Below are 71,842 nucleotides of genomic sequence, written 5' to 3'. Positions count from 1 at the left end.
GGTTCATGGTGGACTAATAGTCTATGGGTCCATGGACCGAGGGCTTGGTTCATGGTGGTCCAGGTCCAACTCCATCTCTCTCTATCTTTGGCTCAAGTGGATTCGGTGCAGGGTGGCGCAGCTTTCTTCCTCTTCTCCCTTATTTCTGCTGGCGGCGGCACTGTCGCCGTCGACGAGCTCACGCTTCCGCTCATTGCAGTGAGTCCGAGGGAAAGCTAGGGGTATCTATGGTGTATAAAGGCCATGGTGAAGGTGACCGTGGGGTCACGGCGAGGTCGTGAGGCTACGGGCGGCCGGCGTACGTGATGTGGTGGCGTGATACAGCGGTACGGGGTGGCGAGGTGACGGTGGTGAGGTACCAGGGTGTCTTCGAGGTCCTGGTGATGCTCAACGGCTTCTCTTCGCGTTGCGAGGCGACTGGAGGCGACTGGCGTGGCCTCGACATGGTGGTGGCATGGCCTCAACGGCGGTGAGGCAGGCTCGGCCCAAATTAGGACCAGAGGTGGCCCATTTTCATCGATTGAGAGCAGGGCGGAATTGGGGATGGCTTCCCTGGTGACAAGGTCTCACGACAGAGCCCGTAGCAGTGCAAGGGCAATGGTGGAGCTCCGGCAAGGTCACGGCTGCAGCGATCAGAGGCAAGGGGGGCTAGGGCCTCATCTTCTTCATGGCTAGGTGCATGGGATCAAGGCGAATCTCGACGGCCGGATCCTATATCACAGGGTGGCTGGAGACGGGGGGAGGTCCACGGCACAACGGCGCTCTAGAGCGCGTCCGCGCCAGTGAGGTGGAGGGTAGTCGGGGTACTTGGGCTCCACTTCGGCCAGGGGCTAGAGCGGAGTGTGTCCCTCATCAGGGCTTGGATGAAGAGGCCGTTCCTAACACCTAGGTCTTCATGGTAGGGCCAGAACGGAGCAGCGCCATGGCTAGGCTCGGCCATGGCAAGCGCGACCATGAGGCATGGCGGCTCTGGCATTCTCGAGCCACCAGGGCTCAGCAAGGCCGCGCGGGGGATCTTGAAGGTCTGTGTGCGTGCGTAGTGTGCAGTGGAGCCTAGGGCTTGGCTTCTAGTCCTCCCAGGTTGGGAGAATGCGTCGGCGTTCATGGCGAGTCCATGACGGTGAGGATGGGATAAGGTAGGGGAAGCTCACCATGGGGCTTGGGGTGGTAGGCTAGTGGCGTAGAGGAGAGTCATGGCCATGACAAAATGGTGCAGTGTTGGGCCAACTAGCAGCATCGACGTGGACAATCGGGGCGACGTCACCTGCTCTGGTGGGCCCGGGCGGCGCTGGTGTCATCGGGACGGCTCTGGTTCCTCTTCTTCTTGCGGTCCATGCAGGCGTGAGTGGAGGGTTGAGGCCACGGTGTGGGGACACAGTGACGGCAGGGCCACGACATCGTCGTGGGTGATTGGCGTCGTCCTCGCCTCTGGTGGTCTCGAGTGGCACTGGCAAGCTCCCGTTCTCCTTCTTCCTCCCTTCTCCTCCTTCTCTTCTCCTTGGGCTCGGGCAGGTGGGTGGTGATGGTGTGGTTTGCCACAGAAGCAGCGTGGTGGATGGAAGTGGCCGAGGCTTTGGGTGTCCTACTTATAGGACGGTGTGCCCATGGTGCCACGGGGGTCTTGGCCAACGGCGCAAGATGGGGTTGGGGTGATCGGAGGGATGCAAGGTGCTGAGGCTAGGGTTCTGAGGTCGTGACACAATCGCGATCGTGCCAGTGCTCTCCAAGCTGAAATCCGTGGTCCAAAAAGCAGGGGACAGGGAGGGGGCAGGTTCATGGCCGGGGCATGGTCACGGTAGAGCTGGCGCCAGTGCGTTGAGCACGCACGGTGCATGACCCTATCGGGCAGGGGATGTCCGCGTGGCGCCCATCCATGCAGGCCCCCAAAACGGTATGAATAGGGACGGCTAGGATCTCTACTGTAACAGCAGCTGCCCGGTGGGCTCGCTGGAAAAGCAGAGGAGAGGGGGAGTGGTTGGAGGAAGGGGATGATGGGTGGGGTCATGCTATCAGTGGCCATGGGAGGAAGGCAAAGCCGTCCTAGATTAGGCACACGGCTAGGCCTTCACGCTGGGCTAGGCTGTGCTACTGCATTCGCATGCTAGGCCGGCCTGCTGGCTGGGCCGTGCGGTCTGTGGGCGCAAATAGCAGGTCGGCAACGGTGGTTGGCGGGCTATGCTATAGAAGGTGGCGAGTTGGGCTGTGGTGCTGCTGCTGTTGCTGCCCGCGTGGGCCAGAAGCAGGGGGGCCAAGTTGGGCTGGTTCGGTTACTCGGGCTAGATGCCCCTTTTCTTTTTTCCTCTGTCTTCTTTTCCTTTTCTATTTCTTATTTCTATCCTACTCTATGCCATGGGTTTCTCACATTGGAATGCATGTGTTGCCAACATGTATACCTCCTAGTGTTGTCCTCTAGGGGTCACTTAAGGCTCTAGGGTCCATGCCAAGGGTTGACAACTCACGTGCATTGATTTGATAAAGATAGTTGGTTGACTATAGAAATTAGGTCAAGGGGTTCGAAACTAAAGAGATGAATTGAGAGAGAGAGAGAGAGGTAGAAGGATTCATGAGAGATTCCAGAAGGAGTCAAAAGGATTTGCTACGGACTTGTGCTCTCCAACACAAAACCCTAAACCAACTAAGGAACTCCAACAAACTCCTACAAGCAACACTATATGTATGCAACAATTTATTTATAAATTGTTCTTTGTTTGACCTAGTATCTATATGCTTCACACATTTGCATGAAAAGTTTTAAAAAGTTCATATTTTTGGCTTCTCCAAAAAACCCGGTTTGTTACAATACCAAATGGCAAGAGACAACCAATTTTCTCCCGAGGTTCACGTGCTTGCCAACACGCTACGTCCCCGTTGTGTCGACCAACACTTGGTGGTTGGCGGCTAAGAGGTGTTGCACGAACCTTGTCCACATAATTGGACACCGCAAGAACCTACCCACAAGTGAGGTAACTCAATGACACGAGTAGTCCACTAGAGTTACCTTTCGGCGCTCTACCGGGGAAGGTACAAATCCCCTCTCAATCACCAGAGATGGCCACGAACAATCACCAACTCATGCCAATCCTCCTCTGCTGCTCCAAGCCATCTAGGTGGTGGCAACCACCAAGAGCAACAAGTGAATCCCACAACAAAACATGAACACCAAGTGCCTCTAGATGCAATCACTCAAGCAATGCACTTGGATTCTCTCCCAATCTCACAAAGATGTTGAATCAATGATGAAGATGAGTGGGAGGTCTTTAGCTAAGCTCACAAGGTTGCTATGTCAATGCAAATGGCCAAGTGAGTGAGCTTGAGCCAGCCATGGGGCTTAAATAGAAGCCCACATAAAATAGAGCCGTTGGGCTACTCACTGCACTAAACATGGGGCGACCGGACGCTCCGGTCATATCGACCACACGAAGGACCCCAGCATCCGGTTGTGCGATGCATGCCATGTGTCCCTTCTCATTAAATACAGAGCGCCCGATCCCAACGGTTAAGTGATGACTGGATGCGCTGCTGTGAAGTGACTGGACGCTGGATCTTAGCGTCCGGTCATTTCTAGTAAGCATCCAGAAGCGAGAAATCACGACTAGACGCATCCGGTCATGCTCGACTGGACACACCCAGCGTCCAGTCACTCAACATCATTATACGTTAGACTAACCGGACTCAGGCCCAAAGCATCCGATCATGAGACCGAAACAGCGCGCCCTCTGCTGCCACTAACCGGACGTGCCGGTCCAACTGAGACCATGAAAGGTCCTAATGGCTAGAGTGGGGGTGAATAGCCTAATAAAAATTTCTACAACAACACTTAACAAAATGGTTAGACAATTATGAGGCAAAGCAAGTGTTGCGCTAGCCTACTCAAAAAGCAAGCCACCTACCACAATTCTAGTTTAGATAGTATCTATTTACACAATAGCTATGACACTACTCTATGTTAGTGTGCTCTCAAAGGCTAACTAAAGAGCCACACCAACCAAGCAAGCAAGCTCTCACAACTAGCTACACTAAAGAGCTTGACAACTAGTTTGTGGTAATGTAAAGAGAGTGATCAAGAAGGTTATACCGCCGTGTAGATGAAGTAAACAATCAATCACAAGAATGAATAACAATGAAGACCAATCACTTTGGTATCAAAGATGAACATAATGATTTTTACCAAGGTTCACTTGCTTGTCGACATGCTAGTCCTCGTTGTGGCGATTCACTCACTTGGAGGTTCACGCACTAATTGGCTTCACACACCAAACCCTCAATAGGGTGCCACACAAACAACACAAGATGAGGATCACATAAGCCACGAGCAATCCACTAAAGTACCTTTTGGCTCTCTGCCAGGGAAAGGTCAAGAACCCCTCACAATCACCATGATCAGAGCCGGAGACTATCACCACCCTCCGCTAAATGATCCTTGCTGCTTCAAGCCATCTAGGTGGCGGCAACCACCAAGAGTAACAAGCAAAATTCACAGCGAAACACGAACACCAAGTGCCTCTAGATGCAAACACTCAAGCAATGCACTTGAATTCTCTCTCAATCTCACAAAGATGATGAATCAATGATGGAGATGAGTGGGAGGGCTTTGGCTAAGCTCACAAGGTTGCTATGTCAATAAAAATAGACAAAGGTGTGAGCTTCAACCGGCCATGAGGCTTAAATAGAAGCCCCCATGAAATAGAGCCGTTGCACCCTTTCACTGGGCACAACATGGGGTGACCGGACGCTCCGGTCTGATCGACCGGACGCTGGCCCTCAACGTCCGGTCACGTGATTCACGCCACATGTCACCAGCTTCAAATACTGTTCGTCAGATTTTAATGGTCATTTTGTTGACCGGACGCAGAGCATAAACTGACCATACGCTTAGCCTCCAGCGTTCGGTCATTTCCAGTAAGGTTCCAAAAATGATTTTCTTTGATCGGATGCGTCCGGTCATGCTTGACCAGACCATGCCATCGTCCGGTCACATAGTGACTTCTCTCTGCGCTGCTCAACAATAGGACCGGACACACCCTTCTAGCGTCCAGTCATTGAACGAGCCGACATCCGGTCATTTGATAGACGCCAGCGTCTCCGCTGTTACAACTGACCGAACACGCCGGTTCCTCTAGGACCAGCATCCGGTCACCTTGTGACCAGCGAGACTAACTCCTTTTTCACCTCTAACTTCTTCACCCTTGCTCAAATGTGCCAACCACCAAGTGTATCACCTTCTGCACATGTGTTAGCATATTTTCACAAACATTTTCAAGGGTGTTAGCATTCCACTAGATCCTAAATGCATATGCAATGAGTTAGAGCATCTAGTGTCACTTTGATAACCGCATTCCGATACGAGTTTCACCCCTCTTAATAGTACAGCTATCAAACCTAAATGTGATCACACTCTCTAAGTGTCTTGATCACCAAAACAAAATAGCTCCTATCATTTATACCTTTGCCTTGAGCTTTTTGTTTTTCTCTTTCTTCTTTCCAAGTCCAAACACTTGATCATCACCATGGTATCATCATCATCATGCTATGATCTTCATTTGCTTCACCACTTGGAATGTGCTACCTATCTCATGATCACTTGATAAACTAGGTTAGCACTTAGGGTTTCATCAATTCACCAAAACCAAACTAGAGCTTTCAATCTTTCCCTTTTTAGTAATTGATGACAACCCTTTCACAAAGATATGAATTGAAATTCAATTGAATCCATGTTGCTTGCCCAAGCATATTTACCATGTGTAAAAGAATATGGACAAGTTTCATGAATCCTAAATGGTAGCAATTGCTCCCTCTATATATGTGCTAAGAGTTTGGATTGTAGCTTGCACATATGCTTAGATAGGAAATATAGGAGTCAATGTCTATCAAATGATGCTAAGGTGTAAAAGATGGACCTTTGAAGCGTGATACCAATCAGAGTGTGCCATTATACCATCCTTAGCACCATGGTTAGCTTTATACTACTTGAAAACATACTTTGAAAAGATACCACTTGTAAAAACTTACTTGGAAACGAAAATGCTCTAGCGATTTCATTTCATCATTCAATCTTACAACTAGCATTCATCACATAAGCATGGATATTTTAGATTTAGAACTTATGCCATGCAAGCAAACATATAAAATGCACATTCAAATGCACCATACAAGTTCATGGGCTTGCTACCCCTACTTGTGTGCTCAAAGTTTCAATTGATCCCTTTCCATTTATCATATCTCTCCTCTTATGTCAAGTTCTCCCCCTATCACTTGTATCTTTATTTTTCTTCCCCTTTGTGTTGTCTTTTCACTTATCTTTGTGCACTATATCTCCCCCTTTGTCACTTATGTCTTTGTTTCACTTATATCTTTGTTTCTCTCCCCCTTTGTTATCAATGACCACAAAGACTTAAAATATAGATAGTACCACTTGTAGGGTCGAGATTATCAATGTCAATCAATAGGGTGAGGATCATTTTCTTAAATTTGGTCCAATCTAGATCATTTACCAAAGATATTTAACTCAGTTTGATCCAAGGACAAGCTTTTTCACACCTCTAAATAAGGGTTATCTTATACCATGTTGAGTTAAACACTTAGAGTTCATTTTCTAGATTAAACACACGGTTTGCAAGCCCACAAACATGTCATATGCTACCACTAGATCAAGTTAAGCATAGAAGCAATAGTGATACCATATAAACATCAAATTCATTTGATTTTCATGAATGAGCCTAATAAAATAGAACCACTTGAAAGGTCCTAATAAAATTGAAAAAGTGACTAGATGCACTAAACATGTCCTTAGCAAGGATGTATGTCATACCAATCAACTTTTACCTTGAAAAGCTCGAAGAAGAGGCATGTCATATACGTGAGGGTGCATCAACACATATTTAAGAAATCCAATATGTTCAACTCATCCTTAGCTTGCAAAACCTTTTCTCATCCAATGCTTGGTGAATATATCGGCAAGTTGATCTTCGGTGCCTACACTCTCAATGCAAATGTGTCCTTTTTGTTGGTGATCTTTTATGAAATGGTGGCGGACATCAATGTGCTTTGTTCTTACATATTGAACCAGATTGTTGGTTAGCTTGATTGCACTCCCATTGTCACATAGCAATGGCACTTTCTTGAACTTGATTCTAATGTCACTCAAAGTGGCCTTCATCCAAAGTATTTGTGCACAACAACTATCGACGGATATGTATTCGGCTTCGGCGGTTGATAATGCAATATTATTTTGCTTCTTTGATGACCATGAAACAAGTGATCTTCCCAACAATTGACATGTGCCCGAGGTGCTCTTTCTTTCAACCTTGCATCCTGCATAATCTGAGTTGGAGTAACCAACTAGCTCAAACTTTGCTCTTTTGGGATACCATAAACCAACATTTGGTGTATGCTTCAAGTTTCTCAATATTCTCTTTGTAGCTTTCAAATGACTTTCTCTTGGAGAGGCTTAAAATCTTGCACACATGCATACACTAAACATGACATCCGACCTTGATACGGTCACATAGAGTAGGCTTCCAATCATAGACCAATAAAACTTTTGATCCACCATGTTTCCACTTGCATCACTATCCAAGTTGTCATTGGTTCCCATTGGTGTGCTAATGGCTTTACTATCAATCATTCCAAACTTTTTGATTATGTCCTTGATGTACTTGCCTTGACTTACAAATATACCATTCTTCAATTGCTTGATTTGAAGACCAAGGAAGTAACTCAATTCTCCAATCATAGACATCTCAAACTCATTAGCCATCATTTTTTCAAACTCATCACAAAACTCTTGATTGGTTGATCCAAATATGATATCATCAACATAGATTTGCAATACAAATAGATCTTTTCCAATCTTCTTGATGAAAAGAGTGGGGTCAACCTTTCCCATTGTGAACCCTTTAGAGAGTAAGAAGTCCCTCAATCTCTCATACCATGCTCTAGGTGCTTGCTTCAAACTATATAAAGCTTTCTTCAACTTGTATATATGGTTGGACTTCTTATCATCTTCAAAACCGGGAGGTTGCTCAACATATACTTCTTCATTGATGTAGCCATTGAGAAATACACTCTTAACATCCATTTGATAAAGCTTGATGTTGTGGGCACAAGCATAGGCTAGCAAGATTTTAATTGCTTCCAATCTAGCAACCAGGGTATATGTTTCTCCAAAGTCAAGACCTTCAACTTGTGTATAGCCTTGTGCTACTAATCTTGCTTTGTTCCTTACTACTATCCCATCTTGATCTTGCTTGTTTCTAAAAACCCATTTGGTTCTAATCACATTGTGTCCCTTTGATCTTTCTACCAATTCCCATACTTGATTTCTTGTGAAATTATTCAATTCTTTATGCATAGCATTCACCCAATCAATATCCTTCAATGCTTCATCTATCTTCTTTGGTTCAATAGATGACATAAATGAGAAATGCTTATAAAATGAAGCCAATCTTGATCTTATTTGTACATGTCTTAAAATATCACCAATGATAGTGTCCAAAGGATGATCCCTTGCAACATTGGTTGGTTGGAGTATTGGAACTTGATTGCTTGCACTTGCTTGATCATTAGGTTGAGATGATGTACTAGCCACTTGATCTTGTTCATTATCATGAGATCCACTTGTACTAGCTTGAGTTATATCATCTTGCTCATTTGAATTAGAGAGTACTTGTACTTGATCATCTTCATCATCATTCACTTGCCTAGGCCTTAATTCACCAATATCCATGTTCTTCATGGCATTTGAAAGTTGAATGCCTCTAACATCTTCTAAGTTCTCATTCTCTACTTGTGAACCCTTGGTTTCATCAAATTCAACATCATGAACTTCCTCAAAAGTACCACTATCCAAATTCTAAACTCTATATGCTTTGCTTGTAGTGGAATAACCAAGTAGGAATCCTTCATCATATTTCTTGTTAAACTTGCCCAATCTAGTGTCTTTCTTCAAAGCATTTGCAACCAAAGACCTAAAAATATGCAATGTTGGGCTTTCTACCATTCAAGAGCTCATATGGTGTCTTCTCTTTCAATTGGTGATAATAGAGACGGTTGCTATAATAGCAAGCCATGTTGATAGCTTTGGCCCAAAAAGATTGACTCACATTGTACTCACAAAGCATAGACCTTGCCATATTAATGAATATTCTATTATTTCTCTCAATAAGGCCATTTGATTGAGGTGTGTACTTGGCCAAGAATTGATGTCTAATTCCAAATTCATCATATAACTCATCAATTCTAGTGTTCTTGAACTCACTACCATTATCACTTCTCACTCCCTTAATGGTTGTTTCAAACGCATTATGAATGCCCTTAACAAATGATTTGAATGTTGTAAATACATTACTTTTGTCCACTAGAAAGAATACCTATGTGTATCTAGTGTAGTCATCTACTATTACAAAGCCATATTTGTTTCTACCAATACTAGTGTATTGTGTTGGCCCAAATAAATCCATGCGCAATAACTCAAATGCTTTACTAGTGCTCATTATGCTTTTCTTGGGATAAATGTTTCCAACTTGTTTTATGGCTTGACAAGAGCTACAAAGCTTATTCTTTTTAAACACAACATCTTTCAAGCCTCTAACCAAGTCATGCTTAACCAATCTATTCAATTGTTTCATTCCAACATGACCAAGCCTTCTATACCATAACCAACCCATGCTAGACTTAGTGAACAAGTATGTAGATAATCTAGCTTCACTAGCATTAAAATCAACCAAGTATAGATTTTCATATCTAAAGCCTTTGAAGATCAAGTTAGAACCATCTACACTTATGATCTCTACATCATCTACCCCAAATATGCATTTGAATCTAAGATCACACAATTGAGCCACGGATAGTAAATTAAAGTTCAAGCTCTCTACTAGCAACACATTGGATATGCTCATGTCATTGGATATTACAATCTTACCAAGCCCTTTGACCTTGCCTTTGCCATTATTACCAAATATGATACTATCATAACCATTATTGCCATTGGTGTTGATTGAGTTGAACATTCTTGCATCTCCGGTCATGTTTTGAGTGCACCCACTATCAAGAACCTAATGCCTTCCTCCGGCTTGTTGTTACTAGGCCTTCATACCATTTGTACCCTTAGTAAGCACATAGAAAGGATTAAACTTAATGGAGGATACATTAATATTTTTGGTCTTGTTGTTGCATTCTTGCTCTTTATGACCCACTTGCTTGTAACTAGTGCAAAACCGACTATTGTTCTTCACAAAACTAGTCTTGTGAGGAGCAAATGCCGCCTTGTCTTTCTTGGGGGTATAGCCCAATCCCTCTTTGTAGAGAGAAACTCTTTGGCTACCCAAGCACATAAACAAGCGGTCCTCACCACCATAAGCCTTAGCCAAGGTGTGAGTGAGCTTATTGACCTCCTTCTTGAGGTTCTCATTCTCAACCACTAGTGAGGCATCACAAGTGAGACCATCACTACTAGATGAGGTAGAAGTGGAAGTGCTATAAGAAGGGTTAGTAGGAGCAACAATGATAGGCATAGATAGCGATTCATCAATTATATCACAAGTTAAACCTACATTGCAAGTTTCAACGTGCTTCTTTTTATTTTGCTCATCAAGCAAAGAGGAATGAGCCTTTTCAAGCTTTTTGTGAGCTTTGCCAAGCTTCTCATTGGCTTCCTCTAGCCTCTCATGAGATGCATTGAGCTCATCAAAGGCTTGCTTAAGGTCTTTTAGTTCCTTACGCAAGCTTTTACATTCCCTTCTCTTGATGTCAAAGTGTTCTATAGCATCCTCTAGCATGTCAAATAGTTCATCTTTGGTGGGTTCATCATCATCACTATCACTATCACTATCATGGTTATTTCCATTTTCATTTTCATCATCATGTTCTTCATCGCTTTTATCATCACTAGTTTGTACCTTAGTGGCCTTAGCCATGAAGCATGATGAGGATTCAAAGAGAGAAGGCTTCTCATTGATAGCAATGCTTGCAAGAACCTTCTTCTTGGTGGTCTTGTTATCATCACTATCATCATCATCATCACTTGAGGAAGTATCACTATCCCAAGTGACTACATATGAACCACCCTTCTTCTTCTTGAATGTCATCTTGTCCTTCTTCTCTTTCTTTTCCTTCTTGTCCTTCTTGTTGTTCTTCTTGTTGTTATCATCATTGTCGCTATTGTATGGGCATTGAGCAACAAGATGATCTTTGCTTCCACACTTGAAGCACCTTCTTGACTCTTCTTTGTTTTTGGATGAAGACTTCTTTCTTCTAGCACGGTAGCCATTCTTCACCATGAACTTGCCAAATTTCTTGACAAAGAGAGCCATCTTCTCATCATCATCATCGATCCCATGAATCATCATCTTCACTTGATGTTTCTTGCTTAGCTTTGCCCTTGGATGATGTGGCCTTGAATGCCATGCTCTTCTTCTTGTCATCCTTCTTCTCATCTTTCTTCTCCTTCTTTTCTTCCTTCTCATCATCATCTCTATATGTATCATCGGTCATTATATCTCTCAATACTTGGTTTGGTGTCATGGTGTCTAAACCACTTTCTCACTAGAATGGTGACCAATGTACCAAATCTTGAAGGCAAACATCTCAAAAACTTACGGGAGAAGTCCTTGTCCTTCACCTCTTCTCCAAGTGCTTTGAGATCATTGACAAGAACTTGAAGCCTATGGAATATCTCCGGTACACTCTCATCCTCCTTCATCTTGAAGCTTGCAAACTTCTCCTTGAGAATGTAAGCCTTTGCACCCTTTATGGCTTGAGTGCCTTCAAATGATTCTTCCAACTTCTTCCAAGCCTTATGAGCCATCTCAATATTCTTGATTTGCTTGAATGTTCTCTCATCAATTGCATCATGAATAGCACTTAGAGCAATGTCATTGTTTTGGAGGAGCACTTCTTCAGCCGTGGTGGGATTCTTTAGATCACCAATCTCAATTTTGGTTTCTACCACCTTCCACACATTTCTATTGATTGACTTAATGTGTGTGGTCATCTTTGACTTCCAATAAGGATAATTTGTTCCATCAAATTGGGGTGGCTTTTTGGTGTTGTTGATTTGAGCCATTTTACACCGAAGGTTGTTAAGCCTCAAATCACGGTGACCTCAACTCCGATACTACTTGAAAGGTCCTAATGGCTAGAGGGGGGTGAATAGCCTAATAAAAATTTCTATAACAACACTTAACAAAAATGGTTAGACAATTATGAGGTGAAGCAAGTGTTGTGCTAGCCTACTCAAAAAGCAAGCCACCTACCACAATTCTAGTTTAGATAGTATCTATTTACACAATAGCTATGACACTACTCTATGTTAGTGTGCTCTCAAAGGCTAACTAAAGAGCCACACCAACCAAGCAAGCAAGCTCTCACAACTAGCTACACTAAAGAGCTTGACAACTAGTTTGTGGTAATGTAAAGAGAGTGATCAAGAAGGTTATACCGCCGTGTAGATGAAGTAAACAATCAATCACAAGAATGAATAACAATGACTACCAATCACTTCGGTATCAAAGATGAACACAATGATTTTTACTGAGGTTCACTTGCTTGCCGATAAGCTGGTCCTCGTTGTAGCGATTCACTCACTTGAAGGTTCACGCGCTAATTGGCTTCACACGCCAAACCCTCAATAGGGTGCCACACAAGCCACAAGCAATCCACTAAAGTACCTTTTGGCTCTCTACCGAAGAAAGGTCAAGAGCCCCTCATAATCACCACTATCGAAGCCGGAGACAATCACCACCCTTCGCTCAATGATCCTTGCTGCTCTAAGCCATCTAGGTGGCGGCAACCACCAAGAGTAACAAGCAAAATCCATAGTGAAACACGAACACCAAGTGCCTCTAGATGGAAACACTCAAGTAATGCACTTGGATTCTCTCTTAATCTTACAAAGATGATGAATCAATGGTGGAGATAAGTGGGAGGGCTTTGGCTAAGCTCACAAGGTTGCTATGTCAATGAAAATGGCCAAAGGTGTGAGCTTCAACTGGTCATGAGGCTTAAATAGAAGCCCCCATGAAATAGAGTTGTTGTACCCCTTCACTGGGCACAACGTGGGGTGACCGAATGCTCCGGTCCGATCGACCGGACGCTGGCCCTCAGCGTCCGGTCACGTGATTCACGCCATGTGTCCCCTGCTTCAAATACTGTTTGTTAGATTTGAACGGTCATTTTGTTGACCAAACATAGAGCATAAACTGACCAGACGCTCAACCTCCAGCGTCCGGTCGTTTCCAGTAAGGTTCCAGAAACAATTTTCTTTGACCGGACCATACCAGCGTCCGGTCACACAGTGACTTCTCTCTGCGCTGCTCGACAATAGGACCGGACACACCCTTCCAGCGTTCGGTCGCTGAATGACCTGGCATCTGGTCATTTGATAGACGCTAGCGTCTCCCTTGTTACAACTAACCGGACACGCCGGTTCCTCTAGGACCAGCGTCCGGTCACCTTGTGACCAGCGAGACAAACTCCTTTTCACCTCTAACTTCTTCACCCTTGCTCAAATGTTTTAACCACCAAGTGTATCACCTTGTGCACATGTGTTAGCATATTTTCACAAACATTTTCAAGGGTGTTAGCATTCCACTAGATCCTAAATGCATATACAATAAGTTAGAGCATCTAGTGGCACTTTGATAACCGCATTCCGATACGAGTTTCACCCCTCTTAATAGTACAACTATTAAACCTAAATGTGATCACACTCTCTAAGTATCTTGATCACCAAAATAAAATAGCTCCTACTGTTTATATCTTTGCCTTGAGCTTTTTGTTTTTCTCTTTCTTCTTTTCAAGTCCAAACACTTGATCATCACCATGGTATCATCATCATCATGCTACGATCTTCATTTGCTTCACCACTTGGAATGTGCTACCTATCTCATGATCACTTGATAAACTAGGTTAGCACTTAGGGTTTCATCAATTCACCAAAACCAAACTAGAGCTTTCAGACCAGTGTCCGGTCACTTACAGTGACCTCCGTCTTTTCTATATAGGGCACCGATGGCACTATCGGACACTCCACCGGTGAAGTTTCTAACCCTAGCTCAATTGTGCCAACCACCAAGTGTATCACCTTGTGCATATGTGTGTTAGCATATTTTCACAAACATTTTCAAGGGCGTTAGCACTTCACTAGATCCTAAATACATATGCAATGAATTAGAGCATCTAGTGGCACTTTGATAACCGCATTTCGATACGAGTTTCACCCCTCTTAATAGTACGGCTATCGAACCTAAATGTGATCACACTCACTAAGTGTCTTGATCACTAAAACAAAATGGCTCCTACCATTTATACCTTTGCCTTGAGCCTTTTGTTTTTCTCTTTCTTCTTTTCAAGTCCAAGCACTTGATCATTACCATGGCATCACCATCATCATGTCATGATCTTCATTGGCTCCATCACTTGGACTAATGCTACCTATCTCATAATCACGGACGGGGCAACGCACAAAAACTCAACCTAACCCCTAACGAGCCCAATGGGGCTTAGGGGCTCAAGACGCCCAATGCCTCGGTTGCGCCTGGGTCCGTGACTCCGACTCGCCTGATCCCTCAGCGCGGCCGACGCTTGGATCCGTGACTCTGACTCGCCCGATCCCTCAGTGCGGCCGATGCTTGGATCCGTGACTCTGACTCGCCCGATCTCTCGGTGCGCCCGACGCCTGGATCCGCGACTCTAACTTGCTAGGTCCATGAGTCTATCTCGCCCGATCCCTTGACTATCCATCAGCTACAACCAACGCCTCGGCTACACCTAGGTCCGCGACTCCGACTCACCTGATCCCACGGCTACGCCCGATGCCTAGGTTCGTGACTCCAACTCGCCCGATCACTTGGCTGTGCCTAGCCCTAGATCCGCAACTCCGACTCGCCCGATCCCTCGGCTACGACCGACGCCTGGGTCCATGAGTCCATCTCGCCCGATCCCTCGGCTATCCCTCGCTGCGCCCAGCACACGGATCGAGTCTGTCTCGCCTAATCCCTCGCTGTGCCCAGCACCTTGTTGACAACTCCGTCTCGCCCGGTCCCTCGGCCGTGACCAAATGCCTAGGACCATGCTCCTATAAACGATGGGTAAGATACTAGGAAGAAGAGGCTATGCCCACTAAGGTGCACACACACACACGCCCACTTACAAATACCCCTAGGCGATTCTACCAGAATGACCCGGGCGCTCGAGGGCTACACCCATGGGTGCGCTCGTGCGCACCCGTCGTCAAGACAAAAATCCCCCAGACGATTCTACCTAAATCGCACGAGGGCTCAGCGGCTCCTGTCGGGTTCATAAATCCGGGGTTCCTCATGGACTAGCTTCCCAACAAAGGCCCGAGCCAGCGAACGATGTTGCGAACGATCGTAACTCGTGGGCTGGCACAAAAACCTAACGACAGGCCAGAAGGACGATCCAATCTCCGACCGGAAGGCCTGGCCAAGGAGGAACAGTGCCCGCTTCCGACTCTGGCCTGCCTCTCTGATCGGAAGGCCTCGCTTCCGACTCTGGCCCACCTCTCCGATCGGAAGGCCAAGCCAACAACGCTTCCGACTCCGACCCGCGTCTTCGATCGGGGATACACCGAACCTCTACTTACAGCTCTTCTCCGACTGGCGCAGTCGGAGCTGACTGGGACCAACCGATCATGGACGCCCGCTTGGTGAGGACCAAGTAACGGGCGAAGCAGGTAAAACAGGACACTCAAGTCAACCGCAATACCGAGGGTCGTACCCTGTACACCTACAGTACCGATAGGACATATTAGAAGGGTGCCCTACAACCTTCCGGGCATGTCAGAACCCAAGCAGTATTGTAGGCGTCGACGTTTGCCCTACAATGTTGTAGGCGCCATCAACTCCCTTACTAGACAAATACGGTAAGGCTCCCCCACGTGCCTCTGGGCATCAACAGTGTTGTAGGCATCATCATTTGCCCTATATGGAGAACATGGTAAAAACCTCCCATATGCGTCAGACATCAACAGTGTTGTGAGCGCTACCCGACGGTATGGGCAACAAGACTTAGTACGATACGTACTTTATCTCTATCTCTTGTAAGGCCATCCTCTTCATTTATAAAAGAGGACGCGCTCTCTGCCAACAGCGAGATGATCAGTTCACTCACGTCGATTCACCCTCTGCTAACTTTAGACACTCTAAAGCTACACAGAACGCACACACGATCTGAATGACAAATGATCCCAACGAACAACAGACGTTCGAACACTTAGCGCACAGCGGAGCTCCCGTCATTCTCGGCCCTTCAGACCGGAGTCTGACCGGACCTCTTGCACCCCCATCTTTCTCCCTTTCGTTTGTAACCCCACGACAAACTTCAAGTACCTGGACTCAGGAATAAAGTCACCGACCGACTTAAACTGGACGTAGGACACGTTGCCTGAACTAGTATAAACCATGTGTCATTAAGTGCTAGGCCACATCCGATCATAACGTATGACAAAACTATAAATATTTACGTGTTGATCACTTTCTGTACCGATAGGGAATAAGGTTGCCCCCTCAATTTCAAAGGACGGCAACGAGCAAGCTACATCTAAGCGAAATATTTCTCTTTAGGCCTTGTTCGTTTAGCTGGTTTTGAGGCCGGGAACTATTCTAGCTAATCTATACTAATACAAATAAGCCTATCAATCTAGCTGGAATAATTGCAGGGCAACCATTCCATATTAAACGAACGGGCCCTTAAGGACCACTCCATCCTTTTACCACCCCTGAATCAACACACTAGGTAAAACGTGATCGGCCCCTGCTATCTCGCGGTTCTAGCAGCCAAACACACGCTAAAACACGTGACGTACGTTGGGTTTCAGACACGAGAAATACGCGGAGAACAACTCATTTATGAGTGTCATACTTTGGAGGTGCTACTAGTAGAAACACTCAGTTAGGAGTACTGGGGTACTTGTACGTACTAGTAGCAGTACATGTATACCCACAAACATTCATCACGTACAGTACGATTGATGCAATGAACCTGTGGGGTGTGGGTGGCAGACAGGGTCTGGAAGCCGAGTCCGCTCCATGTACAGCGTCCGTCCCTTAAAAAACAATATAACTCTAGCACAGTGTCATATGTTAGTATTTTAAGTTTGATTAATTATAGATAAAAATGTATCTATGATTATGATACCAAATAAATACCATCGAATTAATTACGAAATGTATTTTTATAATAAATTAATTTAAAGTCTTAACTATGAATACTATTCATTAAAAATCTATAGTTGCATTCTTTTCTCGATGGTACGTACTAGTATGCAGCAGTGCAGCACAGCGCGTACAGCCGCAGATTTTGTTTGCCAGGGAGCGCTGTGTGGATCGATTCATCAGTGGACTGAAGAACAGTAGCGATATATAATCGTGTCCAAAAGACACAACGTCTGCCCTGCGGTTGGGCTGTCTGCCTCCACATGTCCGTCGTAGTGTACGTGCGGTACGCCCTCTCTGACGAACGGGTGCTGGTGTTGCTGCTGCCTGCTGGCCGTGCGTGCCGCAGCTCGGCAGCTGCCTCTTGCTGTCTTCCCACCTCGCGAGCTAGAGTCACGATGGCCGGTGGGCGCCGGGGCGTAGGCGCGCCGCCCGACCGACAGGGGGACGTGTGGCGAGGTACCAGCCCTGGAGCGGAAGGTGCTACAGTACGCGTGATTGTGCCCGTGGCTCCCAACGCAACTGAGTGCGCGGTTATTTCGTGAATTTTGGGAATTTGGGTATTGCAGTACTTTTGTTTTTATTTGGCAATTAGTGTTCAATCATGGACTAATTAGGCTTAAAACGTTCGTCTCGTAATTTCCAACCAAACTGTGTAATTTTTTTTTCATCTATATTTAATGCTCCATGCACATATTGCAAAATTTGATGTAATGGCTACTGTAGCACTTTTGAAAATTTGGCTGGGAACTAAACCATCACTGATGCATCTGATCCCTGTTCATGCGTCCTCAACAGTCCGGGGCGCCGTGCGTGCCAATGCCGCCGGCCCTGCCCCCGATCGATGCTAGCAATGATTCAAGTGAGGCTGCTGCGAGTAGTAGCATGCAGCTGGGAGGTTGAAAAGCGGCGAAGAGACGGCGGGCCGTACGGATGTCCTGTCTGTCCTAATCGCCACTCGCTACTAGTAGTTTCTAGTTGAGGAGCGACCGGGCGAGGAGGCACATCAATTATCACGCTCGCTCATGGCATGGGGCATGGGCAGATGTGCTTTCTTTAGCAGCAAGCAAGGTCGCGTGGCGTGGAAGGAAGACGAGCGAGGGGAATGTGTCATGTGTGTGTGCCCCCCGGGAGCACAGGGCTGCACAGCGAGAATCGAAAAAAGCGCAAAAAAAAAAAAAAGAAAGGTGGACGGGGAGGGACATAGATTAGCCGGGCCTTCATTCGGAAATGCAAATAAAAGGCCAAGCAGCAGGAGCCAGCAGAGGGGATGGTGCACGGCTAATCAAGTGGCCATCCATGACGGCGGTCGCGTTGCGGCACTGCTGCGCGCCGGCGGTACAGACAAAAAGCGGCCTCGTTTTTTAGAGGAGGCACGCGAGGCCCAGGCGCTGCGGCGGTGGCGGTGGCGGTGGTGCGGTGCCCCATCTTGTCCGTCCGTCCATTCACCGCCGGAGCCGGGCCAACCGAGCACAAGATGTCCCCGCCCCCGCTCGGCCCTCTCTAGTCCCTAATCGATCTAATCCAAGCGTGCAGCACGCACGCAGACCGACACCACGACGACATCGCTCACCGTCGCACAGAAATCCATCTGGAAACGCGCGACGCGACGGGTGGCTGGCCATCCATCCTCATCATCGGTTTGACATGCCAGGGGTGTTTGATCCGACGACTAAAATTTAGGAGGTGTGTCGAAAGAATATTGTACGTGGTGTTTGGATACTAATAAAAATATAAATTACATAATCCGTTGATATTCCACCTGACGAATTTTTTAAGCTTAATTAATCCATCATTAGCACATGTTTACTGTAACAACACATTGTCAAATCATGGACTAATTAGGTTTAAAAGATTCGTCTCACAAATTAGTCGTAAACTATACAATTAGTTTCGTAATTAGTCTATATTTAATACTCGACATCCACTGGGAGCGACAACCAAACACCACCTTAATCAGCCGACAAGCTAACCTATCCGCATCATCGGTTCAATCAGCGCGTTCGGCACTGCACTGCTGCACAACAGCTCACATGTTACTTCTACCGCTCCTACCTGCTCCTGCAGCAGTCACTAATAACTAGGCTACCGCGTGCTGCTGCTGTACCCATCTGAATCTGATCGTACTGTATTTGTGAGAAGAGAAGCATGCAGCAGCAACCTTGGAGTGCTGTGCTGTGGATCATGCGCGAATGATTCGGTCGGCCGAAAAGCAAAATGCTTCCACTCCTCGTACGGTGCAGGGCCGGGCCGCAATTAGCATGCGAGCCGTGGCTTTGCGTCTCTTTATTTTTTCCCCCTGTGTTTCATGCGTCGCGCTGCATAATTGCACCGCATTCGCATCAATGGAGACGGAGAGCGCTGGAGCGGGGAGATCCATCGGTCAAAGGTAGGGCACGGAGACCGGGCAGGCAGCGGGGCGAAGGAAATCGATCGATAGTCGATACCGATGCATGCAAATGCGGGTGGATGATCATCAAAGGAAGAGGCCCAGAGGAGAGGGGGCACGCATGATGCTACGTGCTGCGGCACGATTTCGGTCTGTCTGCCTGCCCGCCCTTCAACGGCTGACTGTCCTTCCCCTTCACAAGCACACACTCTCCCCCTCTCTCTCTCTCTCTAGCCAAGACGACAGACGGCTCAACTGCCCAGTGTCCTCTCTCTCTCTGCCTTTTCCTTTGTCCAGCCATTCCAACATCTCTCATCAGTCTCTCGGTCTCTCCTGAGCAGAGCAGTCTGCTCTGCTTTCCCAGCTTTTATCTCTGCCCAGTGCCTTGCCCCCTGCATCCTGACTCCACTAAAGGGCTCCCAATTCCAATACTCGTGGTAGACGCCGAGAGCCCAGGCAACCTGCCCCGTCCGCCCGCCGTCCCTGTGCCTACCACCCACGTCCCGTAGCCCAGCGCCCAGCCGCCCAATTTGGCAACAGCCATATACTCCACCAGTCGCGTCTCGGCTCTCCAGTTCCCCACTCCCACTCGCCTGTCTGTCGATCGCCACGCCGATGAGGGACGCGGTGGTGGTGATGGCGGTGCCCGGAGCCGGGGCCGGGGGAGGGAAGGCGGGCGGTGGTGGAGCGGCCTCCGCGGCGCCGTGCGCGGCGTGCAAGCTGCTGCGGCGCCGGTGCGCGGCCGGCTGCGTCTTCGCGCCCTACTTCCCGCCCGGGGAACCGCACAAGTTCGCCAACGTGCACAAGGTCTTCGGGGCCAGCAATGTCAGCAAGCTGCTCCAGGTACAGCACAGCACCATGCGCAACCGCCGCTCGCTCTGCTCTTCGTCTTCGGTTGCTCTGCTCTCGCGCTGGCGATGCTCAGTAGTTTTTTTTCCCCACGGGGCTTTTTCTTTGCCCCTCTCGTCGAGCTACACCATTGCCTAGTTGCCTTGCCGTGAAACTCACTAGCATGTAGCGATGCACGCAGCAGCACACTATGCTTGCCGCTCTGATATAGAGTAAATATATAATCGTCTCTGCACTGAAGATGTTGCTGGTTGCTTCAGTGAACAGGTTTCCATGTCCCCATCTGCTGAGGTTCTTTTTTAGATAATGATCTGCTGAGGTTCTATTTGTCCCTCTTAGCTTTCGTTTGCTTCTAGAAGATCGAGATCACCAGCAGCGCCAGATCACCTCACCTCACCTTACATATGCCTGCACTGCACAGTTACTTCTCCTTGCACTGCACAGTTATATATATATATGGTTTTATTTGCTTCCATTGTCTAGACTAGATTTTTTTTTCTCTCCAATGTGTATAGATGTGTACTGTAGAGGCGGATAGTTGGAGCGAGCGTTACTTGTGTGATGACAGTCGGACTCAGAGACTGTTCGGCTGGCTAAAGTTGTTTTATTGGAAGAGAAAAATATTATAAATTTTAGTTGATAATCCGGCTGATAAGTTCAAGCGAAGAGGCAGTGTCTGTGTCTCGGGTATACTGCTTTGCCAAAAGTAGCAAGCTTTACACTCATATCTTATTAACAAAGTGTTCTCCGATCCTACCTACTGGCCACACTTTTAGGGATCAATCTGCTTTAGCTACCTTCATTGTGCTACCGTGCCTATCCCGAAGCTTGATCCACTTTCCTCCATCTTTATTTGTTGCTCCTGACTGAGCTTCTGCTGTGCACTGCATGCCTCAACAGTCGATCAGTTCCCTAGAGCTTAACAGTTCTTTCTTGGGCACATACACAGCCATGTTATAGCAAGAGTTTACTGATGATCCGGCTCCTGAGTTACTGTATCAGGATTCTAATCCGGTTCTTGGTAATCATGCACTCGACAAGGCATGGGCAAACAGTGTCTCCTTTTCACTGCACGCAGGGGGCGCCATCAGGCAGCCACCCGATCCAATCCAATCATGAGCAGGGGCAGTGCAGCAACAAAACAAATCGGGGCATTTAATTTTTTACCACTCTTACGAATGAAACTAACACGTGTGTCACTGACATGACATGGTATTTTATATACCAATCATCTCGTAAGTATGGTAAAAAGTTAATTATTCTTAACCCAAACCAAATGAAAAAGATAGCCCACGCCCGGTCAACCAATCAGATTTGCAACGTTTTCATCTGCATGTGCCCAGGCAGGCCCCAGGGCCTCCATACATATCTACTGCTCACTCCGTCCCTAAAAATCCGTCCCCAACAGAATACGATTCTAGCACAGTGAAAAAAGTATCCATGTCTATGATACAACATAAATGCCATTAGATTAATTACGAAATATATTTTTATAATAAATTAATTTAAAGACATAACTGTTAATATTATTCGCTAAAAACTTTGTCAAACTTAATTACTATTCGTGACGCGCAATCATAGGTGCATTCTTTTCGTAACGGAGGCGGTACTAATTTGGTACAAATTTATTAGAATCGACAGGGACTTGCCCCTGCGTGCTCTTGACCGTATCTTCGAATTCACCGAAGATCTTCTCCCCCATGTGTCGAGCCAGCCGTCGGCAGCAGTGTAGTACTGCCTCCGGTGTGTCTACCTACGGCCGTCGCCATCTTCAGGCATGGATTGCACATGGTGTCCGAAAAAGAAGCTTTCGGCTGCACCAAACACGCAGACATGTTGTCGATCTTTTCTTTTTCTTTTCTTTTCTTTTCTTGGAACAAGAACTCCAATAACCATAATATATTATCATCTATTATTACTGGCTGGTTGTGCATTGGTCCTAATCTGATAGCACTAGCAGTTTCCTAGCTAGGCACTCAATCAGTGTTTCTTTGTCATGTCTGTAAAATGTGTCTCGTTCTACTTTACATTTCTACGTATCTTGTCATGTGTACGTGCATATATACTCAATTACTCATGCTCTCTGGTGGCAAGTGCAGGAGATCGCGGTGCAGCACCGAGGGGACGCGGTGAGCAGCCTGGTGTACGAGGCCAACGCGCGCGTCAGGGACCCCGTGTACGGCTGCGTGGGTGCCATCTCGTCGCTGCAGCAGCAGGTGGAGGCGCTCCAGGCGCAGCTGGCGCTGGCACAGGCCGAGATGGTCAGGCTCAAGATGAGCAACGACTACATCCTGCACCGGCTCAAGGCCGCGAGGACCGGCGGGGGCAGCAGCTACACCGGCTCGCCGTCGTCCATGTGCTCGCCCAAGACGGCAGAGCCCGAGGCGCACTGCAAGGCCACGCCGGAGCTGCTGGACATGGTCGTGGACCAGCCCAGCATGGACGACGCCCAGTTCTGGTCCTACTAGCTAGCTAGGATCAGGATGGAGGCTGCTAACCGTATCCATCAGGTGCTTCTCTTTCTGGGTCAGGCCAAGCACTCAATCTAGGTGGTTTTAGCTGATTTAGTCGTGTGATCGATCAGGTGCTGTTTTTGAGTCACAGATGGTGGTATGGTAGTTGGTATATATATATAATATCATCAGGTATATTGTGTGCACGCGCTGTAACAGCGTGACACTAGGAGGAAGGTGAGCGTACGTAGAGGCCTTCTCCTATATACCTTCTAGCAGTATGTCCAGGGCTTGTTTTTTTGGCTGTCCTTCCATGAGAAGGTGGAACATTGTTACAGATATTGGTGTGCATCATGCTATGCATTGCAAGAACCTTTCTCTTGCTCGTAGCACCTGCCTGGTTCATTAAACAGGTGAACTCTGCTATGAAAATGCAGATAACTTTTAACTATGTTTGTCCAAGTGCTTACTCTTCCATGCCAGTGTTTTCGGAATTATGTGCCAGCTTTTGTTCAGCTGCGAAATTAATTTCAGAGAAAAACCTCAGTACAACCAGAGCAGAACGAAAAAAATTAACTTCAGGTTCCAGAATAAGATGCAGCTACTGGTTTGTCCCAGTTGGGGATGAATGAAATTTCACTCTCAAGTTTGTCTGTTTGACGGTTTTACAAGGATGGGGCACCATGACAGACTGCGTTCTAATTTAGGCAGCGCACCACTTACAGAAGCAACACTAGTTTGCATGCTCGGTTGTTGGGAGAGGTCCGATCGTTCCAAACATCCACCTATGGGGCCAAAACTTGGCAACTGGACCCACAACTAGATGGCAATAGGTTGCTAATGCAGCAACTTCGCTATCTGCAAACCCATCAACAAATTGTGTATCATATGAGCTTTACGGTAACTAAATCATGAGCAGGGGAACTCTGGCATTGGATAGCGGAACTTACAAAGAGACACATGAAGCCTATGGCATGCTACGATTTAGCAAGCCTTGGAAAGATAGATAAAGATCTTTGTTGTCTGGACCAAAGATCTCTTCAGCTTTCTTGAGAGTTTCCTGGTTTAAAATGTAAACATGAACAGTCATGTGGTTGTGTTATGACTCAGACAGGTATTCAATTAAAAAACTAGCAGATGGACCCAAATTATCAACCTCACGTGACTGCTTATGGGCATTGAGCTCTTTGATGTTGGCTAAGAATGCTCCAAATTGTTCGTAGGATAGACGACTCCTATAAATTGTAATGAAGTTTTGTTAATTATGATATCATCCATCTCATTCATCAATGGTTCAGAAAAGAGGTCAAGATATCAACAGACCTGGCTTGACGAAAAAATTCCTTTCCATCAATACGAGGAGTCCGACCTGAAAACTCCAGCATCAGCTATATTTATTCTATCCATGTAAACATTGTATTGTAGTTTCAAATGACAACACGTCTTTACAAACCTGGGTTTGAACGTCCTTGTGGAGGTGAGTTAGCTGCCGAGGATTGCTTGCTTGATGGATACCATGGTGTCATTGACATGTGAGCTTCAATTCGAGATTTTGTTGGTGAGGTAGCACCAGACATCAACTTCGGTGTTGCTGTGGTAGACATTCGCCTCAGAGAAGCAGAAGTGGACATTATTTTAGGAGTGGCCTCTGGGGTAAGGCTAGGAGCGATGTGCGATGAGAGGGCATATTTTTGGATCGGAGGCCTTGTTGCGGTACCTAATAGATTTTCAACAGTGCAAATGGTTGAAACTTATGTTGCCACCCTGATGGGTGTCAAGATGAATAATAAATGATAAGCTAACAATACCATCTCGGTTTGTGCTTCCAGCATCCAAAGATTCACTAAATATATTTGTTGTGGGGTGGCTGACAGATCCACCATCTTCAGCATTCAAAACAAAATAATAGTTATGGATCAATGTTGGATACTTTTGGTGGTTATTAATAGAAATGAGAGATTTTTCATGTACATCTAACCTCCACTGGACGATGCTTTTGATGGTACTGACTGATCACACGTTGTAATGTCAACTGTTTCCTGTGGCTGCTTGAGAAGGTTTCAGCAAAAAGTTAGGGGTGAACAGTCATAAAATAAATGAACACATAAATGAACTGGGTAAATAAATTAGCAAGCACACATAAATAGCGTGATATACTGGGTAAAAAAGATGAACATACTGATGAACTATCATCACGCAATGACTGCATCAGATGCCTCTTGAATGACTCCAACTGAGAATAGAGAAAACATATAAGTATGTTGTCAAATAAAATGGTTAGGGAAAGAGATAGTGGAGTTTTTTTTTTTTTGAAAGCACGGCAAGAGTCTTGACATAAATTTTATTACAAGATACAAATGTGAAAAAAACAAAGACCAACAACAGAAGATAACTCCAAGCTGCACAGAGCTCCACAAAGAAATAAGAAAAGATAGACAAGTGTGGCTGATAATCTGAAATGCCATTTGGCTTGCTCCAACCTCCGAGAGCATGAGAATAAAAGTTCATTTTCGTCCTTCAAATAAGGAAGAGAAAAAAAAAGAGGCAAAATTTGTTTCACCCCTTAGATTTGTTTCACTCTTATTGCGCGCTCATTCACTGCTAAAGTCCATCAGCTATATAAGGAAATTAATCAAGAGAATGATCTAATCAGAGATATTTATGCACATTCATGTAAGGAAAGAGAGATTAAACAAATGACATCCAAGGAAAGGAGATGTAGTCATGGGGGGGAAAAAGGAAAGTTCAATCAGCTTCAGCTATGCAAGAAAACTAATCAGTTGTAAGACTCATATTTAGAAACCTTGCATTGGGAACATGAAGCAGCACACACATGCAGTAAATAAAGATTGTGTCCATGATGTGTCTTATTGTTGGGGCCCATATAAGCCAATGATCATGGGTGTGAATCGGTTCAATGATTTCAATGGCATAAACCCAGTTGTTTTCCACTTTTTACTTGCCATTTACAGTGGCTACAGATCAATGAAAACATCCTTGATTTGCTAGGATTTGTTTACTTATGAGTTATGATGATACTGAACATCTGAATAATTCCATCCTTCTCATCAATATCAGTGGAAGTTGCAGCCTAAGAAATGACAACCCAGTTCACTCATTGTGATCTTAAAATGTACTGTACTAATAAATGGTCCAAATAGATTGTTCAATTGTTCCCCTTACTCAACCGCTCAAATCTCCTGGCTAATAACTTTCCTAATATATGTGAATTTCTAATCCTAGCTACACAGTAACTGTAACACAGCACTACACCTACAAATATGTATGCACAAGGAGAAGGATAGGCCGACGGGGGGAACCTTCTGCAGGTCGCGTGCCAGCTTCTTGGACGTCTGCGCCAGCGAGTCCCGCTCCTTGCTGAGCTTAATCTGCACCCACAACGTTGCAAGCACCAGGTTCAGAAACCCAAACGGACGCAGATGCCAAATGCGAACAGATTGAGCCGGGCCAGCAGCTCCGGGCACGCCACGACCCACATTGTCCTCGAGTGCGGCGCGGAGCCTGGCGTTGGTCTCCTGCAGCGCGGTGTCGAGCAGCGCCACCCGGTCCCGGAGCTCGGCGTTCTCGCGGTCCTTGGCCGCGGCCTCCGCCCGCAGGCGCCCCGCCTCCCGCTCCAGCCCGGACACCCGCCCCGCCACCGCCAGCGCGGTGATGCGGCGCGCCAGATCCAGCTGCTCGTAGGGGTCCCGCGGCAGCGCCGCCAGGAGCTCGTCCGGCAGCGCGAAGTCCCCCGCCGCCGCCGCCGCGCCGTCGCCCAGTGGCATCGCCGCCGCCAGATCTCTCCGCGGAGGCGAGGGCGGGCGAGATGGGACGGAAGCCGAATCGGATTGGGCGGGTGCTTGGGTTTGCCCGCTGCTGCGGCTGCGCTTCGGAGGTACCTCTGGACTCTGGAGACTGGAGGGGAAAGGGACCGCCGATGGCTGCTTCCTCGGTGCGCTTGGGGGGTTTTCCGGGTTTGAACTTTGAAATGGTCGAGAAAATTGTAACTACAGGACACAAGCAATGCGCTTCGTAATTATAGGACTTCAATCGTCGACTTCGTTAAAACGATCAACATTAGCTTCTTATTTTAGATAACATTTAACGTATCTCTTAACTTTGGTAATCAAAGTACATATATATGGTGTATGAGCACGCACTACCACCTGCAGACAATACCATGCCACGTCCGGAACCTTCGTGTCACGAGTACACCCATGGCGGCCGGCCGCGGTGGATTAGGTTGGTTCACGGCGCCGGCGCCACGGCGACGGTGGAGACCATGCTGTCGACGCCGCAGACGTTGCTGCCACGGCAGAGGCGGTAGTACCCTTGCTCCCCCCACTGCTTCCCCCACGAGTTCTTGATGATCCAGTAGGGGCGGTAACCGAGCCACAGCGCAGCGAAGCCGCACGCGCCGTAGCCGACGAGGAGCACGCCGTGGTTGACCCACGCACGCGGGCAGAGGAGCGGGCACGATACCCCGCCCACGTACGTCTGCATGAACGCCGCGTTGAGCCCCACCGCGAGGGGCCCGCGCCGGACCAACGCCGCGCGGATCTAGGCCTCGTCGCCGGCCGGCACGTCGGTGAAGTTGGCCACGTGGATGGCGTCCTGGGCCGGGTCAAAGCGGCAAGGGCCCGACGCGCCCGTGTATGGGTACACGCGCTGCTCCATCAGCCCACCGGACTTCATCAGGTACGTGTACGCGTTGGTCATCAGCCCGCCGGCATAGCCGTTGTTGCACTCGTCATGCGCCACCACGCTGCATTGGAACATACAAACCAAATCAGCATGCTCTAATAATCCTTCATCGAACTGGACGGATTCATTCCAAGTGGGAAGACATCGAGAGAGCGCAGTGATGCACGCACGGTGTGGTCGTCGTCGACCAGCTGCTGCTCGCTGAGGTCGAGGAGCTTCCCTGTGGCGAGGAAGTTGGTGCCTTCCACCGCGCCTGTCGTGGTGAACGCTGATGTAGACTAGGCCCGATCTTTCAAAAGGTATGATAGTGTCGATTGGTGGAGACTCGACGTTTACGATCTAGACTTCGAACCAAGATTGATTCGGACCCCGCAACCATTACACCACTGCTCCGTTGGTTATCAACCACACGAACGCGATTGACCTCGTCGAGAAGACTTTCTTGCAAGCGAATCGAGAACACAAGTAAGAACGGGATGAACGCAATCTGAAATTACAAATAAATATGAGGCTCAAGATAACGAGAAGGAGTTCAAGTCTTTATTCAAAAGGACTAATCGCCACAGGCGAACAAGATCAAGAACTGGGGTCCTGGTTCACAGCAAGCGGCCTTGGTGGCGACAGTTGCAGCAAAACGACGTCTGTTTCACGAGGAAATCAAGAACTAAACAAAACCCAAACCCTAAGGAGAGCAACGGCTGGTATTTATAGTCTTGGGCGTCACCCCCCTGGACGCGGCCCCTAATGGGCCCAAACACGATACACGGTCCAATGGACCAAAAGACGGTGTCGCAGCACCCTGACAGATTCTGGACGCTGACTTGTTTCAACAATTCCCGTTGCTTCCGAAGGCCTTTTGATGTGAAATCAATTGGGTTGGTTTCCTTATCCAATTAGCTTTTCATCCATATGTGGATCGTCGAAAACGGAGTCCGGATGCGTCCTGGGTAACCAGTTTAAGACAGACTGGTCCTGGAGCCCGAACTGGACTCGAACTTGAGTTGGACTCGGCTTCCACCACGAAAAAGATGAATTGGACGCCCATGCTGGACCTCCTCCTCTACTTGGCTTGTATGCGATGAAGTAGTGATGTCCTCATCATCCTCCCTTTCTTGAATTGAAGTCGTCCTCGACTGAAGTAGATCGTTTACTCCATTGGATGACAGCAACGGTGATTCCGAAAGAAGACGTTCATCTTGGCGCCCCATCCTTCGCAAAGGCGGCTGCCATGGTGGCTTCCCTGTTGGGAATTCATCCTCCTTCTCCTATAAAAGGTTAGTACCAACAAGAGGCATAGCACTAGAAGTAGGACCAAGTGGACATATTGGTGATGTACAAGTTAAAGCATAACATGGTTCATCATGATCAACAAAAACAGATTTAAGAGCAAATAAAATTTCTTTCATGTTATTTGATGGTTCATTTGTTGGTTTGCTAAAGTCTTTATCATGGCCTTTCTTTTTCTTTTCAGCAAGTTTCTTTTCATATTGCACAATTTCAGCAGGTGATAAAGGAAGTAAAGCAATGGTCTTTCCTTTAAACATAAAAGTATATCTATTTTACCTATCATGATGTACAATATTATTATCATATTGCCAAGGGCGGCCTAACAAAAGTGAACAAGCTTGCATAGGCACGACATCAAAATCAGCATAATTATGGTATGACCCGATAGAAAATTGCACACGAGTAGATTGTGTTACCTTTGCCTTACCACTATTGTTGAATCACTGAACATGGTATGAATGTGGAAGAGCACGTGTAGATAAACCAAGAGTCTTGACAAGCTCAGAACTTACTAAATTATTGCTGCTCCCTCCATCGATTATAGCATGAACACGGAAATTATTGACAATGAGGAACATTTGAAACAAATTATGACGTTGTAGCTTGTCTACTGGCTCAACTTATGTACTAAAAGCACGTTGAACAAGGATTGATTTGTAGTCTGCAGTGTATGCCATACTATCAATTACCTCATCAGGATCTTCAGCACTATTTGCAAATTTATCTGCATAAAGATCAGTTGCAAGTGCAAATTCATTGTCTTCATCACTAGCACTAGCATACCCACCATCATCAGTAGCAATATATGCGCGTTTGCTGGGGCATTCTGAAAGCTCTAGTTTGGTTTTGGTTAATTGATGAAACCCTAAGTGCTAACCTAGTTTATCAAGATGATTATGAGATAGGTAGCACTTCTCCAAGTGATGAAGCAATGGCGAAGATCATGACAATGGTGATGGCATGGTGATGGTCAAATGCTTAAACTTGGAAAAGAAGAAAGAGAAAAACAAAAGGCTCAAGGCAAAGGTATAAAATGTAGGAGCCATTTTGTTTTAGTGATCAAGACACTTAGTGAGTGTGATCACATTTAGGATAGATAGCCGTACTATTAAGAGGAGTGAAACTCGTATCGGAATGCGGTTATCAAAGTGCCACTAGATGCTCTAACTCATTGCATATGCATTAAGGATCTAGTGGAGTGCTAACACCCTTGATAATATTTGTGAAAATATGCTAACACATGTGCACAAGGTGTTTGCAGGGTTGAGATGGGTTTGGGATTCGGCGCTTTCGGGAAAATGAAATGTCTATTTTCTATTGCGCCGGATGCAAAATTCTTGGTGGTTGACACATTTGAGCAAGGGTGAAGAAGTTAGAGTTGAAATGGAGTTGGTCGAAATGATGCTGGCGTCGGTCTACTGACCGGACGCTGGGTCACTCAGCGACCGGACGTTGAAAGGCTGTGTCCGGTCGAGCTGTCAGACGGCACAGTCGCTAGGGTTGAGCACCGGACGCTGGTCTACGTCCGGTCAAGGTGGACCGGACGCGTCCGGTCGAAAAAACATGCCTCGGGGAGCTTACTGGAAACGACCGGACGCTGGGGCTTCAGCGTCCGGTCAGTTTTGACCGGAGCGTCCGGTCAGCTTTGTAGCCGTTGAAATCTGACGAACAGCGTTTGAAGCTGGTGACGCGTGGCGTCCATCGGGCGACCGGACGCTGAGGGTCAGCGTCCGGTCAGTATGACCGGAGCGTCCGGTCAGAGCGCGTTTTGCCTAGTGAAGGGGTACAACGGCTCTATTTGATGGGGGCTCTATTTATAGCCCCATGGCCGGCTCAAGGGATATCTCTTGCACATTTTCATTGACATAACAACCTTGTGAGCTTAGCTAAAGTCCTCCCACTCATCTCCATCATTGATCCATCATCATTATGAGATTGGGAGAGAATCCAAGTGCATTGCTTGAGTGATTGCATCTAGAGGCACTTGGTATTCGTGTTGCGCTGCGGATTTCGCTTGTTTCTCTTGGTGGTTGCCACCACCTAGACGGTTGGAGCAGCGGTGAAGGATCGGCATGAGTTGGTGATTGTTCGTGGCCGCCTTCGGTGATTGTAAGGGGAGTTGTACCTTCTCCGGCGGAGTGCCGAAAGGTAACTCTAGTAAATTGCTCGTGTCATTGAGTTACCTCACTTGTGGGTCGGTTCTTGCGGTGTCCTATCGTGTGGACGAGGTTTGTGAAACACCTCTTAGCCGCCGAACTACCAAGTGTTGGTCGACACAACGGGGACTAGCGTGTTGGCAAGCACGTGAACCTCGGGAGAAAATCGATTGTCTCTTGTCTTTGGCATTCTCCCGGTGATTGGCTATATATTCATCTTGTGATTGGTTCATCCCCTACACGTCGGTATAATCACTCTACTCACTTATTTACATTCTTGCAAACTAGTTGACACAAGCTCTTTAGTGTAATTAGAATTGAGAGCTTGCTTTATTATTTATATTCATCTAGTTGAGCTCTTTAGAGTAGCAAGGTTGAGAGCTCTTAGTGAGTATTTACATAGCAAGTTTGTGTGCCTAAGTAATCATTGCAACTAGAATTGTTGGATAGGTGGCTTGCAACCCTTGTAGAGCTAGAGCAAGTTTGCATTACGCTATTTGTCATACTAATCAAATTGCTCTAGTTGATTTGTAGATTTTTAAATAGGCTATTCACCCCCCCCTCTAGCCATATTAGGACCTTCCACATTCTTTAGCAATATGTCCTATGCCCTTGCAGTGGTGGCACACAATTTTAAAAGAGCTGCTAGAGGAAGGTGTAGCAGATCCACTAGAAGAAGGTGTGATAGGAGAATTTTTCTTTACAGGTGCTGGTGGTGTCTGCACATTAGAAAATTTACTCACCTCGGTTGAATGTGAAGGAATGGATGGAGTCGCGGATGGAGTCGTGGATCGCCTAGGTTGTCGTCCCTGTACTTCTCTTTCAGCTTTAATAGCATAATGATATAATTGGGAAAATCTAGTCCATTCTTTATAGTCAAGAACATCTTGTATTTTACGACGTAAACCTCCAAAAAATCTAGAACACTTATCCATATTATACTCTTGTATGTTACTACGTGCTAGACTAATTAAAAGCTCCTAATAATATTCCTCAACAGTTTTACTATCTTGATTTAAACGTTGCAGTTTTAATCGTAGATCACGCTGATAGTATGGAGGAACAAATCTTGATTTCATTCGTCGTTTAAGTACAGTCCAGGTTTGAGGTATTTGAGCATTAGCATTAGCATTATTGCAAATATCATTCCACCATAAAAGAGCAAAACTAGTAAACTCACTAGTAGCAAGTCTAACTCTATATTCTTCAGGTACTTGATGGGAGCTAAATTTTTGATATACAACCATCTCCCAATCTAAATATGCTTCAGGATCAGCAGAACCCGAAAAAGGAGGTATCTTAAACTTGGTTTTAGAGAAAAGATTATTATTACCTTGGTTGTTACCTCCCATACCGCGTCGGTTAAAGTTCAACCGATTACGGTTATGTGCATCCTCAGCACGTCGTTGAGCTTCGGCTTCAGCCTCCGCGTCGCCATCGTCCTCCTCAGAGAGATCATCATCATCATCTTCAGGACGTGGTTCCGGATGTCGTTGTTCAACATCTTCAATCCTCTTGGCCAAATTAGTGATTTATTGAAGGATCTCATTGAACTTGTCATCAAGAACGGCACAGAGCTCATTCTTAGAAATATAGTCATTGAAATCTATAGGTGCGTCCTCGTTTTCTTGGCTGCTGCCTCTAGCTTTTCCTGACATGGTTAGTAGAAAGAAAAAGACCAACGCAAATAGTATTATCCCTACCAACTACTTAGGTTATGGACAAGAAAAAATAAGGCACTCAACTCTCAAATGTCTTACCACGGTCTTACAAGTGTTCTTACCAAAGCAACAGGCGGTGCAATCGGTCGGTGACTGTGATACCGTTGTAGCTTGAGTGTAACAGTTGCAAGGTAAACCTGTACTTGGTTAGAAGAAAGTGGAGCTTGAACATACACAATATAATAGCAAGGAATAACAAAATTCGCAACTGAATAGCAAAGCTGAATAAGTATCCCAAGTACTTGTCTTAGTTCTTGGTCTACTCACGTTCCAAGTACCAGATGTATCAAGTGATGTGGACAGCAAGAATATGATTAGGAACAAGGTAGAAATCAGCACACACAAATACAGCTCAAATAGCGCTCTCTATGTGCTCCTCTAGATATTGTTCCACTTTTGCCCCTCTCTTTTTTCTCTATTTTTGGGCTGTCATTGTTTTTTGGGATTCTTTGACTTTTTCTTTTTATTTTTTTGATATTTTTTCTTCACTTAGGAGCACAAAAGAAGCAACCACAGAAAATTTGAGCTTAAACAAGTGAAAGACGTGGCCTGTGGAATTTCCAGAAGACGTGTTCGAAATCGACAAAAACCTCGTGACCACGAAACGAGGATCTTGTGACCACTTTTTGACCAATCTAAAATTTTCGAACCCCGATAAAGCGGGGATGGACGGATCCGAATTTTTTTGATCGATTTGCATATACGGAACGTCGAAAACGGAGTTTGTATGCGAAAACTAGACCAGTTTTAAGAACGGACTCCGAATTAGAGGATAAAACGGGAACAATGTGCGTAAAATTGGTCACGGTAGCAAGGATTTGATGAAAACAGTGAAGACAAGTGTAACAAATAAGATGGCGTGGACTAGGGTTTGATGAATACAAAGGAATCACAACAATACTTGAAGGTGTTCACGGATTATGATGAAAAACAAAGAGAAAAACACAAACTGGACTTAAAAACGATCTAAAATCAGCAACAAGAACTTGACCTAGGGCACAAACTCAACAACGCAAATCAGAGACGAACTTGCACGGCACAATGAGGCTATAGGATAGGGAATATGTGATGATGTATATTTTTTTTGGCTTTTTGTGGACCGTAGGTAATGCAAAAACAGTAATAATCTAAAGGGGAAAACAAAGTTATACCTAACGGGCAACAAGGGCTCTGATACCACTTGATGTAGACTAGGCCCGATCTTCCGAAAGGTATGATAGTGTCGATTGGTGGAGACTCGACGTTCACGATCTAGGCTTCGAACCAAGATTGATTCGGACCCCCGCAACCGTTACACCATTGCTCCGTTGGTTATCAACCACGTGAACGCGATTGACCTCGCCGAGAAGACTTTCTTGCAAGCGAATCGAGAACACAAGCAAGAACGGGATGAACGCAATTTGAAATTGCAAATAAATATGAGGCTCAAGATAACGAGAAGGAGACCCACACGCGCCCTGCATCTTGACACCGGTGACGGCGCCCTTGTCGCGCCAGTCGAAGCTGGCGGGCAGCCACGCCACCTCCTCCTGCGAGGCCGGCGGGGCAGCCGGCGCGCCACTCATCACGATCCGCTGGACGTCCCCGCCGGCGCGCCTCGAACTCCTCCCGCGTGAGGTCGAAGAAGGGCGTGACCCCGTGGCGCGCGGTCAGGTCCAGTGCCTGGTGCGCCACCGCGAGGGCCAGGTTGGCCGCGAACACGCGCAGCCGACGTGCGTACTCCTCGGGCACGGAGTATCGCCGCCCGTGCCGCCTCAGGAACGCCGCGAACTGCGCCTCCGGGAGCAGCCCCGGGCCCGCACTAGTGCGGGAACGACCATCCGTCACCTGCCGGATGAATCCGCCATCGTCGACGGACGCGCCGGCGAGTGGTAGGAGCAGGATGAGGACGACGGCAAGCTGGGAAGCCAAAATACATGTATTTTGATTAATAAAGTGAAGAAATACGCCAAATGTCATCTAAAACAAGAAGCCAACGTTTCGAGGGTCATTTTAATGAAGTTGACGATTGAAGTCCTATAATTGCGAAGCGTACTGTTCTATAGTTGCAAATTTCTCGAAATGGTCTCGGCGGCCGTCGCGAGGTTTGAAATTGTTTTGGGGGTCTCTTTTTTTGGGAATTTTGTTTTGGGGGTCTCTGTTCCCCCGTTGGCCTCGGTTTTGCGGAGTGGGCGCCCGAAGTAGCAATTGTTTGAAACGGGGACGGTGAGGTTCGTACCTGTGGTCACAGGGGGATGCGGTACGAAATGCCAATAATAAGCTCATGGAACTTTCTTTTTTCTTTTTTTTTTTGAAAGTTTTGAGACGAGGGAACGGTGGTCATCGAGGCCGAGCGAGAGATTTCGGCTCAATCACTTTAACCAGACGAAGTAATCGAGCGTTGGCGCGCCTCCTATTGGTGCAGTCTAGGACTCCAAACTTTTATAACCGGTATATAGGTTCTCGTACAAAGAGACTAGATCCGATAAGCCGATAAATCTGCTAAACGGGTACCCTTACATTGTTCGGTGCTCCCTCCGTTTTAAATTGTAGGCTTTCATTAAGTCAGAATTGCTCTAACTTTAACTATGCTTAGAACAGAATACACAAGCATCTACAACATCAAACAAGAGTTATTTTCGCTTGTTGGTTTCAGCCAGGGCTTACCAACCAGCCAACAGTGTTTTTCTCTTACAACAAACCAGCATCAACCGGACATATCAGCCTAGAAACCAACCAGCAAACAGACTAATTAGATACACCATTAAAATATACTTCCTTCGTCCTAAGATAAATACAATTCTCGCACTTCGATATATAATAATAGACATCATTAGATTAGTTACGATATATTTTTATAGTAAACCTAATTAGAGATACAAATGTTAATATTATTTTCTATAAATCTAGTCAAACTTAAGATTAGTTGACTCCTTAAAGTGCAAAATGTGCATTTATTTTGGCACGGATGGAGTATTTTGATTGCATTTTTTCTAATATTGTAGGTGTTAATATATTTTTCTATATATTTGATCAAAATTAAACAAATTTGACTTATGACAAACCCAAAACAACTTAGAATTTCAAACGATCGGAGCATATGTACTTCTATGTCTACAATATTACTACCACATTGTAAATAAATTATAAGTCATTCTGGTTTTCTACATACATAGTTTTTACTATGTATCTAATATACATTTATGTCTAGGTACGTAATAAAAAGCTATGTTGAAAAAACAGAACGATTTAATTTGGAACGGAGTACACCACACACCTGATGCACTGTGGTAGCAAAAATAGCACCTCATCCAGTTTCAAAGAGAGCAATCAAGGAATGTACATTGGTGTCCAGAATTTCAAGCAACTAGATTTACAAGCACCAAGCTGGATAACAGAATATGCAACGACGATGTTGCAGCACCCATCCAGCAGAGGTGAGAACAACAGAATGAATAGCAGGAGTAATATCCTTATGTCTCAATGTGACAACAAGCCTTATATAATACTACGTTATAAATTGTAGGTCATTTTAATTCTGTCCTAACTCAAAATTGTCTAACTATGACCCGAGTTTTAGGAGTGGAACAACATCAAATACATATCTAAGTAGTTTCAAACTTAAGATATGCATAGATAATTCATTTATTTGGCTTTGCAAATATTAACATATTTGTCTATAAAATTGGTTAAAGAGAAATTTGATATAGGATAAAACTAAAACCACTTACAATTTCAAACGGAGGGAATAATAGTCTCATGTAAGAGACGATGTTCAGTGAAGTGGCTGAAGTTGTATATATTAGCCTACGACACAGACTAAAGCAACAACATGATGCACTAGACGGCAAAATGACACCATAATAACATCATTATAAGTTTCAAAGTTCAAACTGACCGCATTCAGTGAATGGACAGCAACAACGGTGTTCAAAATTTCAAGGAACACCTTAAAAACATAATTTTAAGGAACTAATCTGCAAGCACTAACCTCAAAACTGGAACAGCAAATGTAAGGATGGATCCAAACCATTAATTTGTCCAATTCAGTAACAGGTGCAGTAACACTGCATATTCCAGGCTCCATCACCTACCCATGGGAGTACAAAAAGAATTTGCACGACATTTAATATGCTGTGAGTTGGCATTCTGTACAGGACTGGAATGGGCACTCCCATTCAGAAGGTAGGGAATGCACATATATAATGATGAATATAGATACAACCTTCATCCTTACCTACTAACTAAAAAAGAGAAACAGATAATACTAACATGGTATCTCCAGCGACACCAGTCTGTATATGCTGCCACCAATATTCGTCATTATCCTTTTGAAGGGAGCTGCTGGCATTATATCATATTAGCAATAGACTACTGCCGCCCAAGCACCCACCAAGAGTTCTGTCATTGGTCCACTTTCATCTTCGTGATTCTATGTCACCTGATCATTTTCATTTCGAGGTGGATCGGTGTAATCTTGACCATGATCACGGACATCTCTGAACATAGAGAAGAAAGAAACTATGCCATCAGAAGCACTGCCTCCTAGCAACCACAGCAAAAGGGACCCAAATGGGTTGAGGGAGCCTGAGCCCGTAGGGGTGGTTCCAGCTTGCTGAGTGTTTTGCTCTTGATACTGGAGAGCATTGTTGGCAGCTGGCTCAGAAATTCCATTCTGTTGACCCTCTCGCTGGTTCCTGGTAGGCTCATCCTGAACCAATAGGGCATCTGCTTCACGAGCAGCACCAAGGCCATCGTTTATAGTACCAGGGTCCCTCACATTTACCCTAGCAATGTGTAAGGTAGAGTAGATAGTTGAGGATGTAATCTGGACACCTGTCTGCTGGTGAATGTGAGCTCGACTTCGCATGAATCTCTGGAGAGCTGGCACCTGAAGTGGCACGGGGAAACATGAAGTAGACATTGGGTGACAAGGATTTAATTGAGCTAATGGACCCAATATATGCACACTGATCTACCTCCCTACTGAATCAACCAATTTTGGATCAATTTTCTCATTCACATGAAAGTTACGACAAGCTGTGCATACAAACCACTGTTCAGAAGCTAAAAAGTGGATAGGGATATTAAACTTTGAAACATCTAACTAATAGTAATCAATGATTATTTCTAAAAAACGTGAACAGAAAATTACATCAAAATGTAGAAGCATTAGATAAATAAAGAGAAAAACAAAAACACAGAAACAAGACATTAACTTACCTCAAAACGGTTCCAAAAATATAAAATAAGGTGCTGCATGAATGCTGCCGTAGCAGAGAAAGCCAGATATGAGAAGCCTGGTAAAGCATATGTCATAAAGCAACAGAAATGTGCCATTAGTTAATCAATAGTTCAGTCAGAAAAAAAGTTCGATACATACTGAATTTTACGTACCATAAGTATATGAGAAGAAGTAGATATGGAAAACCAAAAAATAGAGCAAGAAGAAGCGTGGAAAGAACTGCATCGATATGGATGTCCGCACACTGAAAAACAAAGATACAGGGATAAGTATTTAAGAATCATTAGCTTCAAAATTTTGTCCTGCACAAAATCAATTCTAATAGATGCATTCATGCTAGCTGCCTTATACTATTTCGACGAGAATAAGTGATCATCTCTACCCATATATCTTTTATTTGAGTTGCTCTCTCAGCAGTTATACTGAGCAAAAGGCCTAGCTATTCCCTTAGGGAAAATTTGCCGTAGGGCACCACGACTTCGTATAGCTCTAGCCTCTAGGACACAGCAAAAGTCCTGCTTGGGGGAAGGCACTGTCAAATTGTAGTTACTAGCTGGTTGCCTGGGCCCCCATTAAAATACTCTTTCCAGCTAAAAGAGAGATTTTTTTTCATTTGGGTGCCCCTGGATCACAAATGAACCCGACCTGGCCCCAACCAGACCCAACAGGAGTTTGGACAAACTGTGACTTCTCTAAAAGGGTAGATGTTTCACATTGGGAGTGGAGTAATAATAAAAATTCCAGTAATACTTCCATGTAAAACATTACCTGATCATCGTGAACAGCTCACATAACCATACAAGAGTCAAAACAAGAAACGCAAGCAATTGATCATCGTAGAACTCAAATAGAAAAAAGAGGATCCCAATCATAATCTACAAAGATCAGAACAAAATAATGAGTGAGCTAATGTAGAAGTTTGGTGAATCCTGCAGCGAATACATTTCATCACAAACTTCAAATATTTCAAAACACCAAAGAATATTTCCCATTACCGGAACAAAAACCAATGATTCGATGACATGCACGAATATCAACTGAAAAGTTGGCAGGTGGTGGCGTGCATGGTGTTGAAGCTGCACTGAAAATTTCAAGGAAGAACAACGCACTAGGTGAATCAAATAAAATATTAAGTGCAAAGCAGTCCAGGCCGCAACCTACAGAAAAGAACACCAACCTGTGAACCTAAGCATGCGGGATTGCGTTTCTCTCAGAGTAAATGAAACAGACATGGTGGTTGTGAAAAAGACAAAGAGTGACATTAGAAGGACACCACATTTTGTCACAAAGTAATCTGCAAACACCAAAGTTGCAATGCATCAGATTTGATGCACAGAGAGGAAGATATGAGTCATGTATGTTATGAAAGGGAATCAAAAGCCAAAATTAAGGACTTTTTGGTTCCATACTTTCCAATTTGAAAGTTCATTGCAATTTAGCAGTTGACATGTATAAAGCTTTAGTGGAACAATGCACAATAGTGATGTCATGTAGAAAACGCTCAAGAGTTGACTCAACATATTGAGAAAACAAAGTTAACTATACCAACCTCCAAATCTTGTAGGACCTTCTGGTAGTTCATGCCCATAACTGAGATCATAGAGCTCCTTTGTCTGAAAGTTGTATAAATAACCTGCACAACATACCAAAGCCCAAAAAATTAGTTCATAAATGGATCATAGTGCAAACAGTTATACAAAGTGCAAAAAACTGTTGTTTGACATGCTTCAAGCAAGTCAACTACGTTGTTAGTTGTTACTTTGCTGTTATGAACCAAGTCTGTAATCATTTGTAGAACTATTTTGACGATTAAAGGTTGGTACATGCACAATAGGATCAGATGCGTACCATGACCAGGAGAATTCACCAAGCTGTTTGTAAGTATAGTATCATATCCAACAATGCTGTTTATCAAAAGCTGCTGCCACCTGAAAAGGAAAATGTAGAAAAAATTGAGATGGCATCTACTGCAGACAATCCAATTGGATAGTATATGTACATGCCAACACATCACATCACAGACACCCACTCAAAGAAAACTGTAGCAAAGAAAAATGTAGACTTATAGAGAAAGAAATGTCTCTCACATTTTTTATACAAAGTACAAATTGCACACAAATCTACAGATTTTATTAATATCAAAGAAAATTTCATGTTGCAATGATATAGGGGTTACTATCGTAGTGTTCATTGAAATAAGGCACCAGTTCTTATTATCTATCTGAGTGCAAGATCAAAGTTACCAGAGGCCACAATCAACTCAAGATGAAAAATAAATAGATGTGCAAAACTGTGACTTAACCTAGTACTCCCTCCATTCCAAATTATAAGACGCTTTGGCTTTTCAAGATACATAACTTTTGCTATGCACTTAGATATACACTATGCCTGGATACATGGTAAAAGCAATGTACCTACTACCTAGAGAAGCCAAAACATCTTATAATTTGAAACGGAGGGAGTATTTGTCAAAATTGTTAGCTGGATAATACACATATGGAATCTAAGTAGCAAACTGTCAAGAATTAATATATGCTGAAGTGAAAACATTTAGATAGATATGCAAATTCCACAAGATCCAAGGTAAGGTCATTGATACTCTTAAAATACAACATGCAGCATGCTTACATGTTGGTGGAAAGGGCATTCTCCTAAGCTCTATGTCAGATCAAAGTTTTCAACATATGAGAAGGTGCTAATATTAACAGCAACCTTTGGCACTTAAAAGCTTGCAAACAGGAAGGGTCCAAAAATACTGAACAGAAACCTGTTTCCAAAGCAAGGATTTCGAGCAGAAATTGTGATATTGATTGTTCGGACACCATGACGAATTTTAGCACCTTCAGAAAGCAAGAAATAACCCTGCAGAAAAGAAATGAGCATGTGGGAAAGCCCCTAAAATGAATACTATTCAACGTATGATGCTAATACATGCATACAAGCATAAAAGGAACAACAATTGGGTCTTCTGATCCTCTTAACCAACTCAAGGCTTGAATTAATTCAAGAAACTATGTCATCAATCAAACCTATATTGCTAATACTGTATAATTGTGAATATTCTACTGCTTTTCAGATCCTTTTCATTGAGTGAATATGCCACTCTAATAAGGTTGAACCTCTTTCATAGCCTGAAATTGTATGTTCGTTATTTACCCTTGCTAAAATTAAAGATTGCATACACAACACATCTGCGACAATGTGCTGTGAAGGGCGACTTCATCTACAAGCTTCCAGGTTAGTGCTCTGTGAGGTTACTCAGACTGCATTGCAACAGTCAGTACTTCAGTGAGAGAAGTGCAGACCTGGAAACAGCCTGCGGTCTCACCATTGTGTTGAGACCACTTGGGGTGTGACCACATAAGGCCAGTGGCAGGTCAGAAAGCAACGAAGGTCAACAGAGAAGGGATGTAACTTCCATCATATCTGTCCAGTGTTCCATCTCAATGTGCCAAAGTGTATAAGGGTGAGTGGACAAAGGAACAGCAAGGATATTTTTTAAGAGTTTAACAGAATATATCCTCATAATGGAACTTTGCACTGAAGATGTCAAGAAGCAGTGGCATATTCACAGTTATCACTTATCAGATTGTTAATGGAATTTTCACCAGCCGGGGATTGACTAGGTGCATACACTATTTCCTCACTGAAGAGTAGCCTAAAACTTTCAAACATGTTCAACAGAAGTTTGTATTCTTATTGTGCTAAGAAACAAGAAGCTCATCACCAAATAACATATCAAAGAAGACAGAATGGCCAAGTGATATAAACAGGACAGGAAGAGTCTGACCTTCTCCACGCCATATAAATAAGTAGGCTCAAATGCTTTACTCCTCCTCTCAAACCACTGCACTGTAACAAGCAACATAAGCTAGAGAAGTTAGAGAAAATTAGTGCTTGTAGTTTGCAAGTGACAAGGTTAATAGGATTCATGCAAGCACTATTCTAGGTTGAGGCGCATAAAATATGAGAACTTAACAGTCGACACTACCTATTGTCGAAATAAGATGATCCATGCTTGGTAGTTGAAGATCCTTAACAATATGGAGGAAGTCATTCCAATTTGATCTGACCTGATGTTAAAATAAACAAGAAATATCATAGGGATAAAGTACATGTATGTTGACCAATTAGGCGGCACATAGGCAAACAAAGATCACTAATAGCAAACATATAGAGTTATAGACAAAAAAAAAAAAAGTATCATGCCACTTACGGAACCCAGTAGGGATAAAAATATTAGTGAGCAATCTTTTGCTTAATCTGAATATTGATTAATACTGCTATACTATCAGTCCAACAAATCTCAGCAATAAATAGCTATACGCCACTAATTTGCCCCTTCAGAAACACTTCTCAAGAACCCCCCCCCCCCCCCCCCCCCCCCCCCCCAACAACAAAAAAAAGAAAAAAGAAAAGAGCTAGAAACTTTTTTGCTACATCAAAATCCATCGATCCGACCAACAAAATGAGGATTTTTGGGGTGAGCATTAAACAAGGCAGTGGTTTAAAAAAATTCTGGTCAAACTTCTTACCATCAACTGGAGGGTGTTTTCTGAAAGTTGCTTTATATTCTTCCAGAATGAGACAGCACGATGGTACCATTTTCTGAACAAATATGTCACTGCTGCTTTAAATGACTCCTTAGCCGATAAAGGGTGGTGTACAGAACCCTCTCCGGCTGCCTTCAAATCTGGTAAGCCTGGAATAGTCGTGATAACAGTTGTGTCAGCTGTATTCTCTGATTGAGGTTCAAATTCTTTGTCTCCTTTCCAAGTTCTAAACATTAGCTTACTCCTCCTAGCTCCAGGGCCAACCCAGGTTGACCAAAACTTAGATGCCAAAATGTTGAACTTATCACCATTAACCTCTAAAATTTTCTCAGCTGAACGTCCCAGGTTCTGGAGATCCATGATGTAAGAAGCACCTCTGCTGGACCATAATCCCCCACTGATAATCTACAACTCATAGCAAAGTTTAAAATTGACACCAATAGAATAGAAACAGGAATCATCAACAAAAGCAAGAAGAATAAAACATACATAATGGAGTTTCAGAGTAGCAACTAATTCAATAACAAAAGCAAAGAGCAACCAGACATTAATACTACCTTGATTTGGACAAGTTGTGCTTCTCCAAATTCAATTCCAGAAAACTCACTTGAGCAGCCAGGCTTCGCATGCAAAAGACAATTCAAAAGTGAGAATCAAAAAATAAAGACTGGGGCGGACAGAAATGTGGACTACAAAATCAAATAGTATTAGTCCATCACAATATTCTTTCTTTTTTCTCACAACTCAAGATTTTTGTTTTAATGATCTCCACTCATGAACTTTATATTTCTACCTAGTTGATATTAATCAGCGGGAATTTGGAACCATGGCACGTACTTCGCCCTGGGAACATTGTTCCTGTTCCAGAAACAAGTAGGTTCGACATTCCTCAATCCCATCAACCCAGGAACTTGATCACTATGCACATGACTATGTGAATTACAGAGAGCCTGCTTTTTATATGTATTAGATATATAGACAGATCATTTAGATGAATAAGGTTATAGTTGCATGGCCTTGCTTGGTGTGATGTGTGATTTGTTCTATATGCGTGTAGATATATCATAGTTCGTCAAATATTTATCTTATGTACCATTACATGCATTAATAATCCTTTGTAAAAGGATGGACAAATTAGATCAATCAGATTGGCTCAATTTTGACATAGCAGCAACTCAATGAAATCAACAATCGAAATATGTGTTAACATGATAAGTGAGGCATGAACAGAATAGAACAGAACATAAAGGTCAAAACAAAAATGTCAATCAGAAACAGAGCAGGAAGTGAACAGTATGTATACAGATTAAGTGATGAACTAATACTCCCTTTTGAATATATATATATATATATATATATATATATATATATATATATATATGATGTTTAGTACAAGCTAATTAGTTCAAAAAAATGCCATGTATTTAAATACAAAGGGAGTACTTAACTTTTGTTCCTCCTAGTTCAAAGTAAATACTACTGATTACTGAAGGAAGAACAAAAGAGGATAGGTAAGAGTTCTTCAATGTTATGCCGGCAAAAAAATCATTAGCAAAGCAGCGATGGTAGCTCTGTTTCCACAATTCACATTAAATTGGCAGCAGCGGCGAAGCCAGTGCATATGTGTCGGGGTCATGCGACCCCGATAACTTTGTACGAATCAGTGGAACTCCGCGTATTCTGGCCAGCTACGACCCCATCAAATTGAGTTCATGAATCTGTGCGACCCCGGCAGCAGTTTAGTCTAGATTCGCCGTTGATTGGCAGCATGGTAGCTCTGTTTCCACGAGAAGCGTCACATCCGCTCCCAATCCATCACAGCGGCAGCAACAGGAGCAACAGGAGAAATGGAGAATGATAAGCAGGCCACTGAGGGCAATTCTCGAGAGACGGGCCCATGACTGACCTGTTGCACGAAGTTGGTGTGCATGACGACGAGTAGGCAGAAGAGCGCGACGGCGCCGGCGAGGTAGAGGTACTCGAGCGCGAGGCGGATCCGCGGCGTGAGCAGCTGGGACAGCGTCCCCGATAGGCGCGCGTGCACCCGCAGGAACGTCTGCTCCGGATCCATTCCCCTGCCGCTGCCGCTGCTGCGGCCCCCGCCCCGCGGCGTCGCCGGCCACCTCCAAACCCTAAGCAGGGCCTCCCACTCCCCTCGAGGGAAGGAAGCTTTGAATCGATTGGGGATTGGGATTATTCGGGACTGGAAGCCGCTGTGGATCAACGGAGAGCTGCTGGCCGGCCGGCCGCGAATTTGGTGCTGGGGGAATTTGCTTGGGGGGTTTGGGATTTGAATTTCTCCGGGGCAGTGCGCATCAGCGCATGCGGTTGATGGTGTGCGCGAGTTTAATACGTTTCGCTTTCCTTCCCCTCACACAGCCTGTGTGCCAGACTACCAGTATCGGGGGCTCTTTCTTTGGGAACGGGCTATGGGCACGGCGTGTGTAGGCGGCGGGGCGCACGCAGCAATTTTTCCTGCCGCCGGCACATTGGTTGGTTGCCTGGTTCTGGTTGGGTTGGGGCCGGTATGGAGCCTGGGTGGCTGGCTCCGCGCGAGCGGATGAGGATGCCAGATCTTTTTGTGGCGTGTCGCTGTCCAGGAAACTCCAACACTGGTCCTGTATTTTTATTTTTACAAATTTATTTACATGCACAGCTTGAACTTGCTCTCAAAGTCAAAATTGGGACTACTCTCCGACTAAAATAAGTGCACATCTCACCCTCTGAGAAGTCAACTAATCTTAATTTTGATGAAATATATGCAAAAAGATACTAACTTTCACGATGCTAAATAGATTTCATATATGTTCATACTAAATAAACTTATTTAGATATACAAATATTAATACTATTTTCTATAAATCTAGTCAAATTTCAGACTGATTGACTCCTCGAAGTGCGAGACGAGCACTTATTTTGGAAAGGAGAGAGTAAGCTCATGCTTGCTTGTGCTCAGCAAGACACACTGAAAGCACTAGTTTGCTTTTGGATAATTGATGAAATCTATGGGCTAATCCTTGATGAGCTAAGTATGTAGATAAGAGGGGATGGTTCAAAGCCAAGTGGTAAAGCTAGATGATGGTCATGGTAATGGTGATGGCCAAACTTGAAGATCAAGTGCTTCAACTTGAAAAAGAAGAAATAGAAAAACAAAAACAAGGTTGATCAAGGCAAATGTATCAAATATGTTTTTGTTTTGACACTCAAGACACCATAGAGGGTGTGAGTGTGTTTAGGATCGATATTTGTACTATAAAGAGGGGAAATCTTAAGCTAAGTGGTTATCGAGTGCCACTAAGTGACATGATTCTTGCATATGCATTAGGGACCTAGTATGCTAACAATTAACCCTAAAATGCTTGAAAATGCTAACACACGGGCACATGAGTCGTGCACTTTATGGGTAGTAACTTGGAAGCAAGGGTGGAGTGTTTGAGGAGAGGAAAAAAAGGAGGCGAAGGTCAGTGACCGAACGCTAGGACTTGCGCGTCCGGTGCTTAACCCTAGCTGTTGGTCAGCTGAGGAGAATTGACCGGACGCTGCACTCGACGCAGGCCGTGCATCTGGTCATGCTGTCTAGAGAAGGTGCAGGGCGGTTTGGCGACTAGACCCTAGAGGTTATCGTTGACCGGACGCGCAGGGGGTGCATCAGGTCGACGATGACGTATGTTGATGCAATCTCTGTGGGCGAGCGCAGTGAGGACCGGACGTTGGACGCATCAGGTCACCTCTGACTGGATGCATCCGGTCAATAAAAATTCTCTCTAGATGCTTACTCGACTCGACGGGACGCGTCGTGTTCGTGAGTCCGGTCATTTCTTCGTCAAGTCCGATCACAACTTAACTACGCGAGTGATCAACTAGTGATCGTTGAAGATGAACGGGTGAGGTTCAAAGGGGTGCCACGTGGACGCCATCCGTGGACCGGACGCTGGGGTGCGTCAGCATCCGGTAAGGCAAGTCCAGTCACGCCTTCGACAAAGCAACAGCTCTTTGAGCCACGAGGCTCTATAAATAGCTCTTGGCCGCCTTGGGGCTCACTCTCTTGGTACTTTGACATTCTTGACATCCTTGTGAGCCTATGCAAACACCTCACACTCATTTTTATTATTGATTCATCATCATAGTGAGATTGAGAGTGATTTCTAGTGTATTTGCTTGAGTGATTGCATCTAGTGGCACTTAGGGATCGTTGTGGCTGCGGATTTCTTATTACTCTTGGTGGTTACCGCTACCTAGATAGCTTGGAGCAGCGGAGGAGCATTGGTATGAGTTGGTGATTGTTCGTGGCTATCTCCCAGTGATTGTTGAGGGGTCTTGTACCTTTCTCGGTGGAGAGCCGAAAGATAACTCTAGTGGATTGCTCGTGTCATTGAGTTACCTCACTTTGGGTAGGTTCTTGCGACGCCTAGTGAAGGCTTGGTGTGGTGTCAATTAGCCACCAAACTATCAAGTGTTGATCGACACAACGGGGACTAACGTGCCGACAAGCACTTGAACCTCAGGAGAAAAATCATATGTCATCTTGTGATTGAATTTCTCCCGATGATTGATTGATATACATTGTGATTGGTTCATCTCACTTGCCACGCTGGTATAAACATCTCACTCACTCTCTAGCATTTACATTGTTTACATTCTTGCTTAGTCAAGCTCTTTAGTGTAGCTAGTTTTGAGAGCTTGTTAGTTTGGTTAGTGTGACTCTTTAGTTAGTCTTTGAGAGCACACTAACTTAGAGAGTAGTGACATAGCCTTGTGTGTGCCTAGAGATCATAGCAACTAGAATTGTTGGTGTAGGTGGCTTGCAACATTTGTAGAGCTAGAGCAAAATTGCATTTTACCATTTAGGTATCTAACCCTTTGTCGCCGAAATCTAGTCGGTAGTCTACCGAGGGGTATGCCCACGGTAGTAGATGAATCGATGGAGGTGCGCGTGAGGGAACTAGACAATGACAGAACGCAAGAGACAACGATTAGGTAGGTTCAAGCCACCGACTTGGCGTAATACTCTACATCATGTGTCTTTCGGTGGGCTGTATTACGTATGATCAGATGAAAATGAGGGGGTCCCTACCCACCTTATATATCCCGGTGGGTAGGGTTACAGATCGGTTGTTTTTATCCTAATCAATTTACAAGATATGAAGTATTATGGGATCTAGCATATCCGAGCAGGTTTCCTAGATCACCGAGGATCTTTATGTAGTCTTGTGAGGCACGCTGACCTACGCCGTGCTTCATGCGGTGGCGTCTTGTAAGCTAGGCCTCCACTAGTGGTGAGACTCATGCGTAGTCTTGTGGGCTAGGCCTCCCCTAGCGGCTTGGCCCATGTACACCCTTATGGGTATCGAGGGTTATACCCCCACAGCTAGTCCCCAAGCACCTTGCACCCTCTGTGCAACACCGTCCTGGGCTTGTCCGAGCTGATCAACACGCCACTAATTGTCAGGAAGAGGCCTTTGACCTGTCTGATTAGGAGCCGAGCTGTTGAAGAAGATGTCCGAGCAATTAGTCAGGCATTCAGGCTGTTGGAGCGAGCATCTGAGCTGTTAGAATCAATGTTCGAGCTGTTCAACCAGGAGCCAAGCTCAGACTTATGAGAAGCTAAGGTTTGTCAGAAGGATGTAAGGAGCTCAAGTTAAAAAAAATTGAAATCTCCATCTTAGACGAAGTATGTCCACTTAGGTTCCAAGCATCAAAGTTGGTCACGTGGAGTCCTTGACTTAGTTATCGTGAAGGAACTTAGCCACTTTGAAGAAATCTAAGTCAAAGAAATAAGCACATTCACCGCAAGGTGAAATGTGCCCACTTAGTCCCTAAGCCTAGCACTTGGTGAAGTAGTCTTGTGGTGCCAAGGTCCAAAGTAGTAGTCTTCAGGTGCTAAACCTGTTCCTAGCTTAGCTGAGAAAAATAGTACAGTCATCGCTAGATGACATGTACACACATAGTCCCCAAGCCTGCTGGAAGATTACGAAGATATTTTGTAGCAGGGTCAGGAAAAATATCTTGCCATGAAAATCCAAAAATTCCTTCGAAATATTGCTTGGCGCGCATTTTGTCTTTGCGGCCCGCACGAAACACAGCTTCGCATACAGATACAATAAGCCCAGTTAACGGCCCAGTGACGCACGGAGAACTCAGAGGGAATGAGGCGCAGCAGGCATGGTTTCCCAAAAACCCTAAAAGGCAGAGGGTCTTGGGTCATTCCGTTATAAATCCACCATGGCTCCGAGGCGCACTCCCCATTTCCTGCATGCCACATCATCTTCCTCGTGCTCTTGCACACATACACCTTCCCGTCTATAACCGCTCCGCCGCTGGAATAAATCCAAGCAGCGAGCAACCACCATCTCCAGATCTGCTTGATGGCGTCGAAGAGGAATCGCAGCGGCTCAAGGTGGGTGCCGCGCTAGGTCAACCACGCCGAGGAGTGGGTGCAGTCCGTCAGTGATGAGAGGGCACTCAACAACTTGGTGGTGCTTGAGATTCTAACAGATAGGGCGATAGCGGGATGGTGCCTGATGGTTGGTGAGAATTTCCCCATGCCCTATTCCTATGAACTTATTGTTTTTGAAGATTACTTCATCCGCGAATTTAGTGTCCTAATTCATCCTTTTCTCCGTAGGCTGATTGACCACTATGGCATCAGTCTCTACAACCTTAGTCCAAATTCCATCCTCATGTTGCTGGTTTCATCAATCTTTGTGAGGCATATCTAGGGATCTTACCCCACTTCGATCTATTCCACCATTTCTTCTGTCTCAAGATGCGGGGGAGCTAGATCCAAGGTAGTCGGCAGTGCTTATCTACAGCTACGGGATGGGATGGTGAGTTAGTACATCGCCATCCCGCTTAACATGAATGTGAAGTACTAGGCCTACAGATGGTTCTACATTAGGTGGGTGGAGCCATATGTCCAGTGCGACATTGATTAGGTGCCAGTGGTGAACACAAAGTGGTTGGAGAGGCCTAGCCCAGATGGAATGGAGCAAGTAAGGGAGCTCATGTGGTTGATAGATCACAGAAGGTTTGATGGAGTCATTATGGCGACGAACTTCATGTTTCGTCGGATCCAACCTTGCAAGGAGAGGGCACACCCGGCATTTGAGTTCTAGGGAGATACTGATGGGACCCATGAGGTGCCCGAGGAAATTGCTCGAGATGAAGTCACGCGGCAGATCGGGATGATGTTCAATCTCATAGGTTGGCTATCCATCAGAGACCAATAATGGGCCTTTAGCGTCGAAAATCTCCCCTGGTGGTGAGAGCCTTTTCTATGGTGTTTTGCTTGACTGTCCTCACTTTACAATGTATTCATTTGTGTTGTTGAAGATTCATGGACAGGACCGAGCGATTTACTTTTTAGCAATCCTGTCAAAGGAGTGTCCAAGGGCTATGGACGCTCAGTCAAGCAGTCCCTAGCATTAGCCGAGCACTGATGTAGATGAGGAGGGCTTAGAGAGCCAAGAAGCTAGAGGTAATGACACATGGACGGAGTATGTCCATGAAAAGCTTCGCAGGAAGCGACCAGCTAATAAGGAGCTGTCCGCAAAGTGAAGAAAACAGCTAGGCCCTCTAGAGGTGAGGGGGGCCGATGCACATTGGGGCCTCGAATTAGCCTCGGAGGCGATGGATGGTTTTGTCAGACACTTCTTCTAAAGATGAGCCAACGGCTCTGGCACCTTCGAGCGCGGTGAGGCCTCCACCGATAGCCCCAACCGAGGCAGAGAAGCAGGAGAGGCGGCGAGCTTGGGAGGCAGCAATAGCCATCCCCAAAAGTGCTCAAAGGACCACGACGATGGCGATTGGGGCTAGTAGGAGAGTCCCCAAGACAATGCAGGGGATTCCAACCACGACCCTCGAGCCAACCCGAATGGCAACGCCGATAGTGGTAGAGATGGGAAGCCCGAAGACGACAAACGTGCCAGGCGGCTCTGCCATAGGTCAGGGGGCTTAGGAAGGGCATGCCGGTTTAGGACTACATGACGAGAGTTCCAATTGTAAGTTCCTTCGTCATTTGCTGTATTCCATGAGTACACAGTCTTGATTTTGACGAGCTATTTCTTTGTGGTAGCGTGAAGGCGACTGAAGATCTATAGTCGTCGGCCATCGATGATAGGCAGTAGGCATCAAAACAAGAAGCTCCTACCACACTGTTGGAGGGAATGGGGGGTGACCCGACCATTCCCATCGAGCAGGGGCCAGCGGCTTCAGAGCCAACTGCTCCTGTCATCGAGGAGCCACCAACCGCTGGGCCAACCTCTCCTAGAGGTGGGGCACATGATGTAGGTGACCCAAGCGCGAGGAAGCATGGACTGCTATGACAGTGTAGGGAGACACTGCTCGAGCAGGAGCGGAGACCACGGGGGGGGGGGGGCATGCCGAGCGGCGCGACGTAGAATCCACCCATGGTTGTTGAGCCAGTGACATCTGTAATGGGGTCAATAGCAGAGGTGGGGCTTGAACACCCCGTAAGAACATGGTGGTGACCAAGGAGGTCACCTCCTCAGGTAGCTGCTAAAGAGATCAAAGCGATTGAGCAAGAGCCCACTCAGCCCCCCTAGCTCCTCTGTATAATTATCCAGCGCGACGACGAGTTTGAAATGCTGGAGGAGGGGGAGGCGAGCACAGAGGCGAAGAGGATAAAGGCTGACCTATCGGCGATGATCGGCTAGATCAAGGTAGGCCATAGAAAATCTTGTGTTTTGTTCCTTCGTTAGACGTGGTGCTTGACCCTTGTACTTTTGCAGATTGTGATGAAAGTGTCTGAACAGCGCCAGCAATAGTTGGAAGAGATGGCCCCAGTGCTAGTGGAGAACAAAGAGCTCTAGGCATTGGTGACCGACCTCTAGGTGCGCTTGACCCAAGAGCACCATCATAAGGAGGACTTGGAGGTGAAGGTGCTGGCGCTGGAGAAGGACAAGCAACTACTGGAGGCGAAGAACCATTCACTGAGCGAATAGATCGGCCATAGTGGTGACCAAAAGAAAGGTATGACTCTAGGTCTTGCTTTGTTGGTGTTCAGTGTTTTAAGATATCTGACTGTGACGTACAATGCTAGAGATGGAGCTCGACCTTTCCTACAAGAATGTCAGGCAACTCATTGCGGGGAAGGAAGCTAATGGAGACAGGAATCCCGATCTTCCGTCAGGTGATGGTAACTATCGTTGTGGCGAAAAAATGACACACCAATCCAGCTTCAGATCAAAAGATCGAACCTTGCAATTTTAGCACCATAGCTCCTCTGGTTATCAACCAAGTCACAGACTAGGTTGACCTTGCCAAGAAGGCTAATCCCTGCCTGCACAATGAAGAACACAAGCAAGAACAAGAAAGAACGCAACCAAATTGCAGATGAATGATTATCTCACGAAGTTGGGGTCTTACAAACCGATGAACGGTGAAACTGTTCTTGACAGAATAATCTAAGCAAAACCTAAACCCTAATGACGGTGGTAGCATATGATTATAAAGGTCTTAGGGTCGTCGCCTATCCTGGACACTCCCCCTAATGGGCCCAAACACGATACACGGTCCAACGGACCAAAAGAATATGTCGCAGCACCCTGGCAGATTCTAGATGCTAACTTGTTTTGACGATTCCTGTTGATTCCAAAGAGGTTTTAATGTGAAACTACTTGGATTGACTTCCTTATCAAATTATCTTTCCATCCATATATGTATCATCGAAAACAGAGTCCGGATGCGTCCTCGGTGATCAGTTTAAGGCAGACTGGTCCTGGATTCCGAGGCAGACTCGAACTTGAGTTGCTTTGGGCCTCCACCTCAGGGACTCAAACCGAATTAGCCTCGGGCATCCTTCTTGACTTGGACACCCTTGCTGGCCTCCTCCTCCATCCCATGCACCAAACATGGTCATATGCATGGGTGTCATGTCCTCATCATCCTCCCCTTCTTGATGAAAAGCCGTCCTCGGCGTTGATTGTGCTTGAAACTGATCCTGCACAACATAAAGGAGAACGGGGTTACGAGGACAAAGGAAACTAAAATAATTATGAGAAAGAACGTGACCATGTTTCCAAGTTTCTAGCATGTCATCTCGCATAAAAATTTCAGCAAGCATGTAGACTCCATGATCCGAATGCACACGATGTATGTCAACACTATCCTACAAAATATTAGAACTAACCAAAGACAATGTAGGAATAGATGGTCGAGCAGACATAGGTAGCAACCAACAATGCTCCCCATCTTGGAAGTGAACTTGTTTCTTTGAGGAACATGAGAAAATATTTGTATTATTATAGCTGCCCTCTAAATGATCATAATCTTGTACAACAAAAGGAGAATTTATATTATTACGAATGTATACTTGATGTATCATATATTGTCCCTTGTCGTTATATCTGCCAATAACATGATATGTGTGTTTAGAAAACCAAGGCAAATTAGTATATTTAAAAAGGCTCTCCTTCAAACAATCTAGGGTACACAAAACATCAAATTTAATGTAACCCAAAGTATGTAAAGAAGACAACTGTTTGAACTCATCAGTTTTAGTAGCAATATGAATAATATGTTTATTTTTAGCACAAGTGACTGGCTCCAAAACATGTGAAACTGAAGCATCATCAACCAATTCATCTTTATCACTAGGAACTTCAAGCAAATTATCATGGGACAGAGATAAATTAAGAGAGGGTTCCACTAACAATTGCTCTATGATAACATGGTTTGTAGAAAAATTTAGTACATTAAAACAATTCTCACCTTCCATGAGTGTAGCACCATGGGCATTACATGTGTTCTCAGCAAGAGTAATAGGTGCATTGTGAAGTGATGGTTCTAAATTTGCATATGAGGTTGTGAGCTCCTTATTTTCTTCCATGTCATCCTCTCACTTATGGACATTATCCTATAGAAGGTTAGTCATAGCAAGAGGAATAACAACAGACTGTTCCTCTAAATGATGCACCTTAGCATATGAAGTCAAAACAGGAGGTGGATTAACAAAGGTTTCTTGCATAAGGAGTTTCATATCATTTCAAGTTTGAGGTTTATCAGAAGGATCTAAAGACTCCCACCAAGATAAAACAGACTGTTGTAAAACACTAGCTGCATTATTTACCTTCCTCCTTGGACACATAAAGCGAGTAGCAAATATATTATCGATGGCAATTTCCCACTCCATGTACTCATTAGAGGCCACAGAGGAGAAGGCTAAGAAGGCCATCATAGATCTTGAATGTAAGTGCACCTTTCTTTATCTTGGTTCTTGCCATTAATAGGAGCATGCTTAGTCCATTGATGTTGGTGTATTACAGAATACCGGTACTAGGCGCATGTGCAATTCTAGGTGCTGGGTGAAACGGTGAAGGCTCGAGATGAGAAGCTGGAGGTAGTAATTGTGGGGATCAAACCCATGTGTGACTGCGTCGGCTTTGTGCAACCCGAGGGATCGTCATGACTGCCTGGTGACTTGCCACATCGGTCAATCGTCGACCATTGCCAGACGACATGGACAAACTTCAAGGAGTTCACACATAGCGCTGCCCATGGAGCCGTCGTCCACATGCTAGCCATGCTATAGTCACACTAGCCCTCAGTAGATCTTGAGCGGGTGGTGACCGGCTATGCTCGAGGGATGGATGCGGCCAAGATCTCCAAACTAGAGGACGGAGCCAAAGAATAAGGGAAGAAATTAGCCAGTGACATCGACCTGTTTGGTGAAGGGGGGAGCGGTGCTCCGTAGATTAGAAAAAATCATGTTGAATCATTGTATAAAAGTGCTTAGCAACTTTTGTTGAATGCTGGTTGTTATGGTATGCTTGTGTTTATATTTGATATAAACCATCCTATCAGTAGTGTATAGCTGAGTCCCTAGCTCTAGCTAGCTTATTAACCATAACACGGGGTGCAAGGGTCGTGTGCATGTGGGAAGAACAGGGCATCGCTAATGAACCACTACCAACCACCCATGACGTAGAGGGCAGACGCTCATGCACATGTAGGGAGAAGTCAGAGACAGTGTTGTCTCTAGAGGCGTCCGAGCATCAACGTGTTTGTTCGAGTATTTGCCTTAGGCGTAGTTGGCATGCCATCTTTAAGATGTTGTACGTAGAATCAGAATTGCTTAGCGGAAAAGCATGGAGAAAACAATATGGAGAAGCATTAGGGTAAAAAACTTTATTGAATACTCAAATATGAAAGGTACGTATCTTTGAAATGAACGCTTCAAGGGTAGAAATGTCTAAGTAGATCGATGTGCCAAGAGTTTAGGACACCTCTTTCATCCATGTCACATAGTCTGTAGCACCCTAGTCGGGTGATTGCCTTGGTGATGAAGGGGCCCTCCCAAGGTGAGGAAAGCTTGTGCATCCCGTCTATCTTTTGTTTCCTGTGGACTAAGTCTCTGGCCATAAAGAATCAATCGTTGACATTACGATTGTAGTACTTCATAAGCCATCGAGGTATTTTGCCATCTAAACATAGGTGACCAGACATTCCTCTTCTAAGTTGTCCACTTCAACGAGCTAAGCTTGGTCAGAGTTGTCCTCGTTGTAATTCTCCACCCTAGGTGCTCAGAAGGCGACGTCAGCAGGCAATACAGCCTCAGAGCCAAAAATCATGAGGTATGGGGAGATGCTGGTGTTACGATTAGGCTAGATCCTTAGTCCCTAGACCACAGCTGGTAGTTCCTTGAGCCATTTGCCTGGGTGTTTCTATTCCTTCTCGTAGAGCCGCTTCTTCAACGCGTCCAAGATCATACCATTGGCATGCTCGACTTGGCCATTGGCCCTTAGGTGTGCCATAGAGACATACTTGATTGAGATGCATCTTTCATTGTAGAAATCCCAAAAGTCACTACCGGTGAACATGGACCCTAGGTCAGTGATGATGTTGTTCGGTAGGCTAAACCGATGAATGATGTCGTCAAGCAACTTGGCTGCCCTCTTTGCTATAGCTTGGACTAGGGGTTTGTATTCGATCCACTTGGAGAATTTGTCGATGCAGACGTAGACCTAGCGGAAACCTCCCGGTGTGGGCTTGAAGGTCCCGATCATATCTAGCCCCCAGCATGCAAAGGGCCACAATGCAGGAATTGTTTGCAAGGCCTGAGCCAGGACAGGGATTTGTTTAGCGAAAAACTGACAGTTCTCACATCCGTGAACGAGTACTTTAGTATTGGCTACGGCTGTGGGCCAATAGAAACCAGCTCAAAAAGCCTTTCCAACCAGTGTTCTAGAGGCCGCATGGTTGCCATAGGTGCCGGCATGGATCTCCTTGAGTATCTTCTAGCCTTCTTCCATGGAGACGCACTTCTGGAGTAGCTCCTCTTTGGCGTTTTTTGCGGTACAACTTCCCTTCAACTAGGATGTAGTGCTTACTATGATGGGTAAGGCATTCTCTCTCTGTGTTGTCAGCGGGGACGTCTATAGTGGTGGCCTAGGGACCACTACGACTATCTGCTCAGTAGGTGGTTTTTCTTCAATGCCTTCTTGTTCCTACTTGATGGAAGGGGCCACAAGGTCCTGGACAAACACTCCAGTCAGAACTTTAGGTCGGGTTGATCCTATCTGAAAGGTCCTAATGGCTAGAGGGGGGTGAATAGCCTATAAAAATTTCTACAACAACACTTAAGCTATGTGGTTAGTCAAATAAACGGCGAAGCGAGTGTAGCGCTAGCCTACTAAAATGCAAGCCACCTACCACAATTCTAGTTGCTATAGTCTCTATCCACACAATGGCTATGTCACTACACTAAGTTAGTGAGCTCTCAAAGACTAACTAAAGAACCTCACTAACCACTAGTCCCGACGCAAGCTAGCTCTCAAAACTAATTACACTAAAGAGCTTAGCTTACACACTAGGAATGTAATACAAGAAAGGATGGCGATGATTATGCCGATGTGTCGAGGTATGAGCCAATCACAAGATAGCCAATGAAATCCTCGGATAAGGTGACACAAGATTTTTTACCGAGGTTCACTTGCTTGCTGGCAAGCTTGTCCTCGTTGTGGCGATTCACTTACTTAGAGGTTCACATGCTAATTGGCATCACACACTAAACCCTCAATAGGGTGCCGCACAACCAACACAAGATGAGGATCACACAAGCCATGAGCAGTCCACTAGAGTATCTTTTGGCTCTCTGCTAGGGAAAGGTCAAGAACCTCTCATAATTACCACAATCGGAGCCAGAGATAATAACCAACCTCCACTCGATGATCCTCGCTACTCTAAGCCATCTAGGTGGCGGCAACCACCAAGAGTAACAAGCGAATCCCATAGCGAAACACAAACACCAAGTGCCTCTAGATGTAATCACTCAAGCAATGCACTTGGATTCTCTCCCAATCTCACAAAGATGATGAATTAATGATGGAGATAAGTGGGAGGGCTTTGGCTAAGCTCACAAGGTTGCTATATCAATGCAAATGGCCAAGAGAGTGAGCTTGAGCTGGCCATGGGGCTTAAATAGAGGCCCCCTTGAAATAGAGCCATTGGCTCCACTAAAATTCGGGGCGATCGAACATGTAGGTCCGACCGACCGGACATAGCTAGCCCAGCGTTTGGTCATGTGATCAACGCCACATGTCCCTGCCTTCAAACCTCTATCGCTGATCTCCAATGGTCGAGTTCCTACGTAGTTAATTGATGATCAGATGGGCCATAGTATAAGACCAGATGCGCCGATGTTCACTTTAGCATGCACGTGTGCCCAAGCCTTCACCATGCGATCGGACGCATAGCTCACCACCACACTGTGCAATGTCAAGTCAACTCCAGAGAGGTCCTCGAGCTCCTAAATGCCAACTGGATGCATCAGGTCCACCCAGACCGGTCGTGCCCCAGCGTCTGCTCGGTTCTTCCTCGCTTGTGCGCTTAGTCTCATGCCTGACGTTAGCATATGTCACCTATGACTAGACGCAGGCCCTATGTGTTCGGTCACTTTCACTATGCTGAGTCCGATCGTGAACCAACAGAAGCTGAGTGCGACCAACAAATTTATAAATGATCAGAAGCTGACACTATGAGTCCGGTCACAACATAACCTACGTCCAGTCACTATTTCATAGTGAAAAACACCTCCTTCACTTCTGTGGGGGTATAACCCTTGATACTAGCAGGGATGTACATGGGCCGAGATGCTAGGGGAGGCCTAGCCCATAAGACTACACATGGGCCACTCCACTAGTGGAGGCCCAGCCTACGAGATGACGCCATGCGAGGCACGACATAGGTCAGAGAGCCACACAATACTGTGTGAAGATCTTCGATGATCTAGGAAACCTGCTTGGATATGCTAGATCATGTAATATCTGTAACTTCCTATCTTGTAAAATCGATCAGGATAGAAACAAACGATCTATAACCCTACCCCTCGAGCTATATAAGGCGGGTAGGGGCCCCCTCATTTTTATCTAATCATACGCAATATAATCCACAAAGACACAAGACATAGGGTATTATATCAAGCTGATGGCGTGAACATGTCTAATCACTATCTCTTACATTCTGTGTCACCATTCGGCTCCCTCACGCACACCTCCACTGATTCATCTACTACTGTGGGCATACCCCTCAGTAGACTGTCAGACGTATTTCGTTGATAGTGGCGTGCCAGGTAGGGGGTGTGCGTGCTGAATTCATAGCAAACCAAATGGTCACCTTCCCGAGCTCCATGGCCTTCCCCAATTCAGGCCAGATCTTCACCACTGTTGGATCCATGACATGGGTCATTAGCCCTGATGGCAATAGGGAGATCGTGGAGGCAGTGCAGGATCACCCTACACTAATTGCACCAACACCTGCAATGACATCTCTGATCCCCGCGCCCCACCACTGGGTTAGGAGATCCATCAGCAATGATGATCTGATCGTATCCATCGATTAGGTCACAGACCGCTTAGCAGAATCTCAGCTCCTCATGGATTCAGTCTTTAGATCAATCTAGAGCGAGCAATGAATTTCCTGTACTCCAAGATCACCAAGCTGCTGCAACCGAGTGACTTGCTCGGCCACATCGTTCAAGGTGGCTAGATTCTAAGCTGGTGATCATGGCCACTCTAGAGGGGCGCACAGTGCAGCGCCGACCACATCCCGTTACTGGCCTATGTTTGGCCAACTATGAGGCCCCAATGGAGGACCCACCAAAGCCCTATCCCTTTGGACTAGAGGGTGCAGGATCTGCGTACGAGAACACCATCCACCACCTCTTTGTCAACCACATCAAGCGCGACCACACTACCAACATCTACATGATTGACCCGACTGACTCCGGTCAACTCGCACCCATGGTCAGCATGGTAGCTATTCGCCAGCTCTAGGATGACCCCTCTCTTCCAACCGAATCTCTCCACAATGTTCTAAATGAGAGCCCCGACGATTATTCCGACGGCTCAACCAAGACTGTATCAAGCTGCCCTACTTTCCCTCTAGGGTTCAGGGGCATGATTTTCCACGTTAGGCACGACAGTGTCACCAAGGACGGTGAAACCACTAAAGAGCACGAAGCTCATCTAGCAAAGAATGGCGATCGCCAACATCGCTGAGATGAAGAAGCAGCCCAAGGGGCCAACAAGGATGGTTGCGGCCCGCCTCTCCATCAACATAATCTAGGGAGGCATTTGACATGGTGGGTGGCCAGCCAGTCTACCAGACTCCAAGCACCAATCTAGTTGATGCTTTCAATGAGCTCAACAAACTCCCTCATACTCCAGAGGTTGAGAATGTCCAAGCACATATCATAGCAGTGCAAGTCTAGGTCAACGAGTTCTAGAATGACACCCCATCTTATTCCACCGCATTAGCTCATAGCCGCCTCTCCTGCTGTGACAAAGGAGGCCAGCATCATAGTGTCGAGGGTCTCTAACCTCAAGCTAGAGGTCCCTACCTCTATAGAGGATCTAGAGGCAACTATGATGGTCATTCATGCCACGATGGCCGCCCACTACGCCCCCAGGGAGGTCGGGGCGACAACCACAACTAAGAGGTCAATCAACCCCTTCATGAAACATGAGAGATTTGCTACCCATCAACACCGGTGCAGATGTCCATGGCTACATAAAAAATAGTAGGTCCACATGCTATGAAGTAGAGATAGAGCATCGCTAGTAATTCGACGTCGAACATGAGGGGTTTGCTGCCCGTCAAGCGCCACTTCCTACCAGCGCATCAGGACTTCGCCCCTTCACGGAAAGGCTTTGAGTTGTTAGGTGGCCTGTGGGTTTCAAGGTTCTTGGTGTTAACACCTATGACAGAAAGGGAAACCTCGCTCAGTGGCTAACTCTATACGAGATCACCGTGAGAGCCAAATGCGAAGACGAAGATGTCATGGCAAACTATCTACCCATCATGCTTAACCAGTCTGCGAACAATTGTCTCCTCAGTCTGTGGGAGAATTCTATCTGATCTTAGGATGACATCAAGAAAGTCTTTGCTGATAATTACATGGCTACGTGTGAGTAGCCTGACACCAAGTATGACCTGGAGAAGCTTCATCAATCCTCCAGGGAGTTCGAGACAAGAAGTTATGTTCCCAACATCACTGATGCTGAGGCCATTGCCACTTTCACCAAAGGGCTTCGACATGAGCAGCTCCATGGCAAGTTGTACCGCAAGAGGCCCACAATCATCGGCGCACTAATACAAACAACAAATGGATATGCTGACATCGAAGAAGCCGAATGGGCTGCCCGCTCTGCTCACCACCAACGTCATGACGATAACCATCATGAAGACAGGCTCTACGATGACTGCAACCACCGCTGTGACAACCAAGACCACCGCGATGACTGTGGCCACTGCCAAGATGACCGTGAGCCTTGGCATGATGACCGCCCAGATAGCTCGAGAGATAGACAAGCCTACTGTCATCGACCTGATAACTCCATCAACATCATTAATGCCCATGCCAAGCGCACCTACAACGCTGATTTTGGTAAGGTGCTAGACGGCCCATGCCCTATCCACAAGGATGCCAAGCACACCATGCAAGAGTGCAAAGGCCTAAAAATAGCGCTCGGCGATGAATCATCAAAGAAGCCATGATGTGACGATGATGAGACCGAAGACGGTCAAGGCAGAGAATGAGGCAAGAACAAGTGGGAGCAGAAGCTTGTAGCTCGACATGTCATGTTGGTCGCTACATATGATGGCCCAGTCATTGATTCCATGTACCTCGACTGGTCAGAGCACTCGATCACCTTCTCTAGGGCCAACCAATGATTAGAGAGTCCATGGGGGTGAGGTCTTCCTTCTTGAGCCCTAGCTCCTCCAGAGATCCAACAAAGAGGATGTTGAGGGCGCTCCCTCTGTCGATGTGGACCTTCTAGAAGCACACGTCCTTGATTATGGGATCTAGGATGAGTGGGAAATGCCCTGGGTATGGGATGTTTGACCACTGATTAGCCCTGGAGAAAGTGATCAGGTGCTTCAACCAGTCGAGGTACTTGGGATCAGCGATAGGGCTGTCATATGTAGCGACCGACATGACACGTTAGGCTACAAGCTTCTACTCCCACTTGTCTTCGAAGACAGCTCTCCCACCAAAGATGGTGGCGACGGTCTTGGTGGGGTCTTGGTGGGGTCCTGGTATGTGGGGCCCTTGTTCTTGCCTTGTTCTCTGCCTTAACTGTCTTCGGTCTCATCATCATCACGCCATGTCTTCTTTGATGATTCACCATCGAGCGCTGTCTTCAGGCCTCTACACTCTTTGCATGGTGTGTTTGACATCCTTGTGGATAGGGCACGGGCCATACAGCAGCTTGCCAAAGTCAGCATTGTAGGTGCACTTAGCATAGGCGTTAACAGTGTTGATGGAGTTATCAGGCTAGTGATGGTGGCCTTGTCTGCCTCTCGAGCTATCTGGGTAGTCGTCACGCCGGGGCTCGCGATCATCTTGGCAGTGGTCGCGGTCATCACGGCGGTCTTGATCATCACAACGACGGTCGCGGTCGTCGTAGAGCCTGTCTTCACGATGGTCATCGTCGTGGCGCTGGTGGTGAGCAGAGCGAGCGTATGGCTTCTTTGGCATCGGCATATCCGTTTGTTGTTTGTATTACTTCATGATGTTGTGGGCCTCTTGCGGTATAGCTTTCCACGGAGCTGCTCGTGCCGAAGCCCTTTGGTGAAAGCGATGATGGCCTCGACGTTAGTGATATTGGAAATAGAATTTCTTGTCTCTGAGAAACACTTGATAAAGTCGCACAGGGACTCCCCGAAGGATTGGTGAAGCTTCTCTAGGTCATACTTGGTGCTGGGCTACTCGTATGTAGCCATATAATTATCGGTGAAGACTTTCTTGAGGTCGTCCTAAGATCGGATGGAGTTTTCTCGTAGGCTAAGGAGCCAGTTGTTTGTGGATTGGTTAAGAATGATGGGAAGATAGTTCACCAAGATGTCTTCATCTTTGCCCGTGGCTTTCACGGCAATCTCGTATAGAGTTAGACACTGAGCGGGGTTAGCCTTTCCATCATAGGTGTTATCACCAATAACCTTGAAACCTACAAGTCACCGAATGGCTCGGAGTCTTTTCATGAAGGGACAAAGTCCTGATGCGCCAGCAGGGAGTGGTGCTTGACAGGCAGCAAATCCCTCATGTTCAGCGTCGAATTACCGGCGATGCTCTATCTCTGCTTCATAGTGTGTGTGTACCTGCTATTTTTACGAGGCCACGGACATCTGCGCCGGCATTGATGTGGTCACAAAGGTTGCGAGGGAGGGGTTGATTGACCTCCTGGTTGTGGTTGCCACCCTGACCTCTCTAGGGGCCCAGAGGGCGGTCGTTGTGGCATGAATGAGCTTCATAGTTGCCTCTAGATCCTCTATAGAGGTAGGGACCTCTAGCCTAAGGTTAGGGGCCCTTGGCGCCGTGATGCTGGCCTCCTATGTCACGAAGAGAGCGGCAGCTATGAGCTGACATGATGGAATAATATGGGGCATCGTTCTAGAACTCATTGACCTAGACTTAAGCGGCTATGATATGTGCTCGGACCTTCTCGACCTCTTGAGTGTGAGGGAGTTTGTCGAGCTCATTGAAAACAATGGCTAGATTGGCACTTGGAGTTTGGTAGACTGGCTGGTCGCCCACCATATCAAATGCCTCCTCTAGATTACGTTGATGGTGGGGTGGGACACGACCATCCTCGTCAGCCCCTTGGGCTGCTTCTGCGTCTCGGTGATGTTGGCGATCGGTGCTCTTTAGCGGTTTCGCCATCCTTGGTAGCGCTATCATGGCTGATGTGGAAAATCATACCCCCTGAACCCTAGAGGGAAAGTAGGGCAACTTGATACGGTCTTGGTTGAGCCCTTGGAATAATCATTGGGGCTCTCGTTCAGAACATTGTGGAGAGGTTCAGTTGGAAGAGAGGAATCATCCGAGAGCTAGCGAATAGCCACCATATTGATCACGGGAGCGGGCTGACCAAAACTAGTCAGGTTGATCATGTAGAGGTCAGTGATGTGGTCGTGCTCGATGTGGTCGACGAAGAGGTGGTGGATGGCGTTCTGGTATGCAGATCCCACACCCTCCAGCCCGAAGGGATAGGGCCTCGGCGGGTTCTCCATCGGGGCCTCATAGTCGACCAAGCGTAGGCCAGTAACGGGAAGTGGTCAGCGCCGCGCCGTGTGCCCCTCTGGAGTAGTCGTGATCACTAGATCAGAATCTGGCCACATCAAACGGTGTGGCCGAGCAGGTCTCTCGGTCATAGCGGCTTGGTGATCTTGGAGTGCAGGAAAATCGTCGCTCGCTCTAGATTGATCTAAGACCGAATCCATGAGGAGCTGACATTCCGCTAAGTGGTCTGTGACCCGATCGATAGATGCGATTAGATCATCATTGCTAATAGATCTCCTAACCTAGTGGTGGGACATCAGGATTGGAGATGTCATTGTAGGTGTTGGCGTGATCAGCGTAGGGTGATCCTGCACCGCCTCCACGATCTCCCCGTTGCCGTCAGGGCCGATGACCTAGGTCATGGATCCGACCATGAAGAGTTGGCCTAGCTCGGGAAGGGCCATGGAGCTTGGAAAGGTGACCATATGGTTCGCCATGAATTCAACACGCACACCCCTACCTGCGCGTGCCATTGTCAACAAAATCTAGTCAACAATCTACCGAGGGGTATGCCCACGGTAGTAGATGAATTGGTGGAGGTGCGCGTGAGGGAACCGGACAGTGACACAGAATGCAAGAGACAGTGACACAGAATGCAAGAGACAGTGATTAGGCAGGTTTAGACCGCCGACTTGGCGTAATACCCTACGTCCTATGTCTTTTCAGTGGGTTGTATTGCGTATGATCGGATGAAAATGAGGGGGTCTCTACCCGCCTTATGTAGCCCAGGGGGTAGGGTTACAGATCAGTTGTTTCTATCCTGATCGATTTACAAGATAGGAAGTTACATATATTACGGGATCTAGCATATCCAAGCTGGTTTCCTAGATCACCGAGGATCTTTACGTAGTCTTGCGAGGCACGCCGACGTACGCCATGCTTCATGTGGTGTCGTCTTCTAAGCTGGGCCTCCACTAGTGGTGGGACCCATGCGCAGTCTTGTGGGCTGAGCCTCCCCTAGCGGTTCAGCCCATGTACACCCCTGTGGGTATTGGAGGTCATACCCCCACACCCTTTGCTGTAGTGATTTTGTAGAGAATTTTTATAGGCTATTCACTGCATAGCAATTTAGGACCTTTCACACACCTACACAAAAACTTCATTGTAGAACCAACACAGCCCAAGTGTATTTGCAGTTTTTGAAGTCAAGGTTCATAGTTGAAGCTCTGAACTCACGTAGACTCATACAAGATAGGTCACTCCAGTGGCAGAACCAGAACTTTTGATAAGGGGGGACATATAATATGATGAGACCTTATAAACATGATAAATATATATAATAAATGTATGTCTCAATAGCTTTTCAATATTTTTACATATATATTTAGTACTCATGACTAAAAAGCACAATAGTTATCGTAAAAAAGAGTGAAATAATATTTTTTTAGCTATGCTATTGATTTTTTATAGGCATTTTAAAAATTCACTATGCTGGGGGGGGGGGGCACGGCCCCTGTTGCCCCCTGGTTCCGCCAGTGGGTCACTCCCACCCAATTCCTAAGTCCTAATATTAACATTAGCATGTAAACTTGCTTGTCATAGATGCGTTTTTTAGCATTGAGATCGCAAGTTCGTTGTCGATGTGCTTGGCCTCCTGGCAAAACCGAGTGGTTTGCTCCTCAGGGGTCTTTCGCTCCATCACGAATACTTCCTGAGAAGGGTAGTGGCTCGTCGAGCTCTCCCTGTCTAAGTTGGAGTAGGAAGAGAGTGTGGCAAGAAAGTTGTACATAGAGTCAATCATGCTAGCGAGTAGAGGTCGGTACTCAACAAGCGAACAGCCAAACGCGAGTGGCAAATCTATCTACTGGCTGGGACCGTGTCCTAGAAAAAGAACATCGAGTTCCTCAACCCAAACAAAAATACGAGGGAGGAGATCTATGGGATCTCCGTTGACCGGTTTGATGCCGAGTCATCGAGTTAAAGCTTGCCTAGTTTGTTGGTGACAAAGTCTAGGTTATCGAACGCAAGGCCTAGTTGTTGGTGAAGGTGAGATGAGGCCCACCAAGTAGGTGGTGAAAGTCAGGGGGCGAAGGAGATACGTTGGCTTGGAGCAAAATCGTCGACGTCGTCGTAGTTGAAGAAACTCATCTGGATGTGTGTAGATGAATCTACGTGCAGTAGCCCCTATCAGACACGCCAATTGTCAATGTTTTTACCATTGATTGTGATTATATATGGGGGTGTGTTACACGTAGAAGATCTAGAGGTAGCGCACAAAATATTGATTCAGGCATAGGGTTCCTTATGTCTGGTGTATGATTGTGTTTTTATTAACTCTAGTGCCTAAGAGTGTTTGCCGATATATTTGTGGTTTGCTGGTCAAGGAGCTCCATACCCATCTTATATAGCCTAGGGTAGGATTACAGGAAAATCCTATTTTGAACGGCTTACAAATGTGTTTCCTCTATTTGATTACAACAAGATCAGATTAATCGGTTACACGCATATTGATATATGCCTTAGGCCAGCCTCAGTGAGAACTTTCTTGACGTTGTTTTCAAAATTACCATGTGATATAGAATAAAATAAAATATGGATGAAATATCCACTCTAAATGGAACGTTTTTATATATTTGATTTCATAACACATAAAGAGTTGATAATTGTACCAAGTGAATTACATCCCATAAAACTTATTTCTTCTCTCTCTTCAAAAAAAAAAACATTGCCACGTCATCCATCGAAATGCCTATACAACTTATTAAATAAAAATAGAACTCTCGTGAATCTTCCGTTGAAAATGGCTTTATACATCAAGCAGATGAGGGACCCCAAGGAGATGTCGCCTCCGACGACCAATCACCCTTGTCCAGGGGGCTGGTTTTGTCCTCCGGAATGATATTTGTGCTGCGTGTACTCATCACATCCTCCACTTATGAAGTTAGCAACCGGTAGAAGAAGGCAAAATAGGTTAAAGGAAGCAGTAGAGGGAGGAAGAGGCAGCAAAGGAAACAAAGACGTGATGAAAACAAAGGTAGACACGCCATTGTCCATGGTATGTGGCTCACTGTACGAACGCACTAACGACGGTTTAGCAAAATAGACATTTTATAGCTACCTCTTACACGCCGTTTGAAGAAAAATAGACGGTAATAATCGGTACAGTATAAAACACCGGGACTAATGACACATTAGTCTATATACATCGAATTTTTTTGTTGGCACGAGTAGAATTTAAATGTTTTATAATGGGCTCCAGCTAAAATTATTCAAAATTTATTAGCTTTTTCAGTTGTATCTTAGCTCACTGTAAAGATGCACTAACTGACGGTCCGGAATCATGATCGGACGTAGATTATCCGTCCATGATCAATGCAAAATCAAATGACGACATCTTTTCGTTAGTCCTTGACCCGTCATCTCTTGAATTAATCAACTTAAGCTTTAGACATTTTGTAAATCTTATTAAGCATTGCCTAGTGGCGAGTGACACAAAGACTCTTAGATATTGCTGTACATATTTTTTTTATCATTGAAATTCGAGTAGTACTTTTCCTAGGGTCAAATGATTTTCCTACTAAGCCCTCGGTAAGAGTCGAAGTTGCGTAGGAATAACAATGCGTGCTTTCCATTGTTAGACCGTCTCCGAGAACCGTTATCTAAAATACAAGATCTATTTTATATTTAGGCAGCGCTACAGTAAAGGGTTTAATACTCATTTTTTGTCTTATTCAACAACAAGATCTAAAAGAGAATCCTCTCTACAAATGGGTTCCTAGAAGAGAGAATACTCATATTAGAGTTATACCTCTCCTGACACTTAAAATGGGTCTTCCATATAGATATTTTGTTGGATGCTATAGGTAGTATGTTGAAGACCTATTTTGAGTTTGGGTCTCTTGTTGAAGACAACCTTGACGTGATGGGCTAAGCTAATTGTGGGCTAGACCGTCGGCTTTGTAGTTCTACTCCTCGGTATAAGAGCGGCCACGCTAATTAGCGAACGTTCACCGGAACGATCAAACAACCCACGACTTTCCATTTTTGATAAAAAAATTTCTCCACAACTTTCCCTTTTTGGAAAGTTTTCCATTTCTGACAAAAAAAATTCACAACTTTTTTTTTTAGGAAGTTACAAAGTTATACTTACAACTTTTGAAACAAACTTCAACATATAACTTCAACATATATACAATCAACGTGACAAAGTTACGCACATAACTTATACATATAACTAACTACGTGACAAAGCTATACGCATAACGTACCTTTATGTATAATATGTTGTGGAATAAACTTATCAACATAATTTCTTACAAAAAAGCTAAAAAAATATAAACAAAATTTTTACGTATAACTTATTTATATAACTTAGATATATAACTTGATGAATGACATAGATGTAAATATGACGTATAAGTTATATTTAAGAATTTAGATGTACAAATTAATATCGTAACATATTAATAGATATGTTAGTAACATATAAAAAGAAAACTGATTGACTACTATAAAAAGTAAAAAGAGAGAAAAAGAAAAATAATACATTATTAATTAATTAATTCAAGCTCTGGAGCCATGCAGACGTCTTGTATTAATTACGTCGGACTTCTATTCCATCCCAACGTTCACGAAAACGGAGTACCTCATATGAAAAAAAAAAAAGAAAAACGAATCCGACCTAATTAATGGAATAGAAGTCGGGAGTGTTCACTATATTGAAGCCGAGCGAACGAACGCCGATCTGGAATTGGAGTATAAGAGCAAGCAATCTATGAACGGAAATATGATGATAAATAAAAGGGTTACTTGGATCTAGGCCATTACAATTTTTCGAGTTCTGAGAAGCGCTATTATAATTCATCTAGTCGGAGATTTGGTATTATAATTTTATCTCTCCCGCATTCGTACCATTTTCTACATGAAAGGATCAAGATGTCCAAGAGAAGAGATGAATTAGACTAATTCTAAATTTCTTTTTAATAATTAAACCATACGGTTAACCCAACTTTACCCCTTGTGCCTAGAAAGTGTTTCTAATTTTCTACCGCACAAAAGGTCTTACAACCTAAGTTTCAATCCTACTATAGCATGACAATTCTATAAATTTAAAGACAAGAATTGAATTGCTCAAAGTAAAGAGAGAAGGAGGAACGCGACGATGTTTTGCCGAGTTATCGCAGAGTCGCCACTCCACACTAGTTCTCGTTGGAGCACCCGCGCAAGGGTGTAGCTCTCCCTTGATCCGCGTAAGGATCAAGTGCTCTCTACGGGTTGATTCTTTGACACTCCGTCGCGGTGAATCCCCCACAACCGCTCACAACTTGAGTTGAGTCATCCACAAGCTCCGCCGGATGATCACCAAGCTCCCAATCACCACCAAGCCGTCAGGTGATGGCGATCACCAAGAGTAACAAGCACGAACTCTTACTTGACCACGACAAGCCTAATGAGAAGGGTGGATGCACATTTTGCTACTCTTGCTTTCACTAATGAGATCTCACTCTTGGATTCTCAAATCACAACCACCTCACTAGGACCTTGCTATTCTTGGCACTCTTAAGGGTGTTTCTCAGCTGTTGGAATGAGCAAAAGTCACCCCTCCCACGAATGGAGGAAGTATTTATACACCCGTGTTCAAAACGAACCGTTATGTGCCTCTATGGGGTGACAAGACGCTCCGGTCATGTTGACCGAACGCTCCGGTCAGTTCTCCCCGACTCCCAGTGTTTAAGTTGTGACCGGACGCGTTCGGTCACGATTTTCCCTCTCTGAAACCTTACTGTAGTCGACCGGACGCTGGCACCTAGCGTCCGATCGCTCACCTCTTAGCGTCCGGTCGCACCAGACGTTTTCACCTTGATCAAATAAATTGACCGGACTCTGCGTCAGCGTCCGGTCACACCGGAACCAGCGTCCGATCAACATTTGACCCTCCATTCACTTCCAACTCGCAATCATATGTGAATGAAGTTTGCTCCAATTGATCTAAGAGCTTTTTAGGAGCTAGCTAGAGCTAGATTTGATAAGTGTGCACCACACCTAACCCACTAGACCCACCTAGGTCAAGCTACCTGTCCATTCCCCCCTTAATAGTATGGCCAAAGAAAAAACAAAGTCTTAAACTACTTTAAGTGTCTCCTCAACACCAAACGACACTTAGAACTAGTCCATCCTTAACCTTGTCATCCATCCTTTGAAAACCGAAATGATTTTCATCGTAGGGGCATGACAACCATGATTGCCCAATCAATCTCCATTACTATAATCTAACTTAATTACCTCTGCAAAAACACACGTTAGTCATAGTAATTACATATTGTCATTACTCACCGAAACCCAACTAGGGGCCTAGATGCTTTCAATCTCTCCTTTTTTGGTGATTGGTGACAATACCACCTCGAGTATGTGAAAGAGATGAGGTTTTTAACATGCTTGGTTCATATAAACTTTTGACAATAAGAACAAAAAAGTTAGACAAGTTTATATGACCCAAGCCAACATGGTGTACTCAAAATATATGAAATAAGCATGAGTACTAGCAATAAAGCTCATTTGCATTGGAGTAAAACGCAGAAGCAAAGCAGATAAGCATAACACAAGTGATATGACATATAAATAATTTAAAGTAGAGAGCACGCATGTCAAATATCACGATCACACAGATATCACTATCACATAAATATAGTTTGATGCATGAAAGTAAACACATGAATGCAAAATAGTGTATCACACATAAAAACCAAATATAATAGATAAGCTAAACTCCCCATAGATAAGTCGCTCCCCCTAAGTCTAACATACTCAATCCCTCTCCCCCTTTGGCGTCAAACATCAAAACCTAAGGTCGGTCGACGGGGCTACAACGGATGAGTCGAGTGCTGAGGTATGAGGAGTGAGCTGAAACTGTGTGCCATCATCATCTGATCCTGAGCTCTGAGCTATCTGACCTTCTGTAGCTGGAAGTGATGCTGAAGTGGTCTGGGTCGAATCAGGGACTGGTGCGGCCTGAGACTCTACAAGTATGACTATAGCAGGCGGCTTTGATGATGCAACTTAAGATGAGAGCGTCTCTGTAGTCCCAGTAATAGGTGCAACTATGGAAGGACCTGGGACATGAAGATATGGTGGAGTAGGCTGCCCTGCCAACTCACTAAAGGTAGCACCAAGGCTCCTAGAAATTGTAGTATCTGGCACAAGCAGTGAGGAAGTCTAAGCCGATGTGAAGCCCGTCTGAAAAGGTGTGAACTACGAGGCTAGCACTGGCGAGGCAAACCATTTGGACACCTGCTCTATAGGAAAAGGAAACTATGCTGGTGGCTGTCCCTGACTCTAAAGCCCACTAGGCTATAAAGCTGGAGTCATAAAAGTGGTGGCAGGCTAGCCGATCTAGGGTGAAGGCTATGGCGGTGGAGCCCCAATAGCTGTCACAACATGCTACATAAATCCAAGGAGCTGCTGCTGCATGAGGAGCTGCTGCTGATGCATGGCCTGCTATTGCTACTGTATAGTCTGCTGCTGTCGTTGGAACTCTTACTGCCTAGTCTTAAACTATGTGAAAGTAGCAGTGGTCTCCTGGGCCTAGCGAGCCTGATTGTACCTCATCCGCTCAAGGATAGCGAGTAGAGCGGGGTCTGTGTGTGGTGCAGGTGGAGCTGAACTAGAGCTATCGGCTTCATGGTCATGTTGTTGTGGAGGCATCTTAGGGATAGCCTGGTAGTCATCATCTGAGTTGTCATTGGGGTCGCTCTCGACCATCCCCTCCTGCCGAGCATCTAACTACTCCTCCTATGTAGCTGCTATGCCTCTGATGGTCTCAACCTACTAGGCTATAGTCTCTGGCACCTTTGGGCGATGGCGTGACTGGCTGGGTGTCCTTCCTACACTGTGGCAGAGCATCTGAGTCATGTTATATGCAGGGAACTCTATAGTAGCACCACTATACTCTGCCAGCATCTCAGATGGCCTCATAGTAACTACCCTATGTATCAAAAAAGTAATCCAGTGGGCATAGGGCAACTATCGGTGACCTCTAAACCCCTCTACAATAGTATCCTTCATCTCAGATAGTAAGAGATCCCAAATATCAAAGACAATCTACTGCATCAGGGCATTCAGTAGCCATAACTAAATGCGAGTCAACCCCTCATGATATCCCATCCTCAAAAGCAGTGTCCTCCTCATAATAGCATCAAACACTCTAGCTATAGGAGTGAGGTCACTGAGTGTCCTGCTTGACCACTCGTTGAATGGCTCTGTGAAACAATGGCGGACCAAATCTATAGGAGGCACCATACCACCATGAGGGTGTCTAGGAGGTGCTGTCTATCCATAGCAAACCTCATGTAGTCGGATGGGCTACTCCTAAAGCCTAAGAATCTCTCTGATCCTAAAGCTCATCAGCCTATAGTCTCTGCCTCTGAAAGTAAAATATATAAATCTATGATGCGGGTCAATCCAAAGTGTAGCATAGAACTCACAGACCCAAGATGGAACATATAAGCCTATCCGTTTGAGTAAGTCTGTCAGCCCTGACAAGTAGGATAGGTAAGGGCGAATATGCTCTCCAGCTGCTGCTACAATGGACTCAATGTTGCACATCATCTATGATCTGAATACAGCCCCACAGTTAAGATATGCATGATAGAAATCCTCCTACAGTGGTGTGTAGAAGCCCTCTGAAGCACGCTCATTCCGCCTTGGTGGAAACCACTCCTTGAACTGAATGAACCTGAGCTGCTACACCTCCTTGGCCATGGCGGCCCTTAAATCCAGATGAGTCACTAGAGGCGGACCCTATGGTCTAGGAGGCGA

General features: G+C 45.5%; 3 protein-coding genes and 1 pseudogene across 4 annotated transcripts; 1 reads left to right on the top strand and 3 right to left on the bottom strand.

Annotated features, from left to right (window-relative positions):
• Window positions 1-19,282: 19,282 nt before the first annotated feature.
• LOC136549223 (LOB domain-containing protein 4-like) lies at window positions 19,283-23,317 on the top strand. The gene is made up of 2 exons (XM_066540791.1): window positions 19,283-20,403; window positions 22,509-23,317. Exons 1-2 carry the CDS (start codon window positions 20,176-20,178, stop codon window positions 22,875-22,877), a joined length of 597 nt encoding a protein of 198 aa, XP_066396888.1. The 5' UTR covers window positions 19,283-20,175; the 3' UTR covers window positions 22,878-23,317.
• An 85-nt stretch (window positions 23,318-23,402) lies between these two features.
• On the bottom strand, window positions 23,403-26,838 carry LOC136548339 (uncharacterized protein At4g15545-like). Its single transcript, XM_066540091.1, has 10 exons — window positions 26,360-26,838; window positions 26,183-26,251; window positions 25,042-25,095; window positions 24,841-24,907; window positions 24,671-24,745; window positions 24,316-24,579; window positions 24,186-24,231; window positions 24,019-24,097; window positions 23,813-23,922; window positions 23,403-23,720 (listed from the first exon to the last, which is right to left on the bottom strand). Exons 1-9 carry the CDS (start codon window positions 26,645-26,647, stop codon window positions 23,830-23,832), a joined length of 1,035 nt encoding a protein of 344 aa, XP_066396188.1. The 5' UTR covers window positions 26,648-26,838; the 3' UTR covers window positions 23,403-23,720; window positions 23,813-23,829.
• Window positions 26,839-27,110: 272 nt separating this feature from the next.
• LOC136547314 (probable cysteine protease RD19D) lies at window positions 27,111-36,796 on the bottom strand (annotated as a pseudogene).
• Window positions 36,797-36,895: 99 nt separating this feature from the next.
• On the bottom strand, window positions 36,896-44,928 carry LOC136545767 (membralin-like protein At1g60995). 2 transcript variants are annotated; one of them, XM_066538638.1, is made up of 15 exons: window positions 44,414-44,927; window positions 43,065-43,127; window positions 42,750-42,912; window positions 42,490-42,656; window positions 41,946-42,027; window positions 41,745-41,806; window positions 40,722-40,816; window positions 39,803-39,882; window positions 39,504-39,587; window positions 39,132-39,248; window positions 38,950-39,035; window positions 38,723-38,829; window positions 38,107-38,198; window positions 37,933-38,009; window positions 36,896-37,600 (listed from the first exon to the last, which is right to left on the bottom strand). In XM_066538638.1, exons 1-15 carry the CDS (start codon window positions 44,576-44,578, stop codon window positions 37,142-37,144), a joined length of 1,899 nt encoding a protein of 632 aa, XP_066394735.1. In that variant the 5' UTR covers window positions 44,579-44,927; the 3' UTR covers window positions 36,896-37,141. The 2 variants fall into 2 exon arrangements, with proteins under 2 accessions (XP_066394735.1, XP_066394135.1); XM_066538038.1 differs by having other exon boundaries at window positions 42,490-42,912; window positions 44,414-44,928.
• Between the last annotated feature and the right edge of the window lie 26,914 nt (window positions 44,929-71,842).

The sequence above is a fragment of the Miscanthus floridulus genome, chromosome 1 (genome assembly GCF_019320115.1).
Source record: "Miscanthus floridulus cultivar M001 chromosome 1, ASM1932011v1, whole genome shotgun sequence".
Taxonomy (NCBI): domain Eukaryota; kingdom Viridiplantae; phylum Streptophyta; class Magnoliopsida; order Poales; family Poaceae; genus Miscanthus; species Miscanthus floridulus.
Note: the sequence above shows the minus strand (reverse complement) of the source record. Positions and strands in the feature narration are given on the sequence as shown.

Excerpts from the sequence above, each read along its gene's own strand:
- LOC136549223 (XM_066540791.1), top strand. The coding sequence starts at position 20,176 with ATGAGGGACGCGGTGGTGGTGATGGCGGTGCCCGGAGCCGGGGCCGGG. Across the intron at positions 20,404-22,508 it reads ATGTCAGCAAGCTGCTCCAG|GAGATCGCGGTGCAGCACCG; the intron begins GTACAGCACAGC and ends TGGCAAGTGCAG.
- LOC136548339 (XM_066540091.1), bottom strand. The coding sequence starts at position 26,647 with ATGCCACTGGGCGACGGCGCGGCGGCGGCGGCGGGGGACTTCGCGCTG. Across the intron at positions 25,096-26,182 it reads TGGCACGCGACCTGCAGAAG|TTGGAGTCATTCAAGAGGCA; the intron begins GTTCCCCCCGTC and ends CTCTATTCTCAG. Across the intron at positions 24,580-24,670 it reads TGGAAGCACAAACCGAGATG|GTACCGCAACAAGGCCTCCG; the intron begins GTATTGTTAGCT and ends AAAATCTATTAG.
- LOC136545767 (XM_066538038.1), bottom strand. The coding sequence starts at position 44,578 with ATGGATCCGGAGCAGACGTTCCTGCGGGTGCACGCGCGCCTATCGGGG. Across the intron at positions 38,199-38,722 it reads GAGCTGTTCACGATGATCAG|TGTGCGGACATCCATATCGA; the intron begins GTAATGTTTTAC and ends TTTGTTTTTCAG. Across the intron at positions 38,010-38,106 it reads CTTCTTCTCATATACTTATG|GCTTCTCATATCTGGCTTTC; the intron begins GTACGTAAAATT and ends ATGCTTTACCAG.